This window comes from Epinephelus fuscoguttatus, linkage group LG18 (assembly GCF_011397635.1).
Source record: "Epinephelus fuscoguttatus linkage group LG18, E.fuscoguttatus.final_Chr_v1".
NCBI classification, from domain to species: Eukaryota; Metazoa; Chordata; class Actinopteri; order Perciformes; family Serranidae; genus Epinephelus; species Epinephelus fuscoguttatus.
In genome coordinates, this window is record NC_064769.1 from 6047182 (window position 1) to 6119270 (window position 72089).

The 72089-nt window shown below is 39.8% G+C and overlaps 3 protein-coding genes across 6 annotated transcripts; 2 read left to right on the forward strand and 1 right to left on the reverse strand.

Moving 5' to 3' along the window:
• The first annotated feature begins 5744 nt into the window (after positions 1–5744).
• On the forward strand, positions 5745–35946 carry lrsam1 (leucine rich repeat and sterile alpha motif containing 1). 4 transcript variants are annotated; one of them, XM_049603757.1, is made up of 27 exons: positions 5745–6012; positions 6885–6985; positions 11431–11482; positions 12141–12335; positions 12736–12792; positions 13746–13790; positions 13888–13965; positions 15461–15529; positions 15624–15708; positions 15804–15925; positions 16020–16110; positions 17653–17762; positions 17916–17945; positions 18308–18430; positions 18718–18857; positions 19002–19046; positions 19889–19959; positions 21292–21391; positions 22154–22241; positions 22352–22426; positions 24253–24333; positions 25263–25358; positions 27225–27323; positions 27404–27535; positions 30476–30542; positions 31169–31374; positions 33219–35946. In XM_049603757.1, exons 4-27 carry the CDS (start codon positions 12264–12266, stop codon positions 33339–33341), a joined length of 2205 nt encoding a protein of 734 aa, XP_049459714.1. In that variant the 5' UTR covers positions 5745–6012; positions 6885–6985; positions 11431–11482; positions 12141–12263; the 3' UTR covers positions 33342–35946. The 4 variants fall into 4 exon arrangements, with proteins under 4 accessions (XP_049459714.1, XP_049459713.1, XP_049459712.1 ...); XM_049603756.1 differs by having other exon boundaries at positions 6888–6985; XM_049603755.1 differs by lacking the exon at positions 6885–6985 and having other exon boundaries at positions 11396–11482.
• A 2014-nt stretch (positions 35947–37960) lies between these two features.
• ndor1 (NADPH dependent diflavin oxidoreductase 1) lies at positions 37961–56907 on the forward strand. Its single transcript, XM_049604403.1, has 15 exons — positions 37961–38212; positions 39174–39313; positions 39499–39576; positions 39885–39982; positions 40076–40174; positions 41790–41891; positions 42045–42248; positions 43116–43243; positions 44484–44695; positions 45085–45192; positions 45365–45479; positions 48467–48613; positions 48714–48832; positions 49790–49884; positions 51960–56907. Exons 2-15 carry the CDS (start codon positions 39179–39181, stop codon positions 52102–52104), a joined length of 1785 nt encoding a protein of 594 aa, XP_049460360.1. The 5' UTR covers positions 37961–38212; positions 39174–39178; the 3' UTR covers positions 52105–56907.
• Positions 56908–59209: 2302 nt separating this feature from the next.
• ntmt1 (N-terminal Xaa-Pro-Lys N-methyltransferase 1) lies at positions 59210–66152 on the reverse strand. Its single transcript, XM_049604633.1, has 4 exons — positions 66017–66152; positions 63060–63219; positions 60489–60741; positions 59210–60231 (listed from the first exon to the last, which is right to left on the reverse strand). The coding sequence occupies exons 2-4, from the start codon at positions 63216–63218 to the stop codon at positions 59975–59977; spliced, it is 669 nt and encodes a 222-aa protein (XP_049460590.1). The 5' UTR covers position 63219; positions 66017–66152; the 3' UTR covers positions 59210–59974.
• Between the last annotated feature and the right edge of the window lie 5937 nt (positions 66153–72089).

Genomic DNA, 72089 nt, shown 5'->3' on the forward strand with positions numbered 1-72089 from the left:
ATCTCTGGTGGTATGGTGGTACTGGACAAAATGAACGCAGGGTATGGACAGAGGGCTCCATACATGTCCATATACACATCTGACATTCAGCATCAACAAGCAAGTAGCGCAACACACCTTTTTCAGTGTCTTTCAGTTGTTTTGGTTTTACACCCAACTTTACTGTTTGTTTCACTGTCACTGCTTGACACCATAGGCGTAGACTTTGGGGGGACCCAGGGGACTCAAGCAGCAGAGGACATTTAATTTGACAAACTGCTAGAATGCAACTCACGCAACAATGCCTCTGGTAAACTAAGTGGTAGCATTATGCAACCTCAATGGTTGCAATGAAATGGAAAAACCAGAAGCAGCTATGCACAGTTGATCAACAAGGTTAAAAAGAGGAGAAGTCATGGTGTCATATCACGTCATACCAATGGGTTACAACACACTCACAGTGAAATATGATATGCACTTGCCAAAAGGCTCAATAGCTGGCTCGCTATCATAGATCATGGAGGATGATTGATTTGTTTCACTAAGGTGTTTATAGTCTGCCTTGGATTGGAATGTTTTTGTACGAAAGATAAATATAAGGGTGAGGATTGCAAGAAGTGCACACCCAAGGAGGCTGAAAAAAGCGCACCCAGAGAGCACCTGTGAACACCTTCCCTTTATTTCTGTGCCATCTGCTGTAACCCTCCAACATGACATCTCCAGTTACATTGTCCCTTACTGTGTAGCTCCCAAACAGCATGTCCCAGGCTACCTTTAATGGTCTTGAGTTGAATCAGCATGTGCCATGACATTTCCACCATTATTTGATGCAAAAATTGCACAAATTGGTGCATAACAGTTCCGCAGAAGGCAGGAAATGGCTGTATAAAGACTACTGGATACAGAGCTGGAAAGGGGGCCCCATTCATACCCATGAAAGTTGCATTGTGATATATGAAGCCAAAAGAGTGCCACATATAAAATTATTGTATGATCAGCGCTGCATCTGCACTGTGTGGCCCCTAAAGCAGACGCACTAGAGACTTCCGCCGGCCGAGCTAGCTACTTCCAGTTAAGTGCTTTGTTAACAGATCGGGATAAAATGATCCAATCGTGCAGCTCTTCTAGACTTTACTAATGTTATCAGACCACATGGATGAAATCCCAAAAGTGAAACAAGGGAATAAGTCTTTTTGGGCCCAATGGCATGACATGACCCCCAAGACCCCCCGCTTATTACGGATACCCCCAGGTGTTGAAAAAAACCCCCAAACTACGCCCTTGCTTGAAACATTGTTTGCAGCAGCAGCAGCAGCAGCAGCAGCAGCAGGCAGCTGTTTTCTGTGAGAAAGCTCTGATAAACCCACTGTACAATTCCTGCCCAGCACTAGAAAGCTCACAGACAACGTTAGTGACTAGCTAGTGGACATAGTGGCGCATTTAGCAGCAAAAAGACAGATTTTAGCTCAGGAGTTGGTAGAAACCATCGCAGAGCAAAAAGGAGAGTGAATATTGGACTTATATCGGACAGGAGGTCAGACACATGACTCCAAATGAATAATGATGTTGCTCCATGTCTGCTGGATATATGAACAAGCAAATTTTTGTTAACACATTAGCGATGTTAACTTTATATGGTGAAAAAATAATTAAATGAATCAATGCTGGTTTTATAGAAGAGGCTCAGGTGAATGTGTTAAAGCCCAAGTGGTATAGACTTTTTCTGCTTTGTCGCTTCTGCTCTGTCTATTGATGGCCCGCTAGCAGAGGTGGCACCAAGCCATTGTTTTGCAAGTCACAAGTAAATCCCAAGTCTTTGCACTTAAGTCCCAAGTCAAGACAGCAAGTCCGGAGTCAAGTCCCTGGTCAAGACTGACAAGCCCAAGTCCTAAATTTTGAGTTTCGAGTCCTAAACAAGTCATAATGTGTTCTTCACTGAATGTAATGCTGTTTTAGCAACAGACTAATATATTGAGTTTTAAAATGTTGTATTTATTTGTTAAGGTAAGTGTGTTGGACGTTGTTGCGTCTCCGTCTGTAACTTTTGACCTGCACAGTTTACGTGAAAAGCATTAACATCAGACGATAAATAACATATCTTTTAATCTTTGGGCCCTGGAGGAAGGTATCAAGTATTTTCAAGTTAAAAGGCAAGAAGTCCAAGTCGAGTTGCAAGTCTTTTTTGATTTTGTCAAGTCCAATTTAAAGTTGTCAAATTTGTAACTAGAGTCTTACTCAAGTCCAAGTCATGTGACTTGAGCCCACACCTCTGCCAACAATTATAATAAAATCACTTTACAGTTAGTGTTAAGCTTACAGTGATTCTAAATAACAATCAAGGAATACTCTCATGATGCCAAGATACTAGATTAAAGTTTACCACAGAGTCTCCACTGATAAGCATGTCATCATCTTCTAAAGATACATTAGTATTTTTAAGGCTACAGTTACCCAAAGGGGGGCTCAGGGGGAAACTGTTTTAACCACAATGTCAGTTCCCTGTCAACGCCTTTAATTATGTGGTTATTTATAGTCCACTGTGTGTGTCTCTTGTGGTCTAACTAAGTCTGTGGCCTGAACCACAGTCCTACATCACACCTGCAGAGGTCTGTAATAAGCACAGCAGAGTTTTACTGTCTGTGATAGTGCTGCTCAGGGATCCAGAGTCTCTGAGGTTGTCTGGTTATGTTAATAGTCTTATTAACCAGAATGGGCTTATATGTGAAGACGTTAGGGAACCAGTCTGTTTAGTTAATGGGCAGGAATAAAAAAAAAGCACAAGTTAAAGTCGCTATTTGCTTCAACTGCTAACAGCTAAGGTGACTCTACAACATTAAGATGTGGTGGGGCTTGAAACAGCATCCAAACACATTAGCCTGTATCAGTTCATTTAGCTGTAAAAGGGTGGAGGCTGCTAAAATTTCTATTTCATTTGAGATGTTGGAGCTCAGTCAGTGAAGACAAAAGAAAATTCAGATTGTAATCATTACCACATGCAGACATATGTGTCAGACCCTGCACTCTGTGATTCCAGCAAAAATGTGTAGAGTGTGACCTCTGGTGGACAAACTGCTAACATGCAAGGTTGAATGCAGAACCAGACATGAAATACAAAATGTATGACAACTTTTGGATTCATTTATTTATCGTTATATTTTATGCATGATATTGTAGTGTCCCAAGGGGTTGGCATGTAGGGACATGGTTTACAGGGTGATAGAGTCATAGACCTAAATCTCATGCTGATATGTTCCTGTGATGTTAATGAAGTTGTGTGTGAGTGTGTTCTACAGTGTGTTCTGCTTTGTTCCCATAGTTTCACATGCATTTATTACTTGCAGAGGTGTTGGACCATAAGTTTGTCCAGGTGCACTGTCAAAGTAATGATAATAATAATAATAATAATAATAATAATAATAATAATAATAATAAGCTTTATTTACAGTGGCATGCAAAATTTTGGGCACCCCTGATCAAAATTCCGTTTACTGTAAGTACTTAAGTAAGCAGAAGATCAACTGATTTCCAAAAAGCATGAAATTAAAGATGACACATTTCTTCAGTATTTTGAGCAAGATTGTTTTTTAATTTCAACCTTTTCCATTTTCAAAATAACAAAAAAGGAAAAGGGCCTGAAGCAAAAGATTGGGCACCCTGCATGGTTAGTACTTAGTATTGCCCCCTTTGGCAAGTATCACAGCTTCTAAATGGTTTTTGTATCCAGCTAAGAGTTTCAGTTCTTCCTGAAATGTTCCCGGTGTCACTGGCTGCAACACAAGCCCAAAGCATGATCGATGCACACTGTGTTTAACAGTTGGACAGGTGTTCTTTTCATGAAATTCTGCACCCTTTTTCTCCAAACATACCTTTGCTCATTGCATTCAACAAGTTATATTTTAACTCCATCAGTCCACAGGACTTGTTTCCAAAAAGCATCAAGCTTGTTTAGATGTTCCTTTGCAAACTTCTCACACTGAATTTTGTGGTGAGCATGCAGGAAAGCTTTTCTTCTGATGACTCTTCCATGAAGGTTGTATTTGTACAGGTGTTGCTACACAGCAGAACAGTGCACCACCACTCCAGAATTTGCTGAATCTTCCTGCAGGTCTTTGCAGTCAAACAGGGGTTTTGTTTACCTTTCTAGCAATCCTACAAGCAACTCTCTTGGAAAGTTTACCGGTTGTCAAGTCTTCCACTTGACCTCCACAGTTCCTGTTAACTGCCATTTCTTAATATGAACTACTACTATGAACAGAGGAAAGAGCTACCTGAAAACACTTTGCTATCTTATAGTTTTCTTCTGCTTTTTTGGCCATCAGTTATTTTAGTTTTCAGTGTGCTAGGCAGAGGAGCCCATGGCTGCTGATTGTTGGGACAAGGTTTCAGAATATTTAGAGACTCCGAAATTTGTATCACCTGGCCTTTCATAACAGTTATTGTGAACAAGCCAGAGCCCTAACAAGCTAATTAAGGTCTGAGACCCTGGTAAAAGTTGTCTGAGAGCTCAAATATCTTTGGGTGCCCAAACTTTCGCATGGTGCTCCTTTCCTTTTTTCCTCACTCTAAAATTGTACAAAAAAAAAAAAAAATACTGTAATTTTGCTTAAAATGTTGAAAACCATGTTTCATCTTTAATTCCATGCATTTTGTAGATCAGTTCATCTTCTACTCACTTAACTATTAAAAGTAAACAAAATTTTGACCCAAACTTTTGCATGCCACCGTATATAGCACCTTCAAAACACAGTTACAAAGTGCTTCATAATAAAACCAGAACACATTTAAAAATATAAAGAGAATAGGTACATAGTAAACAGGGTAGGATGCATTTAAGTGTCATAAAACACAAGTAAAATAACCAAAAAGCAGTTATAAGTAGCTTAAATGATGATACTTTGCGGCCCTGATCTTTATTAAGTTTCAAGGTATACCATGATATAAAAGTTGACAGTTATCATACCTTGTACATTTGCTTATCTACGATATTGAAAATAAATGCAATTGGATGTTGAATCACCCCTTTAGTTTAGTTATTTTCTAAGGGGAGACTTTTTACACATGCTTCCATTAACAAAATGGTTTCAAGTTTCAATTATAGTAATAAAACATTTGTTCAACCCACAATAAGCTCTGAGTTTTTATTCCTTTAATGGTCATTCTTACTGATAATATAAATTCTGTAATACTGTGATACTGTGAAACCGCAATATTTTCTAAGACGATTATCATATTGTGAAAATCTCACACAGTTGCAACCATACATGTGAGTATCGTAGGGTGCAGTAACTTGGAGCAAAGTGTCTCAGGGCTTAGTAAGTCAATAATAACACCTTAGAATCTATTCTAAAAGCAACAGGTAGCCAGTGTAAGGAAGCCAGGATCAGTGAAATGCGGTAATGTTTCCTCATCCAAGTCAACATCTTTAATTTATTTCCCTTTGAAATGAAAATGCAACAACTTACAATATTTTACAGAAATTGTCTTACAAATTTAAGAAGAGAAAGTTCTAGAATTTTTTATTAGTATGAGATGAGTAAATTACAACAAGACAGGACAAAAACATACAAAATTCATTCTGTTGTGGTACTGGTTAATAGTACTATGTGCTATGAACGTACAGTATCAGCACTATTTTTTTAACCTGTGACTTGCAAAACAATGACTTGGTCCCACCTCTGCTCTGAGGTCATGACACACTCCGTCCTGCAGAGGGCGATGGGCATCATATAGCTAACGCTAGTTGCAATCTGCTGTTAACTAAAAGAAGAAGATGAGCCGCAGTTGTTGTGATTTCGATAGGCAACCTTCGTATGGGGAGGAGATATCAGCTGGACAGGGCTCATATCGGAAACATTTCTGTAAACATCGTATCTTAAGGAACTAGGGAAATAGCGGAGAACATACTTTCGGTTTCACCAACTAACCTTAAATGTTAATGTTCAACGCTACCAAACACCGAAACTCCTCGTTTAACGTTACTTTCCCCAGCTACTCAGAAGAGTAAGGGGTAGTGAATCAGCCTCCACACAGCCTGTGAGTATGAAATCTTCCGTTAGTTTAACTTCGTCATGTTGTTCCAGTTTGTGGGTTGTTGTTAACGTGCTAGCTTTGTTACCTTGTGTTTGCTAAATTTGCCAGAGTGGCAGGTTGCTATGGGAAGCTAATGTTACCTGCCTTGACATTAAGCTTTTATTGGTGTGAAGCAGGCTAACTAACTACACACAGTGAGCTAATATTTATATGGTTGCTTAGTTGGCATGGGTATCTTTACAGGGGTTGTTAGCCTATAACGTATAGTACAAAATGTAGCTTGGTTGATAACCTTTTGGCTGTATTTGTGCTAGTTACGCTCTTCACGTCAGCTACGTAATTTACGATAATCCTCCCTCTCCTTGCCCACATCCGCACCCACTGGGCCCGTATTACTTTAACAGATACATACAAATAGATAACGTTATCTATACATCTAAACTAATGAAGTGGATACTAAATGGTTTGGTATGGAATAACGTTACTAAATTTGTTGTAAATGTCACTGAATATGATGACACCAGCGAGAAACTCCCCTAGCTCAGTTAACTGAACCCTCTCTTAGCTAAAGTGCCTGATGATGTGACAGGAGGGCCTACTTTGCGTTTATCTGTAAATGGCAGAACACATTTAAATATAATGAGCAAATTACCTAGATTTTTATATCTTTTCTAGTCGATTCCCCTGTCACCACCACCTTTTTCTCCCAAAAATCAGAAAGCTGCTTTCAAATTTTATTTGTAAAAATAGGATACCAAGGCTTATCCTTATGGAGCTACATTAGGGTCAAATGTTTTGTGCTTGAAAAAATAAAGTTTGAAACTGAAAATTCATGTGTTGATCTTGAATTTTGAAACAGAAAATTTCTGCTCCAGCAGATTGACCCGACCTACCGGACGCCATCATCGCAAGCGAAGTGGACACTACGCTGCGTTCATAGTGCTATGTGGAAATCGGACATATCAGCACTTAAAATGTGGCTGTTGAACTGCAAAATCTGACATAATTTATCGCTCTTTTACTGCAATTGGTGCTCAGTACTGTCTATAACAGATTTTTAAATGGAAGTTTGTCACTGGCATCAATTTTTACACTGCCAGTCACATGAATATAGTGTATATAAGTGTTGAGTTGGAATTTTTTTAGTTCCTACGTTCCCTGAAGGCACTGTCACTCATGATTCCCCACTCCTCTCAGTTGATGCCACGCCCCCCACGCCACATCAGGGTCAAAAGTCTGAAACTCAAAAAACAGATTTGAAACTGAAAAAAAAAAGATTTGAAAGTGAAAAAATAAGATTTGAAACTGTAAAAAATAAGATCTGAATCTGAAAAGATAAAACATGCAACTGAAAAAAATAAGACCTCAAATGTTAAAATATATATGGAAGTGAAAAGTGAAAATAAATTATTCATTCAAAAGAATTACTGAAGTGAATCAAAATTATATTTAACCTGAAAAAACGTTCATATACTTATTTTTATTTTGAATACATTGTTGTATTTTTCAAAATTCAAGATCAACACATGAATTTTCAGTGTCAAATTTTATTTTTTTTCAAGTACAAAACATTTGACCCTAATGTAGCTCCATATATCCTTACATTTCTGTATCTACCTAACGACAGGAGTGGGTTACAAATACCAAATTTTCTGTGGTACTAAAGGATGGCCCTGTTACGTTTGGCAATGTCTTGGTTTTCCAGAGAGGTTGATTTTCCTTAGTTACAAACTGAATTGTTATCTGCAGAAGGTTTAGCTCTGGGTAGCCTTTTATACTCAGCTCCCCTTAAGAAATAACAGAAAATTACAGTTAATCCTTTCGTCAAAACAAACAAACAAACAAACAAACAAACATAAAAAACATTATTGTTTGGCTTGAAGTACAGAAATATTTGTGTTACTCCCCCTCACTTCCATGTTTTTCATCAATACGGGGCAATGAACCCTGGCTAAAAAATGACATGGGCTATAAAATGTGGTCAGGTAAGGGCTTATGGAATGACAGGATCTTCATAAGGACAACAATGAATTGTCATTTGATGAGTTGAGGTTGAAATATGACTTGCCACAGGACCATTTTCAAGTGTTCACAACTTAGAAGCTATGTTTTATCATGCTTAAGGAATTCTTTGCAAAAACCAACCATCATTAGAAGCATTTTCTACACAGAATTGCTTTTGAAAAGGTCAGGCTACTAATTTATACAGTCTGTTGGTTGATTTCCATAAGGACAACACTGAAAGTAAGAGAATGAAATGGATTCAAGACTTACAAGAGGACATGTTAGAGAGTTAATGGGATACTATATATATATATATATATATATATATATATATATATATATATATATATATATATATATATATATAATCAAACTCAAACTATCAGTACTTGACTGAGATTACTACAATATAATTGGGTAATGAGAACATACATCACACAGCTGAAACTGAACAAATTTGATCAGAATATTGCTGATCAATGCTATAAGTACAATATACATCAAAGGACCTTGACTCACTGCTTATGGGAGTGTGTTCAGATAAAAAATTCCTGGAGGCCGTGTGGCAGTTTGTGTCTCGGATGACCTCATCCCCAATACCTTTAAGTCCTAGGCTGCTTGTTAGGCATCTTTCCAGACAGTTTTATTCTGCCTAGGAAAGAGAAGACAATGATTGAATTATGTTTGCTATAGGCAAGGCGCTTTAACAGCTAGTTGGGCTCTTGACAAACTCAGCTATATAATGAGAAATAGGGATTCTGAGTTTATTGATATTTGGGAAATGTTTTTAGAATTTGTAAAAAAAAAAAAAAAAAAGTGACATTGAAGATGCTTTGGAAATGTAAGGCTTAGATAAAGGATGCAAACCAATGTGAGGATAGCGTGCTGTACCCAGTCCTAAATGTGTGCTCAAATGATATATTTTGTTTGACTGCATTATTCATAATACTACTAATAATAATAATGATAATAATAATGTTATTTATTTCTTTTTATGTATGTAGTTTTTTATGATTATTAACTGAAAATTATTATTACTTCATATAGGTTATAATACCAAATGTGGGGCAGGGGGGTTCTTATGTATTTGTGTAACTTGTTAAATGTTTAAAATCAATAAATATTAATTTACCAAAAAATAAATAAATGTCACATTCTGATAAATCTAAAGTAAAAATTAAAAGATGAACGAGTAACTGAAATAGGTTGAATAATCATAGTTTATTTAAGATTAAAATATTCAATATAACCTTTCCGTTTGTGTTATTTATTTAATCCCATTTTACAATTGCTCATTTTCACATGTCCTGGTCCTGGGTGTGTTATTATCTATTTCCAATTTCCTCACACATTCTTCTCACTTTTTTCTTATCATTACTAAGATAAGGGGAGTTAAGTGTCTAAAGTACCTGGACGATAACAGCTCCTGCACATAGAATCACCCTTGAAATGTGACATCACTGAAAGGTTTCTAAATCAACAAGGACTGGTTGTCTGCTGCTTGCTGCAAGCTCTTGTAGTTGAATAAGTAGCTCATGTGCGTGGAAAGCTGACTGCAGTCAGTCTTGGCAAACATCACATTTTTAGATCTTGTAGATCTCCTCAAACATATATTAGGAGAGGTGACATTACAAGGGTGGGCTGAAAAGTTTGTAGGTTGACCATGATGCAATGGTTGAATTTGACCAAATGTGGTTTATTTTTCAACATAGTTTCCCATACGGTCTACACACTTCTTCCATCGGTGTTGCGGTGCTTGGTTCCCCTTGGTATAGAAGCTCTCACTCTGATGGTCAAAAAAGTCCTCAACAACAAATTTGACCTCATCATCAGAAACAGAAAATATCATGGGTCAAAAACTGTGGCACCCACCAAGTGGAAAACTTTGACGTGCCAAGTTCGTTGTACAGAATGTTCTCTACTCTTTCATGGGAGATGCTTACAGCATAAGCTATCTGATTAACAGTCAAACATCTGTCATCCATAACCTTGTGGTGAACACAATCAATGTTTTCTTTGGTGGTGGCTGTGGCAGGACGTCTGGACATTGGGTCATCTTAAAGGCTCTCCCTACCCCTCTCGAATTCAGCAGCCCACTTTTGTTCAGTTGATAAAGCTGGAGCATCATCCCCTTATGTAGCAACCATGTCAGCATGAATGTCCTTGGGGGCTAACTCCTTTTTCTGCAGATATTTGACAACACCATAGTTCCAAATTTTGTCTGTGTTCATGAAATGTCTCTAGTACTGATATTCAAAGTCCTCAATTAGCTGTCAAATGTGGGTTTATCTAGAAGGAAACAATGCAGTTAGTATCAGGAAAGGTTGAATTCAATGCATGCCATTTCATTGCTCATTGTTCAGCCCATGAACTTTTCAGCCCACCCTCATAGCTTCTGGGGCTTTAACATGATTTGGAAAACATATATGGACTATGACTTTCCAGAGAAGTAGGGGGTTTCTCCATTGACTTTCATGTAGTAGTAGAGTTGTCTTAGAGCCACCATGTTGTCAGAGAAATTGCATCTCTAATCACATCTTTGTTGGCTTCACCACTCAGCTGTGATGGTTGCTTATTACATGGTAGCTTTAGTGGATGCATATTCTGCTTTTCAGTGTCAAGATAATATGGAGAATCAGAACTTGCTGAAGTATCTTGTCAGTGTCGGCCATCTAACAGTTCAGGGGTATAGTCAGTTCTTTCTTTTCAAGTAGTCTCAGAAAGCCAGACCTCGAGGCAATCCAGCTTGAAGGGTCACTTTTATTTCGTCCATTCTTTCGTTTTGAAACGAGTGGTTAAGTCCAGCAGGGTTGCATAACAGACTCTGCCTGGTAGGGCTGTTTTCTGGTGGTTTGTTGCTGTACAAAGAATGCTAATGCATACTGTCCATGTACACCCAAATCAAATGGAAACATGCTGGTTGGCCTTTATTATGTAGCTGCAGGAAGACTCACCGCATAAGTGAATCACAAAGGGTTAACTCTGTAATCAATAAAAGCAGGCCTATATGTAGGTTTGCACATTTAAGTTAATGACTCTTTCTTTTCAATAGAGCAGGTTGAAACATACTGAAATACTCATTAAATGCGAGCTGATCAGAAATCAGGGAACTTCCTGGTGGGTGAAAGAATAAATGAGAGACAGGTTTGCCCTCAGGAAACTGTAGCAGAGGTGGAGAGGTATTCAGATCCTGGCATCTTGTCTCATAAACAAACTAGTGACTGTTGTATCCTAAACACTTGGCCTATTAACTAGGCCTACAGTATGTGGTATTTTTGTATGTGAAATAGCCCCTCTGCTATTTTTCCTAGGTGTTAATGTTTTATCTTATCAAAAATATACATTCATTTTTATAATGATAGGAGATGTTGTCTTATTTCAGGTGAAATGACCCACCTCTGCCATAAAACCCTTTAGGAAAGCTGAGAGCACAGCCGTGAAATAATAGAACTGAGTAATTGGAAGACGTGTGAGTAAATAAAATTATGTTTAATGTATGCTATCAACATTTTGGGAGCTGATGGGAATAATTGGCTATTAAGAATTTGACTTTTTAGAAACACGACTCCAAATGAATGATAATGTTGCTCTGTGTTTGCTGAATGTGTAAACAAACAATTTAAGATTAACATGTTCACTGTAACAACTTTCTGAGGTGATAATATTTTAGTGCTGTTTTTTCAGCATGTTCTGCTGCTCCCATGTGGCCAAGAATGTATTCAGATAGCTTTAACTTAAAATAGACACATTTAATTAGTTCACAGTCATCATTTGGCATATTGTGGGACAGTGGCTCCCAACTGGTGGGTCGCAGTCCAAAAGTGGGTCTTGAGTCCATTCTGAATGGACTGCAAGTGACTTGCAAACATGTCAGGTCTATAAAGAACTCCTCAGTTTTGAGTACAGTGGATTTCCGGCACGTAGAGTGAGTGACTAATGGACATCTACTTGACAAAGACCGTAAACTAGCTGGATGACATGGCCAAACCCAAGTATGATGCTGATTGTGTCATTACACTGTGTGCTGTGCTGGACCAGTTGGGAACCACTGACCTTCTAAAGGGTTATTGCAATATGAGTTCAAGTCATGTTGCTTTACCTGACTATTGGATTTTTTTAATTTTCAGTGTGCAGGCACTGTCAGTGCTTTCCAACCGTCCATCAGTCCTCTGGAGTGGTTCTTGTTGTAGTGGAGGGACAGGAGGAAAAACCCAGCAGGCTGAGAGACAACAGGACAGGCAGGACTCAGGATGCCTCTGTTCTTCAGGAAGAGGAAGCCCAGCGACGACTCCAAGAAGAGACTGGAATATCAGCTGTGCCTGGTAAGAAGAGTGTGTTTACGTTAAAATGTCCATTCATCCATCCATTCCTACCTACTTACTTACCAACCAACCCTCCCTCCCTCCCTCCCTCCCACCCACCCACCCACCGAGCTAACTGCCAAGGCAAGACAGCTCCCAAAATCACAGGGACACAGAAATCCCTCCTCAAAAATAATTTTCAGAGGGTATGTTACAATGTGTACCAGCTGCTGCTGGTGCTGAGGGTTGCATCAACAGCCTGCATGATAACACTGGGACAATCTGGCCATTTTTGTATTTTTAGGAGTATGAGGCTGTATTCTATATTCATCAAAAATGCATTGCCTTTTGCACTATGTGTCTTTACTGTCTAACCCAAACCCAAACCCAAACCTAATCAATGTTGTTTCTTGTTCTTCAGTCTAAGGAGGCAGGTGCTGATGACATCCTGGACATCTCAGCCTGTGAGCTGTCAGAAGTGAGTACAGCTACTGCATTGATATTACATCAAATGGTTTTTTTGTCTAAATTTTGAAAGCAAGGTTTAGTACAACTGAAGATATTGTTAAGTTACCTTAAAGGAACAGTTCAGCATTTTGGGATTTAATTCAGATCCTTTTTCCACTTTCTCATTTATTCCTGCTCTTTCTGAGAGCAAGATTGGAGGATAGTTAGTAGGGATGCACGGATTGTGAAATTCTGGGCAGATATCGATACCCATGTTTGAAATAGCAATTTGGTCGATGGCTGATACTGATGGGTTGTTTTTGTTGTTGTTTATTTGGTTTATGTTGTTATTTATTCACCCCTTTGTGACAGGGAAACAAAGAAATCTTCAAACAAAAATGACTGAACAGTTTTAAAGTCATTCAGCCGTTCATTCTGTTTTTGAATGAGCACGAATTCAGTCACTCAAATTTATGAAACAACCTTTAATGCAAGGGTCAGCAACCTTGGGCACCACCGTGTCACCACTGACACACCAAAACTTAACAAATAGCGCGCTAGCAATAAGTATGTAAGAGAGTTTTTTGAAATGTGTAAGTGCAGGGTTTCATACATCTGCCACCATGTTTAGTTTTCTATTTTTGGATTTCAACACAGATTTGCTGTTCACAATGTAGCATTATGAGGGAGACAGTAGGGTGTATCCTCTGACGCCTTGATAGTGAGTTTACTGCGTCCTTTCGACTCTAAGGCGTCCAGGGGAAGACCTCTGTTTGTCCCAGACATGTTGTCTATTGTCCGCAGAAGACAGAATAGGTTTAGTCTGGAGCCCTGGTTTTAAGCCTGCATAAAATGAATTTGAAACAACAGAAGAACATCTTCCACTGCCATCAGTGAATGTCACTTTTTTGCTGATCAACAAGGTATTCATCAGTGTGTGGTTAGCACTGCAGATGATGACATCTGTGGTCTGTTCTTCCTCAGGTTCCCTCGAGTGCCTTTTCCATTTGTAAGGTCCTACAGAAAAAGGTAAGAATTACTACTATGTATGCAACACCTGTGTGTCAGTATTTGTGTGGGTCCCTGGCTGAACAGTCAGACATGTCCCTGTGCTGCTCTACTTTAGGTCTTTATCCTCCATAATAATGAACTGAGGTCATTGCTGCCCAAAGGATGTGACATCAGCACTCTTGCCGCTTTAAAGGTAATGCAAACCAGATACAAGCATGATGGGAAATTAAAGTGCCTGTTAAAACTGTATTACAGTGTTATATGATTTTGAAACCAGTTGCCCACTTGAGACATTTGTGAAGATGGATAGTTTGGTCTGGATTGCAGTTCTCTTTCTAACTAAAAGCTGTGTGAGGCCAGGTTTTCTGTGGGAATATAAAGTCACAGAGTTACTGCTTCTGTTTTATAAGCCCTTTTTACACAGAGATGGTACTATAGGGCTGCTACAAAGTCCCTTCTATATGCCACCTTTGCATTTTTACACAGAACCAAATGACAGCAGTATCATTCCGCTCCAGTATGTGATTTTTTAGGCAGCATACCAACACAGCAGAATCGACCTCTTGTGTGACATAAAAGATACGTGTCGGCAGCGCTTTATTAACAACAACAATACCAAAACATGGCAATAACAATCATTTACTGTCCCTGTTATATGGCAGCTGATCTCATCTTCTGCTGGAGGACAAAGGGGCTTCCACATTGCTGCGCATTAACTTGCTGCCTCTAGTCATTTAAACGAGGGGAAGGCAGCAAAGAGGAAGCAGTTTTCAACATGCTGGTAGGGATATGAAGTGGTTGCCGCCCTTGCTCTGCCACGCTAAGTTTGCCGTTTTGAACTTGTGGCGGTTGCTGCCTGCCCGGCCGATCAATTAGCAGGCATCATGGAGGCAGAAGGAAGACAAGATGGAGGAGCCGATAATTTTGGTGTGTAAATACACAGTTATGGTGTCAGTAACGTATAAGGACAACCAAAAGAAAAACTGGGCCTAGTATAATATTTCCACCAAACTTCAGATAACTGGTAAGTTGTCCAAATATGTAGAAATCTATGGTAGTTTCAATGATTTCTGATGCCACATTATGCAGCTAGCTTGTATTCTGCCAGTGTTTAACAAAGCACCTGACCTGCCTTTCATTGCAGCTGTGCATCATAGTGGCAGCAGGCGCTTTTAAAAACGCTTTGCTTTAGGGGGTAACACTCTTGCAGTTAGGCGGTTGACACGATGGTTGATGGGGCGATTGACAGAGTTGTTACTGCATGACGTTGAGAAGGTAGTTTAAGGAGCCCCCGTACCTCACTTTTATCCCAATTTGCAGACGTTTACGGCCTTTGTTCTTCATGAAGTTAGCCATTAATTGCTAACAGCGGTGGATAGCTCACATAACACGTCGTCAAAACGTCACACCTGTCATGCCCATGATCTTGTCATACTGGCTGTCCTGTTTATACAAACACAGTTTTGGCGCTATTTCTACCTCCCGTGGCGGCTTAAAGGCAAAACCACTCTGTCCCGGTGTAACGGCCAGATATACCCGCCTTGAACAGGCAGTGTTAAAGGGGCTATAGTCAACATGTGAGCAAGCATCTAATCTGACACTGAAGAGAAGACCAGATTTTTTTTTTTCTAATCTCTCACCCCTTCGTCTTCACAAAAAAGCCTGACTGAATGTGTCTGCTTTCAAAGGTTTTAGATCTGCATGAGAACAAGCTCACTTCACTCCCAGAAGACATTGGGAAGCTGGCGTCACTGCAGGTAAAGCCATTTTTAACTTTACTCCTGATGAAGGGGAATGAGTGTGAGTGAATGCTATTCACCATCCATGTGTGTCTATTTTGTGTTCCATCAGATTCTGAATGTGGAAAAGAACCGTTTAAAGGCCCTGCCTGAGTCAATCGGGGATCTGCGGTTTCTGCAGACGCTCAATTTGAAGGGTATGATACTTCATTTTTCCTCCCATGAGTGAGAGGACATGTACAAGTCAAACGGTATTGGTTATGTTTTTCTACATCACTGTGTATCTGTATAGGTAACTGCCTCAGTGAGCTGCCATCCTCAGTTGGTTCTTTATGCAGCCTGCGCACCCTGGATGTGAGTGACAACAAAATTGTCGAGCTCCCCAAAGCTCTGGTCTACATCCGAACCTTAGAGGTGTGTATTTGGGACTCAAACTGATAGAAATACAGGAGGGCTAAAACTTAGATATGGTTTTAAACAAACTCTTTGTGTATGTGTACTGTGACAGAGCTTTACATTGGATGCTGCCACGATGTCATACCCACCTGCGTCTGTGTGTACAGAAGGCACAGAGAGCATCCAACGCTTCCTATGCACCGGTGAGGGTTACTTTATGGTACCCACTGTTCACACACACATACACACACTCACATGACTACCATGTAGATTTATCAATATGTATAGATATTTTTCTGCTTGGTAAAAAAACAAACAAACAAAAACAACATTTCTCCAAATTGTCAACAGAGTAGGACCAACATCGTGAAAATGAGGTTATCCAACAAGGTTTTAAATAGTGTTGCTGGCCAGCACCAACAAGGTTTAAATTAATTCAGTTGAATAATGTCAGATAACAAAATTTTAAACTCATTAATAAATCTGAAGGTCCAGCTACACAGGAGGGGGTTGTCTGTCTTCTATGTGTGTGACAGAACAGTTAGAACAGTACTTCTATTTTAAGCAGTTCCACTGTCTACACAGGCCACATAATGGTTCATTCTTCACTCACGTAAATGCACTGAAGCATTTTTAAGCTTTCAGCTGTTTTTTCTTCAATTTTACAAGCGCACCGTAATTGGCTATTTTTGGAGTCTAAGGGCCTGTGTCCACGTAACATTTTTCTTCAGCAGGAAAACAGTAGCGGCACGCTATCAGTTTCTGTGATAACAATATCTTGACATTAAGGAAACCTAAGTAGCTAACATAATGATACATTAACAGAGGATTTATTACACAGTTAACAACAAGTTCACAACGTGTACGGTGATAAAAGTACAATACTCACTAGCAGCATTCAATGTGCGGCCGATATGCTTCTACGCTTTTCTGTCTTTGCTGTAATAGTTTCTGTCTGACATAAGGATATAAGGCTGTCTGAGTCACTGGCTTCGTTTAAGTCTCTCCTAAAACATACTTCTTTCGTAAAGCATATCCTGACTTTATCTGAGCTGTCTGTTTATTTTATTGCTATCTTATTGACTTTAATGACCTTTTATTAGCTTGATTTTAAATTTGGCCTTATTTTATCTTTTACTAGTTGACATTTCATGACATGTTGACATTTTATGACATGTTATTTGTTTTATTCTTCTTGTGTTTTAGTTGTGTTTTTAGATTTATTGTACAGCACTTTGTAGCTGTGTTTTGAAAGGTGCTATATAAATAGAGTTTGTTATTATTATTATTGTGAAAATATACAGTAACTAAAGGAGCGGTAGTGACATCACCGGTGCCTTTCTGAAAAGCAGCAACACACACACACACACACACACACACACACACACACACAAAAACCCCTCAATTTTACGTTCCTGGCACACATTCACTTTAACTCGTAGTTGGTCTCTACTTTAAAGTGTTTTGATAACATAGAGTTCTGTAGCACAGAAAATAAAGCTACACTAAACTGTGGCTTCTTACAGGGTTCAAAACTTTGTGCAACACAAACAAAACTTGAGCCTTGATTCAAAGTGATATATGACAAAGTCCTTGTTGTTGTTGTTGTGGAATTTCATTACTACAGAAGGACATGTCATCCTTCAGTGGAAATAAGAGAATGAAAAAAAGGTTAAAAGGTATTCTTGTGTCAATAGACTCTCTAAGAGAATAATATTGGATGTCTTTGTTGACATGGTTTTCAGAGCTGGGAGAGGAGTACTGCCCCCCATCACAGTATCTCCTGCCGGTGCTGGAGAATGATTGTGGCAAACAGAACTCTGACTGTTTGGATGGCTTGGAGGAGGCCTGGCAGGTACAGTAGGTGACAACACAACCATATACAGAAGCAGAAAGTCAGTTTTATGACCATGTAGTGCTGTTCACTTGGACCTTGTTCATTGCTGCCTATACTGCATTAACTGGTTACTGGAAGTCTCATTCATTCTTTTGTCACTTTCTGTTGCAGAACAGATTCAGTGACTACGAGAAGAGAAAGGTATGGGACTACAGTGACACAATCACTGTTTTGGTTCACTCTGATCTGTGTTGTTTACAGCAACAGCTCTGACAAATACACTGTGCACTACCTCCTCAGCACCAAACAGCACATAGACATAGTTAGAGACTAGCCGGTGAATATAGTGGAACATTTAGCAGCTGAAGAGGCAGACATTGACGTTAATAGTGAATATAATTTGTCAGTAGTCATTGTGTTATTTAACTTATTAGTTGGCTTTTAAATACATTTTTTTAATATTAGTTTATATTTTACTGTCTGCATTTGCAAAGCTTAAGATTTGTCATTGTACACGTAGAGTACAGTAGGAGGACATGCTGACTTGTCCCTCTGTCCTTCAGGAGCAGAAGAACCAGGCGAAGCTGGACTTTGAGCGGCACCTGGAGGAGAAGAAAAATGAGCACACCCAGCTTATACTCATGAACAACTCCCGCAAGGAAAATATCCTCAACTCAGTCCGACAGGTACACAATGTACTCACTCGCACCAGCGCTTGATAGATGTGCATTTTATCGATTGTTTGTATGTCTCTGTGTTGATGTAATCTTGTAATAATCCTCCAAGACCTTCTGTGCTGCCGGGGTAGATGTGTGTATGTGAAGCATCCATGTTTTAACAGACATGGATGTAAATTGTAAGAGAAACTTGACTGGTGCACAGAGGCATACAACCGTGGGGCAGTAATTCTAGTTTTTCAGTGTGTTTCTTTGTTGATTTCTGCTGCATTAATGTCTGTAATCTGTCTGTTTAGGAGCAAGAGCGTCTGGAGCTGGGGGTCAGCCAGCAGCAGAGGGCTCAGGAGGCTGAGAGGCTGCTGGTGCTGGAGAAAGTCAGACAAGCTGAAGACAACATCAGCAGTCGCATCAGCAACATGCTGATGGACAAAAACAGGTAGGACTTGAAGGAAGTGGCTGTGTAGTGTATTCTTTGTTTAGTTGTGTAAAGTTGCTGTATGAATCTGTGTCATATTGTAGATGCTTCGTACACACAGATGAGTCTCTGCTAATTACACAATGTGTATTTTGATCTCTCCAGGCAGAAAAAAAGTGCAGAGTTTCTTCAAGCCCTGGAGGAGGAACGGTGAGTGGACAGACCACTGATCCATAATCTACTCATCTATTACAGCAAAAAGATATAATGCTCTCCAACACATAGCAGCACTCATCCAATTGTTTTCCACTTACCAGCCTGGGCCTATTTATAGAGCACTTTAGTGCACCAAGTAAGATGCACAAAGTGCTTTCCAAGGGGAAGGAAAATAAAAACACATGACAGAACACAGGAGACCTTAAGAACATCACCATAAAGAAGCAAAACATTAACACTGCATAGTCACGAAAAATAAATTAGGCAGTAAGAAAATATATTCTTTAAAATGGACATGTTCAGATTTCTCCCAGTCTGTTTTGATAAATTATTACTTATGTTCATCTGCATATGTTTTTGGTCACTGTGATCATTCCTCCTGGAAGACTAGTGCCATGCCTACAGGTCTAAGTCTAACATTATGTCTGTCTCATAGTCTTCTCGTGGAGATACACCTTCCTCTAGATCATAACTGTCGTTGTTTTAATAGTTGTCAGATGGATTTTACATGTTTACAAAGTTTAAAAAGGGCATTGGGCCCAATCCCATTTCTTAGCTTTACTTCTACCCCTTGTTCCAAAGTACCCTTTGCCCCTTAGAGTTACAAGGGGTAGTGGTTGAAATCTTCCCCTATTAAATTAAATTCAGGGAGTCCAGAAAGTTCATGGAAGACAGCCTATAAATAACTTTGTTATCTATACTTAAGTGTTATTCACACAACTTTTAGATTAATTGCAATAAAGCAATTGTACTTTGTATTAGTTGAATTTGTCTTACAATTCACACATTTTTTTATGTAAAAAGTCAGAGCATCACTGAAAAATGTTCTCCTTCAGGATCCGTATGGAGCATTTGACTGCCATCACTCAGGAGGAAGCCAATTCACTGAGGAAGAAGGAGGTGGCAGGTGAGGAGCTTGGCTGATATGTACTTAACCTAAACAGTGTTCTGTTGGTAGAGTCATGGCTGGAGTGGCTCTGTTAATCACAAACCATGGACCCCAAAAAGGTACTTCATTGTGCCAGAGACTGTTACTTTAATCAAGCAGGCAAAAAAAATAATGTAAATATTTCAAAGTATTTAATTAATTTACATATTTACAATAAATATATGGAGCACACCATCAACCCAAGACCTTAAAGCAAATTATATCAGTGTTAAACATTCTGGTTCTCTTGATGAAATAAGAGAGGTCTGTCTGGCCATCCAACACTTTGGTCCAGAGCAAGATATTGTGCCAAGTATATTTGGATTGCAAAGAAATATACTGTGAAAATTCATGGTCTCCAGATGATGATTCCTGATTATTGTGAATCCCCCACCTTTTGATTTTTCACTATTATCTGGACAAAATGTGCTCAAGAAAAGTTTACCATAGGGTTGGACCAGTGTAAAAAATGTCTAACTGGTTTGATATTAAGCCAAACACCAGACTGGACCAGTATACCTAATTTTACTACTAAGTGTCACCCTTGACTCAGTAGCTGCTCCTGAGTGCAGCCATGACTTTCCTCCTGCGGTGTTTACATGTTGCCTTATCTATGTTTTTTTGGTTTTCCCCTTTCTTTGGCTTCAAATCCAAAATGTAGCAATGTTGGCACAGTTTAAGTTTTCTTTCAACTATTCTGCCATGATTCATCTTGTTGCCCCAAAAAACACATGAACATTCTAGTAAACAAACACAACACCGTTTGCATGTTCCCACTTTCCACCTCCACTGAATTTTTATCTCCTTCATGTTATCGACCTCCCTTTGGTGTAAATTACGCATGGCTCGTTAGTTTGTTATAAAAAACATGATATGTGAACCAAGTTGACATATTGCTTATTACAATAAGGTGGATTTGACGCCGTCAGCACAGGTCACTGATGTAGGCTCCTTTTCAATTTGCCAGAAAGACTCATAATGAGAAATGCCAGTTCAGCTGTTTTGCACTAATTTAAACCTGTTTAAGCTTGTACACCAGACTGGACAAGCAAAACTGGAAATCAACCAACTCTTGTTTACTATGTACCTTCATGCTCCCCAGATGTTGTACCGTTTCAGTTTTGGTTAGCGTTTCTCTGTTGTCACCATCAGGATGTAATGTCAACCCTGCACATGAGATATTGCATAGGCTGATTGTCATGAAAAGTACTGATCACATTCATTCTCTGTAGTGTAGTATCTCACACATTCACAACACACTTTCTTTTCCTCTAAACCCTGCCCCCTCTCTTTCCTCTCTGTGTGTTTTAGTGGCCATGCAGAGGATGCTGTCAGACAGCTGTGCTATGAGTCTCCTCCAGGAGGCCAGTGACTTTCGCAGAAAGAACCTGGTGTCTGAGGCCTACAGAAGGTTAAACACACACACATAAACACACACACACACACACACACACACACACACACACACGGGCATCAATTTTTGATTATCGATGATTGATTGTGAAGGCTTTTGATCGATCACAAATAATTTTGATCGATAGTCGCAGTGTTTCCCCTACAATGCCTGGCATAGGTCCGGCGAGTCGCCGTGCCAGCAAGACCCTTCCGGCCGGCGAGCACGGCGGCTCGACGGGCCTACGAGACCCCCGCCGGACCTATGCCAGGTAAAAAATCAGGAACAGACGGAGGCTCTCATCGCTCTCCAAAGCCTCGGCAGCTTCCCTTGAGGCCTCTGAAAACACTACGCTGTTGAAAGACGGAGGTTTTTCTGAAAACAAGCCTGTAAGTCTCGCTGGCAACGGTAAACACCCAGGGGTGAACTGCGCATGCGCGCCATTCTTCCTCTTTGGCCTGGGGGGTTGAAGCTCAAAACTGGGGCAGCTGCGCTCTCTTGCGGCGACAGTCTGCACTGCACTCTTTTGTTTTCTCTCTTTTGAAATACTCGCTTATCAATTAATCGATAATTGATTGTTAATTTTTTTGATGATCGAATAATGAATTTTGATCGTTTGCCCATCCCTAACACACACACACACACACACACACACACACACACCAGATCTAAGCAGACAGATGTGAACATTGCAAACTAGAGTGGCCCTGACAAACCAAGCCTTAGAGAAACATGTTGTAAACTCAAGCATATGGTTTCTCTTCCATTGTCTCATAACAGTTTAGAGAATTTGGACAGGAAGTTTGATAAGATGCTGTCCCTCCAAGTTTTGGACAAGTCAAAAGCCATCGCCCACATCTTGCAGGAGGTATGTAAATAACGTAGCTGTCACAAGTGTCATGAGAGCCTGGTGGAGAAATCTTAACTGTGTGAATCAAAATCATACCTTTTGAGCAACCATCTGATTGCTTTCTACAGGAGGAGATGCAGAAAGCAGCGTTCCAGGCCCTGCAGCTGCAGAAAGATGCTGTACACGGCTACATCCGCAACCAGGTCTGTGTGGACAGGTGGAGATGGGTGGGGTGGGGGTCAAATGTCACTCCTTTCTGGGTTAAAATGGAGCTCACCATAACACAAAAAGGCTAAGTAAACAGCTTCAACAAGCTCTCATAGTTTGCAAGACATCACAGTTTAGCTTTTGTTCAAAATCATATTTTACATTATATTTTTATATGAAACACCCCAATGCTTGGTATAAAAAATTATTGAAATTAAACGGTAACTGACCTTCTGTGCTATCTATACACTGGTGAGCTGTTCCAGTTTACACACTGAGGTTATTTAGAGAGTAGCGGTGGACATGTTTTCTTTGAAGTGGCTGTGATGATGAATATTATTATGTTACCAACTGATCTAATAACTAAATGTAATGTGGAAGGTGTGGCTCATAGTGATGAACCAACAAAGAGTTATCACCAGTTCCCCTCAGTTGTAACGGTCCAAACTTAAATGTTTTGTTTGCGTCTCACAGCTCTCGTCATCTTTGTTATATGTTATATTTTCAAAAAATGTTGGTGGAGACCAAAAACAGAGCTAAAAGGACAGTGCATATTGGACTTACATTCATCAGGTAGACACAAAAGCAACTTTAAACGAAGTCTAATTTTGCTCTATGTTGTTGTGTGTGTAAATAACTTAACTGTTAAGCTAAGTTCACACTATACAACCTACTGTCTTGTAATCGGGGGTCTAAAAGACGTGGTTTTCACACTACATGACTGACCGGCGACAGGGGCTCACATGCTACAAGATCTCTCACCAGGAGGAATCCCCAACAAGTATGTTGTGATGTGAGGAAGCACCACAGCATCGCTCTCTGTCCCACGGTCACAAACTGAAAGTCCCTGACAGGTCCAGCTATGTAGCATGCTGGTTATCAGGGGAGCCTGAATGAACTTTCAACAGTTAGCACATGGTGCTACCGATTTGTCTCTGATCTGGGGCTTTTGTGAAGGAGCTCCATAAACTGTTGGTGAAAATCAGGGCTAAAATTGGGTAGTGTGAACTAGGCTGTGTGGATTAAGGAGGGGATATATTGGCGAAAATTGAATATATTATTTATAACTATCCATTCGTCTGTGTATAATCACTACAAAACATGAAACTAAGTATCTTTGTGCTTTCATGAACCACTTATATCTACAAACGGAGCAGGCTCTGTTACTCAGTCCACCATGTTGATTCTACAGTAGCTCAGAAAGGACAAACCAAACACTGGGTCTAGATAGGGTCATTTGCATTTTGTGTCAGCATCAACTACTGTGGTTCTCCTACATGCTTGGCACATGGGAGTCACAGTTGGTTGCAGTCTGCAAACTCACCACTAGATGTCACTAAATCCTACACACTAGACCTTTAAAAAGGGATGTATGTCTGTGTTGTGTTCACAGCTAGTTTTGCTGCCCCCAGGTGGCCCAAAAATCTGTTAGGGTAAGGAAAATCAGCAAACCTCATTTGGAGATGTAAGTGTTCACACACTAGTGTTATTCACTGGCTTTTAGGTGAGCAGAAAATTCCCTGGTAAAGATGAATATAAAGACTGTAGACACTGGGCATTATTATCATTTCTTTTTCCTGTTTTATTCTTTTTTCCTTTCTCTTACATTACCCGCTGCCCGCCCATAGCTAACTCATTTTTACTCATACTCGTTAAGTGATTTAAAAAAATGTTTTGGTCACCAATCGGGTACCCACAAAACCCTGTGTAATATTATCTATGAACAGAAAATCATTTCATCCAGGTTTTCATCCTGACTTTTTGTTCAGCAGCATGTCCCTTCTCCCTGCTAGCTTCATGTTTGCTTCTCCACTGTCCCCAGATCAAGCTCATAGAGGGTGAATTATTGCAGCTGACTAGATTGGAGGTTAAAAGACGCAATCTGGATGCTGAGAACCTGCAGGTGGGTGTCACCGCCTTCTTTCACCGCCTTCCTACATTCACTTAATTATTTTTCTTCTTCCTGTTGATTACTGTATCATTCCTTTTGGCTGTTTTCATGTCATTGCTTCATTGCAACAATTTATCATTGTACAAACTAAGGTTCAAGAAAATAATCAGAAGGAAAGGGATATTAAATACATGCTTTCAATTAAGTGATAATGATTGTTATAATAATTATGTCAGAGCAATGCTGGTGTTTTGGGGGCTGTACTCATGCCGTGTCTTTAACTGCCTGGAAAACACAAGGTCGAGCGCTGGGCAATACTTTTGTGCCATTTTTGAGTTAACTTTCAAGAGCACAGCGGTAGTTTGCGTCTTGGGTTGCTAAGTGACCTTAACAAGTACTGTATCGAAGACTACTTACCTGAAATTTGAGTGCAGAGCTGATATTCTTCCAGGCGCTGTTTGTAGCAGGCCTACTGTGTGTGAGACAGATGTAAAGCTCTGGCAGCTCTGCACCAAAATGATCCACTTTTCCAGATTTACCACAGACTGGTATTTACGGAAAAAGGGAATGATATCTGTTGACAGTGATTTGTTTTTTATTGTCACATGACATGCGGTGCATGCTCCTGCGTTCCAAAAGTTGAACTCAGTTTATCTCAGGGCGCAGACGTTGCGCCCTGAAAAAGAGGCGCGCAGGAATGCGTGCACACCACAACGGTGTCGCTCTGCTGTTTGAGCGCACCCTGCCGCGCATTCTCACTGAAAACAAATAATTTTAGCGCACAAAAAAGGCAGCATGTGTACAGCCCCTTAGTGTTCCCACAGTGTTTACTGAGGAGTGTATATTGTCACTTTACGCACTTCCTGTGTGTGTGTGTGTGTGTGTGTGTGTGTGTGTGTGTGTGTGTGCGTGTGTGTGCGTGTGTGTGCGCGCGCGTGCAGGAGGTTCTGGTGGAGCAGCGCACAGCTCTCAGTGATTTGTTGCAGCAGCTGCTGAAGCAGAGGGACCAGAGAGAGCAGGAGCTGCGGCAGGTTTTGGTGAGGAAACCGCTTCTTTGACCAAGCAATGTCTCAAGCGTTCTTCTGTTACATTATCAAAATGATGCAACTGTGGATGTAGAGGTTGCTCACATTTGCCTTCTGTTAAGGCCCCTGTAGACTGTGAGATTTTAGCAATCTTGTAAGTTCAGTGCAAACTACACTGTGCGACTTGGATCTAATAAACTTGGGTACAACATCAAGTTTGATGTATGCAGACTGCATGATGACAGCTTCTTCTGAATTGCAGGTTAAGTTGTACTATGCAATAGCTTTCCATACTGCATGTGCATAACCTAAAGGTTTGTGGACACTTTATATATAGATTGCTCACCTGGCAGCTCAAACTCTGCTGCTATTTCCCTCCATGCCTTGCCTTCTTTACGTGATCATGGTAAGAGCTGGAGGACACATCATACAGGCAAGGCTTCTGCTGCCACAACTCTGCAAGGTTTTCCTCCTTGCTGAAATCCCTCACGTTTCTTTTAGTGTGTTTTGCCTCCATGACAAGCTGCTATCCATCTTGTTGTTGTTTGGGTTAAGCACCAGTGCGTCATTTCATGCTGCATTTCTATTGGTTGGTTAGTAAATGTGGGTCCTCACAGCAGTCACAAAGTGAGATGGTCATCCTAAATTTCTGACAATGTCAGAATTTAAATTTACAGCCATCCTTGAACCTCTTACTGTGCGACGTAGGACCACCGTTTTAGAGCCACGACCAAAGATATCGCTAAGTTTCTTTTACGGTGGTCATCTTTTGTCTAGGACAGCCCAAAATCGCACAGTGTATACTGGGCTTTAGGCTCTGCACATACCTGGTATTAATATGCGCCTTAGGTGATCTGATCACAAGTGGATAGTGTTAAATAAACAACCACCAAGTCACATTGTTATTCAGTCACTCAAACCACTTGCTGAGGTGACCTGGGACGTATTTGACCACAAATCTTTTGTAGTGTGCACCCAGCAAGCACTACGTTATCAATGCAGGACATGGGGGTTGTTTTGGTGACGGCACACTAACAGGAGTAGGTTTGGCTGCGTGACCCACCAACAAGCTACATAACTCACCCACTGTAATATACATGTCAGTCCATGATCAGCCCCCTTCCCTGGAAGCCCTGAAGAAAATGCTAAATATGCATTAAGCTAATTGTGAAGTATTGGGTTTAAAGACAGGTGGTTAAAGTTAGGGTAAAGGTAATGGGAAAGGTTACATCTCATTTCTTACAAGGTGACTCACGTCTTCATATATAATGAATTACAAAGTAGATTATTGCTATGTTTGGCCCTATTTTTTTAATACAACATGGTGTTATAGCAGGGTTCAAATAACTGTTGGGTTGGTGGGTGTGTCTTGTACTTGTGGTGGGCATGGTTTGTAGGGGCGTGTCATGTACGCTACAAATAGAATGTGTCTGCAGCTTTGCATGTCTCCACTAACGCGCCATAACTTGCACATTTTACAAGGTAGATGAAGTGTTGCATGACCGTCCATTGTTTTGCTGTATGGAAAGAGACCTGTTAAATTTTGCTGACAGTGATGGCTCGAGCTCTACCAAGACAACCATTAATGTAACTAGCGAGACTGTGAAAGTAATAACTGTTCGTGGAGCCCTTTGACCTTCTTGCCCAGGTGACGTAAGGAGTAACAAAATCTGAACACAAGTGGTCAGCTGGAGATGTATTATAGATACAGGAGTGTAGAGTGACATGTCTCGGTTGTTCACCTGTGTTAGGATCACCAAAATGCCTGTTAATACTAACTGTTAACAGGCTATCGGTCATTGACACACATCATAATGTCTTTTCTCATCCTGGGGTTGAGTAGTTAAATGAGACCAATAAGCACTTTGTGTTTTCCAGGTGGAGATGGAGCAAAAGTCAGAGTCCAACCAACAGAACTACTGGATGATCCAGTACCAGAGGCTGTTGGATGCTAAGCCGCTGTCACTGCGCATGCAGGTGCAGTACAGAGCAAGGCAAACACACAGAAACATCTGAAGCCCAAACTGTGCTGCTGTTAAACTGTAATCTTCATGCAGGAAGCCGGTGTGGAGAAAGAGCTGGTCAACCTGTTATGCAAACTCTCAGCTCAGCATTACCTGCCCATCCTGGCCCATAATCGAGTGACAGCTGAGGCCCTTCGCCACATGAACTCCTCTGACCTCAAGAAGGTTTGTCTGCAACATCGTTACTAACACATTATCATCGGTTGCCACTTTCATATTGGAGATGATTCAACACATTCTGTAACACTGTTTTGATATCAGCTTTCTTCTTTGTCAACACAAAGCCACCACTGTACAAGACTGTGAGTTACTGCCCCAGCATCTGTACAGTAGTCTCACCACCAGACAATCAGAGATCTCTGCCTTCTGATAGTCTGGGGACACTCCTTTCTAAAGTGTGTTTAACACACCGGAGAAAACGGCCGGCAACAAAGCAACGCCTCTTGCATTTTTGAAAGAACACGCCCTCCCGGAAATGTGTGCTCCCCTTTTTCTCGTCCGCAAGGAAACAAACACACAGAGAGCTTGAAAATGGATGCTGAGAGATTTAACTCCGTTTTATCAAACGTGTGCTCAGTCCACAAGATTGTGGAAAAGAAGGACTTACAGTGACTTTGTTTAAAACTTTTAACGCAGTCAGACTATGTTTACGAGCACAAGAGTTCAGCGAGCCACCGACGGACCGCCCTGCAGATTTACTATTGGTTCTGCAACGTAGGGAGTTTTTTTAAACCCTGAAATTGTATTCGCCCATCTAAACACAACATCAGGGAGAAAGACATCAGTCTGTAGTTAAGCAAAGTGTCTAAAGACTGACTTGTGAATCTATCTGTACAGAGTCACACTGACATCCTCAACTATGATAAGAAAGCACAAAAAAAGATCAGTACTCATTAACGATTATGATTCAGAATCCCCAGTTAGGGCTTGTCCTGTCCTTCATGAAACTGTTGTAAATGTGCAAAACTATCCTGATAATTGGACTGATTTTTTTTTATTTTCACTTTATCATTCAATTGGACATTGTGGTCATTCTAGCCACTCTCTTGGTAAGAGGGGAGTATTTTGCCGCTAACATTCAGCAGCGAGTGAGCTGTCCTGTTAACATAATTCTCAGTCAGCATAGAAGCTGGGGTGGTGGTGCCAGGAGCAGTTAACTTAAGGCTAACCTAAATCAATTAGCCATCCCTTTAGCAGTCAAAAATGATTTTTAAAGCAGCTATTTTCAATATTTTATCATAAAAATGGATCAAATGACAAATCACTGTGTATATAGAAAGAGGTTCCTGGTAGTCACATAATAGTCACATGACTCAGCAGTTCCCTTCAGCTCTACAGAGCTTTGAAGTGACTTTCAGCTCATTGTTTTGGTTTCCTGGCTGCAACTTTACTGTTCTGGTTCAATGCCACCATTTTAAGCATCGCTGAAGCAGCTCAGCTTTTTCAGTGAAAAGCTCTAAAAACTCACTGTGCATAACCTGCCCAGATCACACAGAAAGTGTTATTGTTGCCAGGTAACTACCCCATCATCTCCTAACCTTGATGTGTAATCAGTCTATTGTTTATTTTGGCTAGCTAAAACTACCCACCTATTTTTACAGTAATCAGTATCTAGTTCCTAAAATGGACAGGCAGAGGGTACTTGCTCTATCTGTGGTTGAGGGTGAGAGGCTTTCAGCAAATAGTTTGTTGGACACAGAGAAACAGAGATCTGTGTAGATACATGAGACCCTAAAAAAGAGGGTGGATCACAAAGACTACCTCGAGTTTCTCCTTCATTGTTTACTAAGTGTAAACGTGTTGTCATGGCTACCACAGAAGGCCTGCCTTTCAAATCACCTGATTTGACAATGTGGAAAAAAACAGAGATGGCGTGGGGCACTTTTCCCGCTCTGAGTTTAAGTTTTTTAAACCCGAAAAGTTCAGAGTGCACCATCAAAATAGCCCAGAGCGCAGAAACAGTGAGCAAAATGCTTCATTCTCATTTAAAAATGCTTTCTGTTTGATCAGGGCCTCATAAGTGAGCTAGTGAATGTAGTTGAACATTAAGCAGCTGAAGAGGCAGATGTTTTTCTAAAGAGTTGGTGGAGACCGAAGTCAGAGTTAATAGAGAGCAAATATTGGACTTGAATTAATCAGCTAGACACAAACATGACTCTAAATGAATGATCATGTCTGCTGAATGTGTTAATAACTGTAACTGCTGGCTTATTAAGTTATCCATATCAGTTAAAGGGACAGTTCATAATCATATATATATATATTTTTCCATTTACTTGTAGTGCTGTTCATCAGTCTTGATGGTTTTGGTGTGAGTAGCCGAGTCTTGGGGATGTCGGTCTTCTCTTCAGTAATGGAACTAGATGGCACTCGGCTTGTTGTGCTCATAGTGCCAAAAACAAAAAAACAAAAACAAAAAAATTAATCGAGAAACTCAGCAGCATGTCTCTTTCCAGAAGTCATGACCAGTTACTCAAGATAATCCACATAGCTTGTTGTGAACAGTTTCATGAAGGAACTATTTTCTTTCAACTGAACTACACCCGCTAACTGTATCACTGTGCAGAAGGAAATGCGCATCTACCCATGGACGAGAGGCTCATCTTCATGACAGCGTGAGATGTAAACATTAATGGCATCCTCCTCGGCTGAGCTGTAATGTATGCAAGCTCAGTAGTGCTAGGAGAGATAGTGGTAGATGCACACCTTCTTGTGCATGGTGATACGGTTGGTTAAGTGTAGTTTAGTAGAGACGAAATGGTTTCTTCATGAAACTGCTCACAACAAGGTCTTTGGATTATCTTGAGTAACCGGGTCATAATTTCTGGAGACATTGCTGTGAAGTTTCTCTAATGTATTTGTTTAAGCCCTTTGAGCACCACAAGCAGAGTGCCATCTAGTTCCATTATACACTCAACTCACATTAAAACAATCTAGAATAAACCGCACTACAGGAGAAAAAGGAAAGATGTGTTTCTGATTTTTTAAAGTGATGGTATGTTAGTGCTGTGTTTACAGCTTGTTGTGCTGACCCAAGTTACTAAAAAAAATGAATGTGGGTTTAACATGTAGAGTAATCAGCATTATTCATTTCTCTGTTTTCAGCTTGGCATCAATGAAATAGGAATCCAGAAAGCTCTTCTTAACTGGGCTCGGAATCAACAACCTGAAGGTACATTACACACATCCTGTATGTCATACAATTCACCTGCACATGGTGTGTGAGTTTTCAAAGCCAAAAAAAATCTTCTCTGCCCACTCTGGTCACAAAAAAAACACAAAAATGTGATATATGAAGTCTCAACAATCATAATAACATTCAGCATACCAAACACATACTGCATCAACAGAGAGGAAAACTTAAGGGCAGAAGAGTTGCACTGCATTGCATTAGACTGTACAGGTGTACCTAATAAAGTGGACACTGTGTAGATCAGAGGGTGTGGTGATTAATTAATATGCTGTCAGCCAATTGCATCACTGGTCTCACTGTGCTGAAACAACAACAACTACTCATAGTGACAGCAGCAACTCAAAAAATGAACTGGCTTGGTGTCATTTTATTTATTTTAACACATGAACACTGTGGACAGCTGTGTGTAATGACACTGCGCTCCAGCACAGCTCTTCCCAAACCAGAGACTGTGTCCTGCTGCCTACAGGTGGCTGCAGGGATTTCATGTACTGAAGGAGAAATGTATATTTTAGCCTATTTTAAAGGATGGAAAATGATGTGTTTGACAAACTCAATAAAAAGCCAACCTGTTTCTGTTCACTCGCAATCTCTTTCTCCAACAGGAGCCTGTAAGAGTGTCCAGCAGGACGAGGAGGAAGAAGTTGTCCCCTCAGCTCCAACTCCTCCTTCCCCTCCATCGTTTCCCAGCACCTCAGCCATCCAGATGCCCAGCCCACCACTCACCCCAGGAACCCCTGTCACCCCCTCAGCCCCCAGCCCTGTGGAGGGATCAGGGAGCTCAGAGTGTGTGGTCTGCATGGAGAAAGGGGTAAGAAAAGCTCACAGCAAAACCAGGAAGTAATACCTGTGATCTCAGTAACACTGAATACTACACTTCTTATTTTTGCGCTGCACGTTTGATAGCCATGACTGGAGGCACTATGTTTTCAGGTTGTCCATCCCATCCTTGTGAACATGCTATCTCAAAAAACACTTCAAGGGAATTTCTTCAAATATGGCACAAATGTCCACTTGGACTCAACAATGAACTGGTTAGTTTGTGGTGGTCAAAGGTCAAAGTCACTGTGACCTTGTCTGTCTCATTCTCGTGAATTGCAATATCTCTAGAACACCTTGAGAGAATTTCCTCAAAGTTGGCACAAAAGTTGACTTAAACTTGAGGATGAACTGATTTAGATTTTGCTGGTCAAGGGTCAAGGGTCAAAGGTTAAGGTCACAGTGACCTTTTCTGTCTCATTCTCATGAACGTGATATCTGAAGAACAGCTTGAGGGAATTACTTAAAATTTGGCACAAACATTCACTTGGACTCAACAATAAACTGTTTAGATTTTAGTGGTCAAAGGTCAAGATTAGTGTGACCTCACAAAATATGTTTTTCGCCCTAACTCACAAATTCATATGGGAGCTCCCACCGTAATGTAAGAAGCACCAACAGTGTAATCGTTTTTTTTATTGCAACACAAATTCGACATTATACTGTATACATGACATTGTATGTGTATAGGTACACTTATCATTAACAACTTTTTCAGTTGAAGACATTTTTAGATAAAACGCCACTGAACACCACTATGAATGAAAGCGAAACCTTAGATGATGATAGGTCACAATTGTGATTGGCCCGTTAAGCTTTAACCGATGCCAGAATGTGCCTTTATGATTGCATGGCCAGACTGATCTGCAGAGCGAAATAGAATATGAGCTCACGAGATCAGGATGGTTTCATCAGGCTAGTTCAGTAGTGGTTCAGTGGTAGTTTTTTCTAAAAAAGTCTTTCAGCATTCTCTTCATTTTCTCTTCTCTCCGGCATGAATTAGCTTCAGTTTCTAGTTAGTTCTGAGTGACAGAAATGGGGGATACTTGCACCAGAAGAATTATTTACACTCGCACCAGTGCTCCCAATTATATTTTGAGGTCGCATACGCAACCAAAACGGTCGCAATTTTGAGCCTTTAATTATGACAAAACTTCACACAAATGTCTAGTGATGACATTTTATATCCAAAAGGTCAAAGGTCAACTTTTACTGTAACATCATGATATTCTGCAAAAACACTTTTCTGGCCATTACTTAACATCATATCTCAGGAACAGAAGGGGAGACATTTGGTCAAATACTGAATTTGTGACTCCTTATCTTGGGTGTCCACCTTGAAACTGTGCTGATTGTATAGATCGCCTGTGCTGTTGGGGGGAGATGTGTGTGAAGCATCCATGTTTTCACAGACATGGAAGTAAACTGTAAAAGAAGCTTGACTGGTGCGCGGAGGCACACAGCCATGAGGCGGTAATAGAGGATTGTAGAGGACGTAAAATGAGGATCATTAATGTGTCCAAAATTTCGATTTACTGTGCAGTGAACTATTGAGTGTCTGTTATAAAGGAAGTAGTGAATGATTGAACGAGGGTGGGATTCCAGACACAGCTACTGATTCCATGGCAACATTGTACTCTCTGGTTACATTCCTCAAAGTGCATTTATCCTCTTGTGCTATTGTGTTTTTGGTCTTGGAAGGCCAAAAAAAAAAAAAAAAAAGATACCACCCTCCAGTCTCTCTAAATGCAGAGGATCACTGTTAACCATTAATCCGTAATATACATACGCACGCTTTTCCAGTCAACTGACAGTGTCTCATCTCTCTCTTTCCAGTCCCAGGTCATCTTCCTGCCCTGTGGTCATGTGTGCTGTTGTCAGTTGTGCAGCGAGGCTCTGCAAAACTGCCCTCTGTGTCGTGGCAGCATATCCCAGCGCGTCCGCCTCTATCACAGCTAGGACCAGCTGCACTGTGCTACTCCTTCATCGACTGCATCTCTCTGTATTTATGCATGATCATAAAGTTGCTGTGAGCTGACCATGTCATTAAAGAAAAGCTTTGAGCAGGTTGTCAAAGAGCTGAGCCACTTTCCTCTATTAACCAAACTTTGTGATGTACATGCAGAAACAAGCCTGGATAGGATTATTTTAATGGTGTTTAGTTTTTTTGTTGTCACTGGCATCCGAGCCTGTTCTATTTTCTTGTTCTTATGATATTTTATTTTTTTCTATTGTATATTAGAGCCAAGTGGACTATACAGTACCACTCACTGGTTAAAGACGACTGTTCTTTGCCTTTTTATAGTTTCTCAATTGATGTGTGCCTTTATCTGGAAATCTCTGTTTTTAAACGATACCACTTGTCTGTGTTGGTAACCAAAGTAACCTGTCCAGCATTTCTGTAAGTTATCTAAAACATAATCTATTGATTGTTATTGCTTTTTTTTGCTATCACTGCCGGTGCGTCACTAATGCAACCCTCATCTTGTCGCTCTTCAATCTATGACACAATCTGTCCTGCCCTCACTGCCACGGGCTTCTGTCCCCTCTCACCCAGCTCCCCCTGTGCCTGCTGCAATCATGTATCTGCTGTTAATATGGAGGAATTATATCAGTGCACATCAGATGATTTGTGGGGAAACTCATTTCTGCCCAGGTTAAAAAATGAGCTGCAGAGCCCTGTTAACACTTCCAGTCCCTGTCACTCTCTATATTATATCACTGTAATTCTAATACTATTTTTTCTAACTACACGGCCCCATATTTGCTGTGTGGTAATGTAGAACACATAGAACTGTATAAATGTACACCATTTAAGCAAAATGAGAATAATGAAGATCCCAAAGGGGAACGTTTTATGTTTAGTTTTGTTTTAGTTGTGAGTGCTATTTATCCTGTACAGTTAATATTTTCTGTGGCTCTAGAGGAGCTCTAGAGGAGTCAATAACCTTCTCTCAGCTTGAGCTTGGAGACTACAGATGTTTAATAGGAAGCATGCATTGCAAAGAGGGGGGATGGAAATTGAAAGACGTGTTTGCCCAACTAATTAAAGACACTTTTGAGTTGCATCATGGGAAATGTAGCAATGTTGGAGCTTGCCCCACACTTGAGGACTAAAAGTCAGGATTTCTCAGCCTCAGCTTCTTTGATGTTGAACCTTTTCTTAAATATCTGTAGCACTATTACCCCAGCTTATAGAAAGTGCAATACTAGAAGGAGGCCATTAAACTAGATATTAACATTCTTTAAAGGGTATTTTCCAACCTGGGCGCTGTTTTTATTTTTTTTGAAATTGGTCCAGTATTGAGTGAGAAAGCAGAGAAATTGGCTGCAGTGTAATCCCTGCGGGCATTCGAGCTCTGTCTTTTTATGTCTACTGAAAGTAGTGAAAGTGTCTTACAACTTTAAGAAAGGGTTTCCACAACAGTTGACCTCTTTGTTAAAGAGTAAGACCCATTTTGTTTAACCAGAAACAGCCCTGAGATCACCAACCAAACAAACCAGACTCTACTTAAATAAATAGCAATTTAAGACTGCATTGAGCCAGCATATTTTCACATCTAACTGGGCGAATTAAGAGTCAACAGCTTAACAAGCAGTTGAGTGGAGGCAAATTGATGTGATCAGTTGCCCGCGGAGATTACAATCCAGCCAGTTTCACTGCAGCTAACTGCAGCGGTCTCGCTTAATACTGGACCACTTTTTTAAAAAAAAAATCTGATTTGTCTTGCACCTCACTTCAGACTCAGTCCCGCTTGTCTGACATATCTTGTCTGATCCCACTCTTATTTGAATTGCTATGTATTAGGGCTGCACAATAAGAGGAAAATATGCCATGTGCAATCATGCTGAATATTGTGATATTACTTGCGAAACATATTCAAGTCTACTCAGCTCTGCCTTTTTGCTGCTTTCAGTATAGTGCTGAAATAAAAAAACTTGCTTTGTGAATTGGAAAATGAAAGGAAATTACTTGCAGCAGTCTTTCATTGAACAAATTGAACATTAAAAACAAAAGGCACCAACAAGCTTACTACTGATCCTCTCTGTAAACTAACTTTAAAAAAAAATCCCTGAGTGTAATAACGCAGTCTTTCACGACATGTTTATTGTTGAAGTTGACCTCACAAAATACACAATATATTGTGCAGCCCTACTATACTGTGTATGGTGCATATGTATGCACTGACAACACCTTACCTGTCTGTTACTAACAACACATCACCTGTGTGTAACTAATAACACATCACCTGTTTGTAACTACCAACACATTACCTGTGTGTAGCCATCACTAATGCTATTATACTCAAGTGCTCTTAACTTCAACATCCCAGCATGTTTCAGGAAATATCTTATTGTGTATGACTGTTAAATGTAGTGTGTAAGAGACTTCACCTCTTTATAAATCAAACATTTTATGTCAACAGTGTGCTGTAAAGTCTATATGTGTTTTCCTGTACTCACATTGTGATCAATGTAAAAGCTTTGTGTTGCTGAAGAGATGCACTGCTCCTACACAGGCAGCAACTCATGGAAATGTACTGAAATACAATATACAAACTGAGTCATGTTCTTGAGTGTCGACACAAATGTATATTTTATGTAGTTGGACACCTGCTGTCATTTGACATCTTATACTTGCTTACATAGTAAGTAATCTTGGAACCTGCCTATGTTTTCTTGGAGGTGGTTTAAGTGACTGTTAAAGCTCTGAACCACAATTCACATTAGAAGTGAAACATCTGCAAGAACCTTTCTGAGCGTATAATGTGGTAAAGCCATTCTTTTTAAATTAGTCTGCAGGAAGATGTAGTATAAACACAAGTGGAAGTGGTCAGGTCCTTTGCTTAAGTAAAACACCAATACTGCTATAGAAGAATGTATAATTTTAACCATAATGCATTTTTACTGCTGTAACTGGTCATGGTGGAGATAGTTTTAACTATTGATAAACAATGTAGTCCAGTGGTTCCAAGCCTAGGGGTGAGGCCCCCAAAGGGTTACAGGATAAATGTGAGGAGTCGTGAGATCATATATGAGGGCCAGAAAGAAGAGGAAACAGGAAGGAGAAAGTTCTGCGACACAAAGTTGCATTCATTTTTTGGACTTTAATGTTAGTTTCTCTGAATTGTTGGATATTTTAGTATTTTAGACATTCAAAGGCCAATTGTGGTCCACTATGCAATAGCAGTAACCTCCAGGGCACACACACTGAGAATGGCCTGTGTCCAGAAGTTACATTTGAAATAAACAATAGTTGCATATTCATAGACAACAGATTTTTCAAGGAGGGAGAAGAACTGGGTGTCATTTTAAGAATTCTAATGAGTTTGTGGAGAAACCATATCATACACAATTAATTATTCTAAAGGACTCATAGGCCAGAAAGGTTAGAAACCACTGGTTATTTTATTTTATAATGTTGCAAAATAATCTGCAAAGTAACTTATAACTATAGCTATCAGATAAACGTAGTGGGGTAAAAACCAGTCTTTCCCTCTGAGGTTTAAAATTGTAAACATGAAAATACTCAAGTACTTCAGAAGTGTACCTACTTCGAGGGTAACTGTGGTATTTGTCAACCTGGACCCTATTTTCTCATGTTTTTGTGTCCAAGTGACTAATAGCAACAACAGTTTTTGATTTGAGTCCAGCATTGAGTGAGACTGCTGCAGCTAGCAGTAGCCACTTAGGGCAGTTGTGCATAGTCATTTATACCGAAGTGACCCTTTCAATAGTTTTCTTCAGTAGTTGTACCAGTTACTTGTAGCCTACTGAACTGCTTAGTATGTCATATTATTGACTCAGTCAAATTCGTAATTTGGACCAAAATAAAAAGTTGATATGTCATAATTTGAATTGAGTAAGTATGTTTTACATTTAGTAGTAACATTCCTAACATTTCATCTTGTTTTTGTTTTTTTTTCTGGTGGAAAACGTAACCCTCTGACACCTGGAGTGACATCACTTTCCTTGTGCTTCAAACCTTTAAGCCCTGAGCAAATTGGTGCAATTTCTTTCAAAAACATGAGAAAAAGGGCAGTGTGCAACTTGTTAAGAAATGTCCCACAAATTGAAAACAAAAAACAAAAATAGATTTAGAGAATTATTATTAGAATACTAGGGGGGGAATGGATTTGTGATTATTATTATTATTATTACATTTTAAGATTATGCTACAGCATTATTTTATTTTTGAAACACTTTTCAAGTCACTTCCTTGTTTAATTAATTTATTTATTGATTGAATTGAATTTCTTACTAATTTTCTCCTTTTACTAATTTATTGCTAATTTTTTGGGTCATATCTTTTGTTGCTCATTGTTTTCTTCCCATGTTTTTTTTTTTTTTTTTTTTAAAAAAACAAGACAAGGGTTTTCAAGGGTTAATGGCTAGTTTGACAATAACTGTAAAATACATGCAGCATTTGGTTAAAGCTTACAGCATTGAAGACTGCATGTGATGCGTTCACTAATAAAACAAACAAATTAGACATGAGTTTAGTGACCAGTTCTGTCAGTGAGCATTTTGATACTAGACAGTACCCACGTATCTAGTTTGGACCAATGGAGTCCAAAGAAAAGCTATAAAACACGACAGAAACCCGTGACCTATTTTCAACGCTATTTTCAAGTATGAAAAGGAATAATTTCTGATTTTCCTTGGGCGGACGTGAATGCAGCATCAGAACACGAGCCAATCACAACGTGAACCTAGCTTGCCGTAAAGTGTAGCGTTGATGTTCAGAATGAGAAGCCGTAACCTCACCTAGTGGAATTATTTGTTAGTTTTATTAAAGTTTAAGGCTATTGTTGACGAAGACAGTTGCGGTAAGTATCTCGTTTTCTTAGTATTTGGTGAAATATGTGATTTAAAGAGGAGAAAAATGAATATGAACAAAAATAATTTACCACATTTTCCAGGCAACTAACTGACTTGCTAGCAGCTAGCAGCACAGTGATGTAATGCCAAGTACCTTCATGTATTATAGAGAGATGGGATGTAACGTAACTAATGTCTTCAATTAAGGTACGAAACTGCGTTTTAAGAGAGTATTACATTACCAAGACTTCAATTGAGATGTTTTATATTTAATTAATTAAGACACATAGCTACTGCACAAGGTTACCTTCGTTGTCTGCCGCAAGAAAAATAATTCTTTGATCAAATGAATTGCTGCGTGAAAGACAAACATGTCACAATAAATAACAAAGTAATCTGCTTATATTGAGCACAGTACAAACAGATTGATTGTACCTGGCTCACTATATGGACACACTGGCTGAAAGTGAACGTCATTCCATTACATGATGAAGTGATTACATGCAAAGAAACACACTACCACAATCATATGACAGAAGTATAATTACAAAAATACCAAAAAAGAAGTAGCGGCCATACAAATCACATCACACAGCACAATGCGTTCCCATTATTTTGCCATATCCTGTTACTGTTTGTTGAGCCTTATTACTATAAAACATCATTAGAGACATGCCAGGTTGTTTAGTAATAGTGTTCTTGGTAATTGCTGGAAATAACTGAGTATGCACTGTGGACTTCTTCATAGGCTGCTCCATGTATGTAAGATTGATGTAATTATTAATTTGTCTGCACTGACACTTGCATTCTCTGCTTGTATGTGGGACTTAATGCTCTTTATGTGTTTTTGTTCATTTGATCATTTGTGTGTTTGTTTACACCTTTCTAGTATTCTTTTTATTTTCTTTTTATTTTATTTTTCATGCTCTTCTACAATAACAGATCATTTTGTGACTTTGTTTGTCTCAGTCATCATGTCAAAGCCCACTCTGCTTGTCCTGTATGGGAGTCAGACTGGTACGGCCCAGGACACGGCCCAGAGGATTGGGCGGCAGGCGCAGAGAAGACAGCTGCAGGTTCAAGTGTTGCCTCTGGATAACTACAACGTGGTGAGTGTGGTGTTAGCAAGGAGAGGGGATTGTTATGGTTCTGATCATTTTTAGTTCCAACACAAGATCTGGGGATTGAACTAGGTTCCCTGTAGTGGTGGGTGATATTTGTTTGGGGATGTCAAAGCCTACATAAATCACATGAGAACATTGTGTCATCATGTGTGTTTCCTCTCAACAAACAGGCCAACTTGATCTCAGAGTCTCTGGTTGTTTTCGTATGCGCCACAACTGGTCAAGGAGACCCTCCTGACAATATGAAGGTAATACTACAGATAGAAAATGTAAAGAACACAACAAAAAGGCATGCACTAGGAGGAACAATAGTTTCAGTACATTTTTGGGTGATCTGTCCCTATTTAACAGTTTTCAAAATCTGTTTGAAAAACCATAGGATGCATGTGAATAAGGATGTGATCAATGTGTATGTTTTCATGTTAAAATCTTATATCAATAATTTTATTTAGATTTTCTTATTTTATACCAGACCCATTAGATTTGTCAAAATACAGACAAATACACTGAAATAAGAAAACCCCTGTCTTTCTGCCTATGTCTTCTTTCTCCAAAGAACTTCTGGAGGTTTGTCTTTAAGAAGTCTTTGCCTGTTGGCTCACTGAGTCGATTGGATTGTGCCATACTGGGCCTGGGGGACTCCTCCTATCCTAAGTCAGTCCTTTTCAGAGTTACACCTCTCACAGACAGTTCACATTCTAAATGACTCATGGTCTTAATAAAAGCATCAACTGCTTTCACCCGTAGGTTCAATTTTGTGGCTAAGAAGCTTTATAAGCGCCTTCTGCAGCTGGGGGCCAGTATGCTGCTGCCTGTTGGGCTGGCAGATGACCAACATGACTTGGGGTAAGAAAAAATGTGTCTGAGGAGCTGATGAATCATTAACTGGGAAGAAAAATAAAGCTTAGAATAAATTTTTATTCCAGGTATTTTTTATCATGTTTGTCTACAGCATTTTAACATGATTTTACTCATCAGATAGACATTTTTACTTTTTTTCCCCCCACATTTGCACCTGTGCACTGTAGTGTACACCAGTCAGCCAAAACATAAAAACCACTGGTGGGTTAAGTGATTAGCATTGAGCATTTTGTTACAATGCAGTGTTCTGCTGGGAAAACTTTAGTCCTGGCATTTATGTGGATGCCCCTTGACAAGCACCACCCATCCAAACAACGTTGCAGGTTGTGTACTGTGGATTGGGATCTGGGGACTTTGGATTCCAAGTCGACACCTTGAGCTCTTTGTAATGTTCCTCGGGTCATTCCTTGACAGTTTATATGGTGTGACATAGTGCACTGTCCAGCTAGGGAGGCCACTGCCATCAGGGAGTGCCGTTGCCGTGAGGGGGGTACTTGGTCTGCAATGCTGTTTGGGTGGGTGGAGCACGTCAGGTGGCATCCACATGAATGCCAGGACCAAAGTTTTTCCAGAAGAACTTTGAATTGTTATGAGATGATCAGTGTTTTTCACTTCACCTGTCAGTGGTTTTAATGTTTTGTCTGATTGGTGTATGTTTTTCACTTTGTTAAAAAGTGCTGTATTATTTTCTCTTAGCTAAGCATTTAGGCAGTAATACTTTAAAGAGTGCTACACTGAGCAATAGTGGGCTCAAGTTATGATAATACTAACACAATATTAATACAAGCAAAACTATTTTCATAACTGCAAGTTATAATAAGCCATTGTTAAGACTTTGCCCCAAAAAGCTCACTTAAAATAGGAATTAGATATGGAAAGAAAATTAGTTCATACAACAGATTAATTCCAGGAGGTAACTTGTAAAATAGTCATTCTTCATTCTTCATTTTTTGTTTTGTATCTCAAAACTACAGCAGTGATAACATTTTGTGCTAAGTCGAGAGAGAACTGAGAATGCGATTTTGTTTTTGGTGCAGATCCAGAGCCAGCAGTGTCACCATGTAGACATTTATTAAGCTTTGTATATTTGAACTCATCACAATATTTATTTGCAGTTTGATTCCTTGGTCCAAGACAAATCTGTTTCTATCTGTGATGTCACACTCACCACTCTGCTGCTCTCAATTTCTATTTCTAACACAACTAATGTTTTTCATTTTGTAATTAATCAAATTGCTTTGTCTTTGACAGTAGCTCAACAGTGATCGCAAAAAAAACGGCAAAAAGATTTAAGACTTCCTGCAGGTTTCACATTAAAAGAGAACGTTGATGCTCCTTAGAGAGTGTTGAGTTCTGCTTGAGAGAAAAAGACTTTGTGTTAAATTCTGGAAAAAAAATAAGTGAACTAAAACAGTACCTAAAACTCAGTTGTGTTACTGATGAAAATGTAAGTTATTCAGAATTGATCAATTTATCAACAAAGTAGAGCAAGTCTGAAAAGGTGTGGAGAAAAAAGGGAATGACATGCAACAAATGCTCTTAGCTGGAATTGAACCAGAGACATGTTTGCGTTTACTTCACCCAAAATATGTTTGAACAGGTCAGATGCTGCGATTGACCCATGGCTCACATCATTTTGGGAGAAAGTGTTTGCCCTGTACCCATCTTTGGCCAATGTGATTCCACTGAGAGAGGATCAACCGTGAGTATTCTCCTGATTTGACACAGCATTTATTCTGTGGTCGCATATTGTGATTATGAGTTTGCGTCCTAAGAGCCTATTATTTACTCCTCTTTGGGTTCAGTGCTGAATTCTAGTCACATTGATTTTTTTTTTGCTGTCTTCATGTGGCAGGCTTCCTCCAACGTACACCTTCCACTTTCTGGATGATGTAAAGGAGAAGACAGAGGACAGGCTGAGGATTCCCACAGAGCAAACTGTCCCCTGCCAGTCTCATCCCTTTCCTGCCAGACTAGTGTTCAACAGGAGAGTAACAGACATGTCACACTTTCAGGATGTGAGGCACATAGAGTTTGATATCACTGGATCCAACATTAAGTAAGTAATCTTGAGCTCCTTTCAGACAATCTGATGGCAGTTGAACATTTCAGTCTCGTATCTGAATAAGTGCCCTGATCACTTTCATGTAAACGTCAGACCTGAAACTTTTTCTGTATCACTTTAAACATGACATGAGTCTGAACTCAGTGTTTTCACATTAATGTAAAGGCTTGCAGCGGCACAAGGTTAAAAATGCAGAGAGAGAAATGCCTTCCAAGATCACTGTAATGAATGTATCATCTCAAAATTAATCTCTTACGCACAAAGAAAATAAAAGTTTAATAAATTATGATGTACTGTGACTTAATTTTAAGTTGATGAGGTAATTCTTCCTTTAGCTCAGTCTATATAAATGATTGTCCCCTCACACTGCAAACAGGGTCAAAGAGCTTAAAAAACACACAGAAATGATCTGACCAGCACTCTTTCTACGTATATTTTAATTTGTATTTTTGGCAAAATAAATGAATACATGAATAGCCAGCATGCCAGGATTTCAACTTAAAGCCCTGTCGTATAATGTTTGTGCTCTGTTGGATGATATAAAACAGTTAACACTACAACTGGACCGCAGTTGTGCAGTTCTGTGATGAACTGTGGGATACACCAGGGTTGGAAATCAACTTTTTTGTCCACTTGTCACTGTGGATGGTGGATTCCAAAATCTTCCACCTACGCAATAGATTACCCTTGTTTTTTGACTGGTGAGTGAAGCAAATGTAGTAGCCACTTGCACGTTTTACCAGCAACTGGCTGATGGCTGCTGCTAATTTCCAACCCAGGAATACACACTTTTTCTCTGCATTTGAATGCAAAATGAAAGTGGTGAGCCTTCTGGACATTAGTTATCTTATTGCTTTGCAGGTTTGCTGCTGGTGATGTGGTGATGATGCATCCATGTAACTTACCAGAGGATGTACAGCAATTCTGTCAACTGTTGAGATTAGATCCAGAGGCCAGGTTCACTGTCAGGGCCACAGACAACACTGCAGGTAGGTGTGTGTGTGTGTGTGTGTGTGTGTGTGTGTGTGTTTACACTGTGTACATTATACATGATTTTTAGTTCACAACAAAGACATCTATTAAGCTAATGTCACATTTTATTTCATAACTCTTCTTAAAGTCACATTTTATTTCATAATTCCATTTTTATTGACAATGAATCAATCTCTGCCTCCTCATCTTTTAGTCAATCACATGTTGCCCAATAAGCTCACTAATTGCCAGATAGCTAGCAGCCTCACTGTAGCAAGCAAGCTCATCCCCAGTTATCAGTTTTAGCTAACATTAAAGGGGCTCAATGTGAAATTCAGACCATATGAGTTGTCGCGACATGGTTCTCAACATGGAGGTAGCAGAGCTGGCGTCGAGTAGCTAACGGTGCTAACCTAATAAACAGCACTAAACAACGGCAACAGTGGTGACAGAGGTAATGGTGTTCCCCGGGGGTAACAGGAGGATAGGTGCTATGGTTCCATCACTTCCATGTCAATACTGTCACAATATCAGTGGTAACAGTGGGATAGTGGGATACATACATGCATTAACGCGTGTGTGGCTGGACTGGCTTGCCACACCAAACCACGGAGAAGCTCAATTTACAACACACACACAGGGAATGTGACTTCATTCTCTGCTCAGAACCATTACTCCACTGTATCTTCAGTCTTTACATGGCGATATAGGTTTGCGGCCATATTAATGCTCTGAATGTTGCATACAAAACCTTTAACTTCCATTCAGAGTTGTGTTTGTGTCCATCTGAAGGTTTTAAGTCCAGTATTTACTCTGTTTTTGTCTCCTGAGGGATGTATCTGGCCCTTTAGCTGCTAAATGTTTCACTGTGTTCACCAGATTGTGAACATGTTCTGTTTAGTGCTTGACTACTCTAGTGTACAGTGGGTTTATTATAGCTTTTTTCCCCCTGAAAACTGCTTCCTGCTGAAGTAGCAGAGTGTGGTGAGACTCAACCAAACAGTAAAGTTGCTCCCAAAACCAAAACAATGAACTGAAAGATGCTGAAAGGAACTGCAGAGTTGGTCGGTAATTCTCTGTGGGTTTTTGTCATTATGAGTGACACCTTTCATTTTAAACAGCATCATTTGAGTCACTGTTAATATCAAAAACTGATAAGTGCAGCTATAAAGCAGAATTGCTCCTTTAAAAGCATTAATGGCCTAGCCTTTATAGTCTCTTGATGCTGAAATGACCAAAAATGTCTTGTCATCTCAGTTCCAGCCAGGCTTCCTCAGCCCTGCACCGTGCGCCACCTGGTGGAGAACTACCTAGACATTGCTGCTGTGCCTCGCCGCTCCTTCTTTGAGCTGCTGTCCACCTTTGCCACCAATGAGTTGGAGCAGGAAAAGCTGCTTGAGTTCAGCTCAGCGGCAGGCCAGGACGAGCTGCACAGCTACTGCAACCGGCCCCGACGCACTGCACTGGAGGTGAAGGCTCAGGGTTAGAGTCAGAGCCGGGCTGTGAGCCAGGAATTCAGTCTTGTCAAGGAAAAATAATATTATACTCTGCCAATTAAAACTTTGCTCTTGATATAGCTTTTTATTTATTGTAAAGCCACTCTGGGTTTTATGGGGGATTGTCTTATTTCAGCATCCTTTAAATTATTTTGATAGCGTGTGATTTTGTTTGTAGAGAAATTAGGCAATGCTGCTGAAAAGAGGTATGGTCAGTGTTGCCTTTAGCACATTTGTCTCAGTCAGATCAGTGCAGTGTGCCTCAGAGTCAAACCTGTTCATATACTACACATGGAGGCTTTAAACTTGATAACATGTCCTCTGACCCGCTTTGTGAGTGTGCTGTGCTCTTGTTGCTGCAGGTCTTGGCAGATTTCCCCCACACAACAGCAGAACTCAAAGTAGACTATCTCCTAGATCTATTCCCTGAGATCCAGCCTCGCTCATTCTCCATTGCCTCCTCTCTCAAGGTAACTCATCCTTGACATGAAAACTGTTGAACTGCAGTGAAAATATATGCTGTGTTTCAGCTGCATGCCTTACGCAAAGCTGTAAATGAATTTCATGGAGTAGCAAAGACAGATAGAAGAGGAGTCACTGTGATATCTTGACTTATTCTAGAAAAGCCTTCTCTCCACACAGACTCATCCAGACAGGCTTCAGATCCTGGTAGCTGTGGTTCGTTACAAAACCAAACTGTATAAACCACGAAGAGGCCTTTGCTCCACCTGGTTAGCCTCCCTGGACCCCGCACAAGGTCTCTCACCACACTTTACATGTGCTTACATCACAGCTGTAGAAAATGTAATTCTGATTGGCTGGAGGTTGTGTGTAAATATCAGACATACAGACACTGGGTTCCTTTTTGTCTGTTAGCATAAAGTTTTTCTCACTTGTTGAAACGGCGCAGCACTTTGGACCTCATGCAAGAATCGCTGCTAGAAACAGATTCGTTCATCAGTGGCACATACCAGTGATTTAAGAGAATTTGTGGCATTCACAGATTTTCACGTACTTAGGAGTTTTCTCTTGGAACAAAATTCTACATATATGCATTTATACATATATACAGTACAGTCCAAAAGTTTGGACACACCTTCTCATTCAATGTGTTTTCTTTATTTTCATGACTATTTACATTGTAGATTCTCACTGAAGGCATCAAAACTATGAATGAACACATGTGGAGTTATGAACTTAACAAAAAAAGGTGAAATAACTGAAAACATGTTTTATATTCTAGTTTCTTCAAAAATAGCCACCCTTTGCTCTGATTACTGCTTTGCACACTCTTGGCATTCTCTCCATGAGCTTCAAGAGGTAGTCACCTGAAATGGTTTTCCAACAGTCTTGAAGGAGTTCCCAGAGGTGTTTAGCACTTGTTGGCCCCTTTGCCTTCACTCTGCGGTCCAGCTCACCCCAAACCATCTCGATTGGGTTCAGGTCCGGTGACTGTGGAGGCCAGGTCATCTGCCGCAGCACTCCATCACTCTCCTTCTTGGTCAAATAGCCCTTAAACAGCCTGGAGGTGTGTTTGGGGTCATTGTCCTGTTGAAAAATAAATGATCGTCCAACTAAACGCAAACCGGATGGGATGGCATGTCGCTGCAGGATGCTGTGGTAGCCATGCTGGTTCAGTGTGCCTTCAATTTTGAATAAATCCCCAACAGTGTCACCAGCAAAACACCCCCACACCATCACACCTCCTCCTCCATGCTTCACAGTGGGAACCAGGCATGTGGAATCCATCCGTTCACCTTTTCTGCGTCTCACAAAGACACGGTGGTTGGAAGCAAAGATCTCAAATTTGGACTCATCAGAACAAAGCACAGATTTCCACTGGTCTAATGTCCATTCCTTGTGTTTCTTGGCCCAAACAAATCTCTTCTGCTTGTTGCCTCTCCTTAGCAGTGGTTTCCTAGCAGCTATTTGACCATGAAGGCCTGATTTGCACAGTCTCCTCTTAACAGTTGTTCTAGAGATGGGTCTGCTGCTAGAACTCTGTGTGGCATTCATCTGGTCTCTGATCTGAGCTGCTGTTAACTTGCCATTTCTGAGGCTGGTGACTCGGATGAACTTATCCTCAGAAGCAGAGGTGACTCTTGGTCTTCCTTTCCTGGGTCGGTCCTCATGTGTGCCAGTTTCGTTGTAGCGCTTGATGGTTTTTGCGACTCCACTTGGGGACACATTTAAAGTTTTTGCAATTTTCCGGACTGACTGACCTTCATTTCTTAAAGTAATGATGGCCACTGCTTTCTCTTTAGTTAGCTGATTGGTTCTTGCCATAATATGAATTTTAACAGTTGTCCAATAGGGCTGTCGGCTGTGTATTAACCTGACTTCTGCACAACACAACTGATGGTCCCAACCCCATTGATAAAGCAAGAAATTCCACTAATTAACCCTGATAAGGCACACCTGTGAAGTGGAAACCATTTCAGGTGACTACCTCTTGAAGCTCATGGAGAGAATGCCAAGAGTGTGCAAAGCAGTAATCAGAGCAAAGGGTGGCTATTTTGAAGAAAGTAGAATATAAAACATGTTTTCAGTTATTTCACCTTTTTTTAAGTACATAACTCCACATGTGTTCATTCATAGTTTTGATGCCTTCAGTGAGAATCTACAATGTAAATAGTCATGAAAATAAAGAAAACGCATTGAATGAGAAGGTGTGTCCAAACTTTTGGCCTGTACTGTACATGATTACCACTACAACACTACAAAACAACCGTTGCTGAGTCTTAATTGATAAGAACAAATGAAAGGCAATTGCTACTAAAGGTTAGGTTAAAAACTGTACAACAACAGTCATGTCCCCTCTCTGCAACTCTCTGCTTTTAACACAAAACGTACTTATTGCACACACACTCATTTACTGCACTCACTCACTCACTCACTCACTCACTCACTCACTCACTCACTTAGTTTCTGTACATACTAACTATTTACTGCAGTTGCTTAATTATTTTTTGAACATACTGGCTTACTTACTGCTTGCACACTCATTTAATGCACACACTATTATTTACTACCCGCACACTCATTTACTGCACACGCTCACTTATTTACTACACTCAGTCCCTCACGTAATCATTCATTTACTTCACACACAATCATGTACTGCATACACTTCTTTATTGAATTAGCTTCTAACTAATCAAAACTAATCATCTCTTCTTAGCAGTTTTTTTTTTATTCAAAGTTCAGCTACTGTCAACACTTCCTGCAGACGTTTCATATTAAAAGCTCACCAGGGAAGTCAAGGATCTTACTCTTTAAGCCACTGGGATGTATTTCACTGTTGATGGCTTAGCCCAAAAAAACAAACCGCAAAGTAGAACAGACTGCACAGAATTTCTTTTTAACAGAGAGGCCGTGAACAGCAGAGTGGTGATATGACTGTAGAATAGATGGAAATGTACGTTATACAGAATTTATCAGGATGACAGGTAGACATGGAGATTAACTGCATCAGCATCAACAAGATTAGAAAACAAGGAGACAAATGTCAAATTAGATATGAAGACCCACGGTGTGCTCTGCAACTGAGGAAAATAAATGCTGCTATTTAAGAACTTATTGAATTAAAATTTTTGGAAAGCAGTGTCTGAACTAAATGCTGTCATCCTCAGTGAGTCCTACTGTTTATAAAACATACTTAATAACTTGAAGAGTAAGTTCCTCCTGATACAAAACAGTGATTGTAATCATTTTGTTTGTGTGTCATACTAAACGGTGTTACAGAGGAGGTGTATGTGCCTCTGTGGGTGAAGAAGGGAACGATGAAGTTCCCTAAAGAGAAGGACACCCCTGTGATCATGGTCGGGCCTGGAACAGGAGTGGCACCCTTCAGGTCGGCTTTACAGGAGAGGATCCCTGAGGGAAAAAACAGTGAGATCTTTACCTCTCTGACTTTGTTTCTCTTACTCTCTAGATGAATGATCCCACTTACTGACATGACGCACCTCCTGCTTGTCTTCCTACTGTTTAGCCAATGTCCTGTTCTTCGGCTGTCGCTCTGAGACCAAAGACTTCTACTTCAGGTCAGAGTGGGAGGAGATGATTAAGGATGGACATCTGACCCTTTTCACTGCCTTCTCACGAGACCAGGTCAGACACAGTCAATACCCACGTTAATCATCACAGGACAGGACAGAAAAGCTAACAGTAACTCAAAAACAACACAAGAATTACCAATGACCTACAAATGACTTGATTATAGCATCAAATTATAATGACATAAGTTTAAATAGCAGAAAAATGAAATAATCCTGGTGAATAGATGTGGTCTGTGTGTTGTTGTCAGCCTATTCACCCATTCACCCCCCCACCAGTGAACATTGATGTCTGTCTGTAGACCATGTACAGTGTCTTTTTTATGTTACCACTGGGGGGCACCAAACTCAGACATTATCTGATTCTACTGTGTAATGTCTTCATGTATTGAAAGAAAGTTTATAATCCATTTTGCCCTCTCTCTTTGTCAGATAAATGACATACTGTATTTTCCTCTGTGTGCATGTGTACATATCATGTATATACTTCGTTTAATATACTATAATATATATAAGATACAGTATATGTCTTGATGACACTTCAGATTCTCAACTCTCTATACTTTGAGTAAATGCAGTTGCTGTATAAACTGCAAAATTCCTGCTGAAAAGATGAAGTATCAGAAGAAGAAAATTCAAATATCGTCATCAATCTTCAGATGCTTTACAATTAAAATAATAATGATAATGATAAGAATTATTATTATATTTATCATAGAATTGTTTGGTGATGTTTGTTTTTCCCTTTGTAAAATAAATTCAAATAAATTGTCACAAATAAAAACTGTGTAATGTTAAATTTCAACCATGTTTAAAAAAAGAAAAAATCAGCTCAGGGTAAAGCCAGAACCATTTTCAACCTTTCCTTCAATACCCAGCATTCACTGTGAACACTGCACTCAACCCCCCATGCACTGACTCCACGTAGCTTAATTCCCCAGCAGCCCTGGAACTTTGGCTGTGTGTCTATCCTTTGTGGCTAATAATGAAACTGAGTATTTCTGTATTTCAGGAGGAGAAGGTGTATGTGCAGCACCGTGTGAGAGAGAACGCTGAGCTCCTGTGGGATCTGATAGCCAACAGAAATGGCTGCTTTTACATTGCCGGGTGAGTCACAGGCAACAAAACTAAACCTCTTCTTTGTTCACAGCTGGGTATTTAGGATAGCTTTGCTGTTTTTTCAAATCTGTCTTAAAGCAATAGTTATTTTCACTTGGCAATTAGGATTGTTGTACAATCACACCTTACCCAAATGAGAGAGAGAGTGCTGCTCCCCATGTTTCTCCCCTCTATATTAATGTTGTCCAGGCAACAGATTTCATGAGGCTGGCTTACTTCTCACCACGGCATGTGATGAATAAAAAGTGCACCCTCTGTGCCCAAATGACAATTTCCTAATGATTTTAGTCAGTCACACAAGCCCTCATATCATTCTTTTCTTAAGTGTTACATGTTTCTTCCTGTAATGCTACCTGCCTCAGCAGCAGCAACAGTGCTGCTGTGAAAGGGACAGTCTGATGTTATTCTGTATTTTTCTTTATTGTTAAGTTTTTATAAAACAACTAAAACCAGGGAAATCCCTTTACTGTGACAGCTTTATAAGTCGATCTCTCAGTGCTCTCTGTCTTCTCTCCCCTGTATATGGCTCTCAGCTCCAAGCTCATTGGTTAATACTGAAAAAATGTCTCACAAAAATATTTTCATTTTTAAAAAAGGTTCAGTAATTTTTTAAAGAATAGTTTGTCACTTGTTACAAATACTTTGGTATTTGGCTTGATGAGTCCCTCTTTTAAACCTCAGGTTGATAATCTTCTTGAAAAGCTGAGGCTGAAGTTAGGGTTTTATGTCAGAAACAAGACCTGTTTCTCATTTGAGAGTAGGAAAAGACTGGGTGCTGCTATGTTTTTACAAGTTCTGGATCATCTGTACATGAATGCATCTGCACATTGTTAGATACACGCATTATAGTGCACTGAGATTTGTTACAAATTGTAAAGCCCTCACTCATAACTATACGCTTTATTCCAGGGCTGGTTGGCCATCTTGGACGTTTCATAGGTTCAGTCACTGATATTTGTTCATTTATAAAGCCATACTGGGTAAACTCCCTCCATACATTTTTATTTTGATTGAACAGAGATCTGACTGTAGCTTTAGTCTGAGACTTAGTTTTGTCGTCTGTTCCTAGTGCACGGACTGAGCTGGGAAAGAAAGCTTTTATGTGCTCTGCTCCCCTCACTTAAATATTATTATTAATTGAATAACCTTCAAAAAGAGTTGAAACTATGTGAATTGGTCTCTCTGCCTGATTTTAAAGCTCTCATAAGTAGAAGGATGAATGAATTGGTTGGTTCTTGTCATTGTGCGTAGATGATCTAATATCTCTCCATGTTACTGTATCTTTTAAGTTTTTTATTGTATTGTTGTTTGACTGTAACTGTTTTGTGTGCTGCTGTCTTGGCCATGTCTCCCCTGTAAGAGATGGTTGATCTCAAAGGGACTTACCAGGTTAAATATGGGTTAAATAAATAAAATAAATAAATCCTAAAAACAGCGGCTCACTGTAGTTTATAGCAGACAGTACTCAAACAGGAGGCAATAGTATATTAGTTTGGGACTATTTTCAGTGGTGGATTAATCTACATTTGGTGTTCTAGTGCGTATTTGAGGCAGCAGGACAGTGTATGTGGGACTGAGTCAAAATAAACTCTAGTGTGCGTGTTCATGGAAATGAAGGAACATGTCACCCAGCTTGACAGCGTGGCTCACTGATGTGTTTTGAACAACGATGGAGCACTGTGGCACAGAGGAAGAAGATAAATCAGGCTCTCACAATACCTGTTAATAGATACATTCACTGTTGGTTTGGCCCTGCACATGAGATTTATTTACAAAAGGAAAATTATAGAATATCACCAGAGTAATTTTGCTTTACTGACATTTTAGAGACCTCTCATATGTTTCTTGTTAACGGGCTTCTTGAGACCACACGTCCAGACTCAAATATGTTAAAGACTCACTTTGTCGCACAGGCCTCAGAATCCTCAGGAGGGATGTGGAACAAAAATTAATCTACCACTTTTTATATTTGATGCTGGCATGTAGCTGGACTTCCCTGTTTGTTGTGTTAAAAAGTAGCTGTGAATATACAGTTCTGACCTTGTTTCTTTTCTTCTATGCAGTAATGCTAAAGAGATGCCAACCAGTGTGTGTGACGCTCTGAAAGAGGTGTTCCAGCAGGAGGGAGGTGTGTCCGCTGAGGACGCCGAGCAGATGCTGGCAACCATGGAGAAGACGGGCCAATTCCAGAGTGAGACCTGGTCCTGATTGCGACCTCTACCCACTGCTCCTCAGGGTTCACATTGAAACTGCTGCTGCTAACATGTTGACTGCATGATACAATCCCTGCTGACGTATCAAAGTGGAGTCATCCATTAGTCAACATCAGCATACTCAAGCATGGAAGTTCATTATTGCTTTGTGACAAAACAACCTCAGCTCAAAGGCCCACTTACTCGCTTTTTTTGGAGCTTTCAACCACATGTAGCAGGCTTTATTTAGCTATGAAGCTGGCTCAGGTGTCATCACATAACTCAAATTTAATTCTTAGGTCAACAAGTGGTTGTATTGAGGTGCTGCAGTTATAACAGCCTGTGCTCGCTGCGTTCAGATCATAGCCTGTATGAAATAAGCCACCGTGACGTCACCCATTGGATTGTGGACTCCTGCTTGTAAGCCAGGAGTTTGGCATTTTGGCCTTCACTGTCTTGGAATTATGGAGCCATGAGTGACCATATTTGGACGAGAGGGTGGAGATAACCTTAATGCTAGCTGTAGCTTGCTTAACATGCTGCATTTACAGATAATGTTAATTGCGGTAATGCAAATTTTCACTGGTGAAGAACAAACTCAAAATCATAAAAAAATAAAATAAAAATAATGGACCAACAAAACTGAACATTTGACTCCTTAGAGGGTCTTTTATAGGCAACCAAAAGGTTACAATCAACTTGCAAGAACTAAAACCACACTGAAACAGGGACAGCCATGGCTGCAATTCCAGAGTGAGACCTGAAAAAACTGAATTCACTTCTGTGCAGTGTGAAAACCCATCATTGTATTGTTACAGTGTAAATACAATATGTAAATGAAGTGTGATAAACTTCCCTCCATCTTACCAGCGGCCACATCTGCTCATCTCTTAGCTCAAATATGCCAGATGACACAGTTTTCACTGGCTATAGGGCTGTTGCTCAACCTAAAGATTATACTTCCTCATTTTTGTGTGCCGGCCGCCACAGACACAAAGGGTATAGAGGTGGATCCAGTGAGATAGAGATGCCCCCCTCTCTCTTTGCTTCTCTCAAACTCAGTCCAAATTAAGATCAAATGGTAAAACTAGGCTGATTCTGTTACTGTATTGTCTATTTTTCGCCTAAAATGTTTTCAAAGTGCACTGTTAGGCTGTAATACGATAGTTTTTGAAGAGGAAGTGGGCGCCATACTGTTTCCTGTATTGTAAAAATGTAGACTGAAAAAACTGAGTTCAAACAGGAAAATTTAGGCAGTGCTGATCAAATATAAACCAAGATTCTGTTACTGTGCTGCCTATTTCTCACCTCAAATGTTTTCCTAAACATATTTTACTGCCCTGTTTATCTGTCAGTTGAGATTGTTTGTTGCCAGTTGGCCACCATCACCCTCCAGTGGGAGCATTTATTGGTCCTGTGCAGGTCAGCAAAAGCAAATTCCCTTTACTCTGTTTTCTCTGGTCATGTAGCACCAATCTCAGAAGTATTTGCATCTTTCTACAGCATTGACAAGTTTTATGAAAAAAAAAAAAAAAAAAAATCTCTCCAGCAGGAAGATACTTCTTTAAGGTCATTTATATCCTTAAAGGTACACTATGCAGGAAACAACGATTATTGTATATAAACAGTATTGCCAGTGAAAGTGAAAGCCAATCCCAGATTTTTTTCCTGCACATTGTGATTATACTGAATAGCATGTTTGGCTGGGGTAGTGTTACCTAAGCCAGATGACACCTGCAGCAGAAAGTGATGTCTGCAGTGTAGGCATCTCATCCGTGTGTTTCCCTGACCATTCCACTGTATGAGACAGGTGGTCAGAGGGTGGAAAACAAACCCATATAATAAATGATTTGCAAAACAGCTGTCATGAACCATGGTTTTTATGGTCTGGTGCAGTGCCCCCACTCTTCAGTACAGCCCTTGGTGCGAGATGACTCTGCCACTGTAGATTGTACAGTGTCTTTCAAAGTCAGTGGACAGCCAGAGGACATTATTGTTGAACACCAGAGACCATCTTTGAACAGAGACAGGGATAACCGTCTCTTCTCTTTATACCACCTCCAGCTAATAAGTGAACCTCTAAGATGAGATTATTTTGTCATGTACAGCATCAACATAGTTTTGTCCATGGTAGAGTTCAGGTGATACAGGAGCATGTTTCACTCCTGTGAAGTGTACTGTTTCAATACTCTGTCAGAGTTTGTGTCAAATGAAGAATACCACATGACTGATGACATCTGAAGCTTCAAACATCTGGTGCTACAGAAAGTGCTTCATTCAGTTTTGCAGCTAAACTTTGTGATCAGAAGGATAAGAAAAGAGGAGAATAATTAATTAATATGGCAGTGTACACCAGAAAGACACATTTGCAAGTATGATTCCAACTGATACAGAGTGAAAAATACAGTTAAAACATGAGCCCACACTGGACTGAACTACACCAATAAGGTGCATTAATTATTTGTATGTAGCAGGCTTTTTGGATAATGCATTAGTTATCTACTGTAACATTGCACAGAGTCATCTACATTTAAAGCAGCACTTCAGAACATAAATATTACACATGCAGGCTTGTTGAATATTTATTGCACACCTATAAGACTAAAACCATTAAAAACATAAAGGTGTCTTAGTGCTTCAGCTTCAGTCTTTATGGGTGGCTGAGAGCCTGTTTAAACCTGGTATTAACTTGTGTTCAGATTTTGTACTGCCTACGTCACTTACTCTAGAAGGTCATAGGGCCCATGCACAATTATTAGGTCTGCACTCTTGCTAGCTGCTTGCTATTCTCATAAGAAATTGTGTCAGTACAGCCGGAGATATCACTGTCTACTGATTAGCATGCCTCCTTCCGTAGGGCAAAATGGTGGACGCCAGTCACACAACACTTCATCCAACTCGTCACAAAATGACCAAGTTATAGACTGTTTCAGACTTGACATTATAAAACTTCCAAATTCCCTTTGTATTTCCTGTTAGCATGTTTTTGCTGTGTATGTGAATGACATCAGGTCACAGGAAGTAAACATGGCCTGAAGCTGTTGCCTAGCAATGCAACTCCAGGGAAACGGTCTATATAGTGTTGGAGTGTTGTCACCAAGACAACCACCACATTCTGCATTGATAGCACCGTCCTTGCTGGGGATGCATCAGGATGCATTAGTGTTTACACAACAAAAGATACCTGCTCAAATGCATCCAAGACCACCTCGACAAGTAGTTTGAGTGATCTGACCACAGTGCGCCTTGGTGGTTGTTTACACTTAGCGCTGTCCACATGAGATCACCCAAACACATGTTAATACTAGCTGTAAACAGGGAAAAAAACTAATTTTTCAAAGAAAAACAAAATCCCACAGCTACAGTAGGCTTCATCAGCCCTTCACATGGACAAAGAACAGCTTAAAATATTGCCTTATTTAACTGACTGATAATCAATAAGCGGTATCAGACATGCTGTAGTTATACAGATTTTAAAGTCTGTTTGCTGGCTCAATAATATCAGTTACACAGCAGTGTCGATGTAACGCTAGCTAACATTAGCATACAGGAACAAGTACGTCTCCATTGTAGCAGCCAAACCCTTTCGTGTGTTGAAAGGATAAGTTGTACTGCTTATAAATTCAACTTCTAATTTGTACGAGGCAGATTGGGTTCTGCTTTTAGAAGTTACACAGTCTCACTTTAAAGGTTCAAAATAAAGCCAATAATAATCTGTTTCCAGCAGCTGTAATTGACATTACAGTGGGTGCAGTTCCAGCAGGCTTTACCACTCCATTTGTTTTAATGATGCCATTCTAGAAACTCTGAAAAAAATCACTTAGAACTGCACTCTTGACACTGTTCTGATTGACTCTAAAACCCATTTGATTCTTCTAAGATCCATTAATGTGTCCAAAGGCGCATTTCTGAAAGCCAGCACAGGCAGGAAGTGAGACTGTTTCCATTTCATGTGTGCATTATGAATGAAGCAGCAGAGTAGCACTAATAACTGCAGAAATGCAAGTGGATGAGAAAACTTTCTAAGCAGCAAGGAGGTCCTGGGACTGTTGGGGTAAGGACAAGTAGTCTAGTAACAATCGCAATGCATCGTTTTAGCCTGTTTTGATGGAGGACGTCCCACAACACCTTGCAACATCAGCTGAAAAAAAACCTACTTTTACACAGATAATACATCATAAATCACACCTTGCCTAGAAGTTTAGTTTTGATGAGGAAATGTGAAATTCTAAGTCGTAGCCTCTCGATAGACTCAAGAGCCCAGAGAAAAGGATTAGTCCATCCTGTCCAGATCATGAGCTTGCCAGCTTAAGATAGCTCTACTATCTGCCTAAAGAATTGAACTCTCAAAGTTTTTTTCACTTCATTAATAACAGTGCCTTTAATTGGGTGCTAATCTTAAAAGCAGCAAATGTGGAAAATGTTATTTTGACCCTTACAAAGCCATATAAATAGCTCATTTTAGTGGATGCTATATTGTGTAATTAAAGATTTTTGCATAAAATTAAATTATAACCTGACCTGACAAGAAGGGCATTTCATCATTACTTGATAATTGTTATTATTTATTACACTATGTGAGCACAGTTTGTCTGTGTCAGTGGCTTACTATGACTGACAAGTAGAAAATGCAACTGTAAAATGTTCGTAACAATTTGAACACTGAGTACTGGAGTGGGTGAAACTTGAGGAAGCTGTAAACTTGACACGTTGACATGCAGTAAGATGGACCAATGGTGCAGCAGTACACAGTGTGAGATTTAACTGTGATTGTTTAACATATGCCACAATAAAACACCTGAAACCTACATGAGGTTGCTGTGACGGTTCACTGTTTGTTTTTTGGCCTTTTAATTTTAGTTGCAGCTGAAAATGATCAATAATCTGATCAGGATCAATTTGTAAGTCATATTAAAGTTCAAATGTCTCCAAATAGAAATAAAAAGTATAAAAAGTATAACAGCCATAAACCAGGGACAAATCCTTGGAGGTTTGACTGTTTATTTGGACAAATTAGCCAACTGTCTGTTCAAGGACTAAAACCAGTGCATGCATTAATAACATCAGTACAAACCAACAAGGTAATGTCATCAAAAGGCACAGGCATGTCATAAAGTAGACATGTCTGCGCCAGTTTCTGAGTGGCATCTTCTGGCCAACCTCCTCTCTAAATAGATATTCATAATGCATTCACAGACACACTAAATGATAGAATCTTATTGCTTTTCTGAGTAGTGTGCTACTTACTGTAAGCACAATAAACTTACCTACATTTTCATCACTGCTTTCTGTATAACAAACAGAAATTAGAGCTTTGGTTCTCTGCTCAAAACGATTGGGCCTGACCCGACCTGCAAGGTTGCGGCTGGGCTGTAATTTTTCAAATTTCCCAATTCCCCTGGGCTGGAATCGAGTCAGGTTCACACAATTTCCAATTTCATTTTATTTTATTTATTTTATCTTTTTATTATCCAGACTGTATAGTCTGTGTACTGTCATGAATAATGTATGAACTGTGTTGCCATCAACCCATCCCGACTCTTGCCTCTCATTAATGAGGAGAAATGTAAACAGTCTTGGTTTTATATTTAAAATGACAGTCCTGCACATTTAGTAGGAGGCGGTGCATGTTGGAGATTGTGTCACGAATGTCTGTTACTGCACTGAAAAGACTTAAGTCTTCTATAGTAGGGGTGGGGGAAAAAATCGATATAGCACAGTATCGCGATATTTTGCGTGGTGATACTGTATCAATACACAGACGTCAAGTATCAATCTTTTATTATATTAATAAGTTTTTGCAAATACACATTTAAATCCCACTTTTGGTACTAGAATAATAAAAATCAATTGCTTTTCAGCTCCACTAGATGGTGCTGTTGTTTTTTTCCTGGTGAGGTCAGCAGAGGTCTCAGTCAGCATTAAGTTAATCAAAACAAAGATGGAAGCACTAGATAAAGAAATTAGAGACGCGCAGTCTGCGTTTAAATCAAATGTCTTGACTTATCTTGGATTTTTCAACATAGAAGGAAAGGAGGACTTGGATATGACACATGCGATTTACAAGCAGTATCATTTGAGAATAAAATACTCTGGGAATACTACGAATGAGGGCTCACCTCACACACCACCATCCATAGTGTTAGCTGCTGATGGCCAAGCTAATGCTAAACCCACTCCGCCGAAAAATCAATCAACACTGGACACGCTTAGCTTGACAACCTACCATCCAACTCTGAGATAGCTACAAAAATAACACAGTCCACCAACTTCATGTGCAAAATCTGTGTCCGTACAGCAATGTGGAAAACAAAAGATTTTGTTAGATGCTAAGAACACTACATCCCAGGTATGTGACTCCGTCCCAACGTGTTTTCACTGACACAGTCATACCAAAGCTCTCCAGAAATGTGAAGCATAAAGTTAAGGAATCTTTGAGTACAGCAGGAAGGGTGGTATTAACTTGTGATGCCTGAACATCAAGGTCAGTGGATTCATGTGGCTATAACGGCACATTATCTCACAGAGGACTGGGGACTGCTGTCTCACATTCACCAAACTAGAGCAGTACACGAAAGTCACACCAGAGCAAACATTGCAGACCTCGTGCAAAATGCAGGACAAAGAATGGGGGATTGTTGTAACAGACAATGGTTCTAACATGGTATTGATCATTCAAGTAGTGCAATACCTGCATGTGAATTGTTTAGTTCATGTGTTTAATCTGGCCTCGCAGAGGGCTATAAATCTGCCAACAGTCCAGTTTGTCAGGTGTAGGCAGCATTTCTGACAGGTTTTTTGACAGTGTTGGTCAGTCTGTCTGCTTTGCATCACATTTTTCTGCTATTAAAAAATAAAGTCAGATGAACAGACTTAACTTAATCTTATGAGGTAAAACTGATGTTGACAGAGTTTTCCTGTGGGGAAATAATTTGAGGTTGGAAAAAAGGTAATAAAACACAATATATCTCAATATATTTGATCCCAATACTCAGCATATTGCAGTATTATCATACGTGACTTAAATATTATGATAATATCCTATTGTGGGTCCTCTGGCGATTCCCACTCCTACTTCTTATATTAACAAAGAGCAAAGTACAAAACAATCAGGGAGCAGCTTGTCATTATTCCAATGTCAGATACATTTAATCAACATTTATGTAATTACAAATATCAGATCTGATTCAGTATCAGCAGTACCCATTAAGGGACTCAGATTTGGATGACAGTCAAGAAAAGAGTTGATTGAGCCATCTGTGATTAAAACCAGTAATATACAGCCACAAAGTCTCTGTTACTACATTGATCTGCATGTTTTTAATAAGCTGTAAAAAATGTCCATGAAACATCTTGGTAACATTGGAAAGGCGTGTGCAAAACTATAGATTGAAGAAGTTCTGCTTCTGAAGTGCTTCCACTGGACACTGGAGCTGAGTTCCAACATGGGTAATAAATAAAGCGATAACAAAGTCTGGAAGAGTGATGCTGTAGTTTGTAGTCTTGTGATGACACAGCAGTACGATAATGACATCTCCACTTCCAAACATAGTGCATTAGTTTATTCTGGCAGACTGTGCATATCCACACAGCTAAAGATCAAGTTGGACCTTCAGTGCTGCTGGACATCACACTGAGACAGGAAGCGCATGCTAGAATCTTGAATAGGAGATGGACCAAATATTCATAAGATATTAGTGTACTGTGACCTGGTGGCCCAGAAAAGATGATTCACCAACATGCACAGAGCAGAAGACCAATGCATCTCACTGTACATCATTTCCAAACAGATCATACATGAATTTCTGACTAGAAAAGCATCATTAGAAATACTGTGTACACACGGCCACCCCTCTTCCTGTCCCCCTGGAGAAGAAAACATTCCACTATCTGAGAGCCAGTGTGTGGACCTGGTAGATCTCCTTTGGGAAGTTCACTTGTTGCTCCTCGTGGATGATACGGAGGCCTGCTCTGGCCACCAGACTGTGAACTATTTCCAGGTCGCGGCAGACACTACTGTCCACCTCATCGGGGACCACGCCCTCATATGACACATTGTCCTTGATGACGATGAGGCCGTTGGGCCGCAGCGCTTTCTGGCAACGTTGCAGGAAGTCCACCAGGTGGTCGTCTGTCAGGTGGCCTGAAGGAAAAAAATCAAAGGAAAAATATATGTATTTTATTTTTGGACCACAGAGCACTGATTGAGGGGTTTTGCAATACTAACTACATATCTGCTTTAACTCTAATGATGCAGCAGAAGGGCTCTAAATACGTTCAAGCAAGGACACTGTGCACTTATAGAGTCACGTCTGTGAAAACAATTATCTATTTCAAGCCCATTTATTATTATTATTCTTTAATTAAACAACAACCACTGCTTAATGAAGGCAGACTCACCAATGACCCACTGGATCCAGATGACATCATAGCGTCCACTCTCTGGTACAAAGTCCTGCAGGCCGCAGCAGAGATAGTTCCCCACTCTCTTGCCCTCGTCTCCCAGGTATGTCTTGGCTTTGTCCAGAAACTCCTGCGTCACGTCCACGAGGTCCACGGTCTTGAACAGAGGCAGCAGTAACCGTTTGGTGATCCTACCAATACCTGCTCCACAGTCCAGAGCACAGCCTGTGCCCGTCTTCCCTTCACCTTCCTTCAATGGCGAAAACACACAAGAGTTCACTGGTGGATAAAAGCTGTGACACAAGCTGCTTCTGTGAAAAAGCTTTAAACAGCAAGAAAACCTCAACGTTACAACTCTAACAAAATGAATGCTAATTGTAAGTATATTTTTCCAATATTGATATACAGTATATCATATGCCAAATGTATACCCAGCCATCTGCATCACCTACATCCTCTTATCCATGATTGCAGGGCGTGGAGCCCATCCATAGCTCAACATGTAGCAGAAGGCTCAGCATATGGCTTAATGGACACACTGGTTTTTGGAGTGGTGGCGTTTTTCCTGCGCTGTCCAGATTTTATATGAGAATCCAACAAGACCTCCACAGCTCATTGTTTTCTTTTCACAAGTGGGACAAAGTTGTTGTTCTGCAAGTCTTGATAATTAAGTCTCGAGTCAAGTTCAAAGTCAAGACCAACAAGTCTCAAGGTAAGACTAACAAGTCACTAAGCTGAGTTCTGGTGTTTTTTCGGACCTAATTGCATTGCAGAGTTTTGCACAGCGACGACCAGATCTTTGCTCTCAAACCACAAAAAAATGTGATGGCACAACAGTCTCCTTCAGTACATTATTCTATGCTTTCTTTTGATTTTCACATTGGCTAGTCATCCTGTTTAATTTGTCTTCTGATTAAATCGGAACCATTGAAACAAGTTGTAGGAATCCTCTGCAAGTAATTGGTTGCTGGCAGACACTCCGTGCTGCAATAAAATGGTTAATCAGCAGTGCCGTGCACTGTAGAGCCAATGCACTGCTGGTTCTGCCGGCCTGAATAGAATATAATGTCTATAGCCTTACTGTTGTGTACAGCCTTTATAGACTGAGCTGAGTAGTTATGCGCGGGTCAACCCGTAACCCGCAGGACCCGCAAATGGACCTGCAGGTCAGGCAGCAGTGATTGTCTGTTAAATCGGTCTGTAAATGATATTTTGAACATTATTGGCTATTACTGTCATGGCATCCGAAGGTACTGATGAGTTGAGCAGGTGACAGTCCGCGGCTGTTTTCAAAACGCACTTGTGTCACGCACTCCAAAAGAAACTTGTTAAAACTTTAAACAATAATTTATTGTACAAAATGGGGGAAACAAACGTTGACAAAAACGGTTCCATAATTCATATTAAATTCAAAAGATAACGAAAAAACAGCTACAAGTTAGAGGGAATAGTGATAAAGTGGTAAAACTTGGCACTGATCCACAGCCTCAGACGGATGCGCTCATGCGTGCCGTGCGCACAAGCTCAGTTGGTAGGCTATACTATATTTTCACATTTTTAACAATGCAATTTAAAAGTTTTGATTTTTGTTGATAACCTACATTTACCAACAACAAAAAGACTAGCACCAAAAAAATATGTAAAAAAAAATACATAAAATAAATAAATAAAAAAATGAATATTGAATACCAAATTTTCCTAACAAATACCTACCCATAGAAACGAATATCCGAATATTTGGGTACAGCCCTAGTTTAAATGTATTATAATAAAGTTCAGTAAAGTAAATACATAGATTACTTCAAATACACCTTAACATGTCTAATCAAAATGGTCTGGTCCGTCTGCGACACAGTTACAATCATTTGTAGTTTCTGAGTTAAATGCTGTGTATATTGTTATTGTCATTTTTTGTGCACCACAGTCTTTACATTTAAAATTAATAATATGTTGTTTCATGCGTTGTCTCTCTGCTGGTCTGCACTGCTGAACCACTTGTGGAAGTATAACTTGCCAGGAGGAAAATGTAGACTTAATTTGCTGCACACTTCTTTTAAACTCTTAAGTTTCATGTCATTCCAAGCCAAAAGGCTTAAAGGGATACTTTGCTGATTTTCAACCAGGTCTGTGTGGGGATTGTGTACAGATGAACAGTGTTTAGCTTCCCCTTGTATCTGTACTATGGGGAGCTCCTCACCTGTGCAGTGAACTAAAGTCCAGCAGATTTTGGTTGGCAGACAGGCAGGGAGATCTGCCAGGCTGCAACACGGAGGGGAATGCGCCTTAACACCATTCATCTGCACACACACACAGACCTGGTTGAAAATGAGTATCCTGTAGAGTCCAAATAAAGTCATGAGTCACTGGTGTCAAAGTCACAGTTGAGTTGCAAGTCTTTAAATTTTGTCACATCAGTTTTTGAGTAATCAGATTTGTCACTCCAGAGACACTGAACTGACACACATACTGTACCCTGTATGTCTAACTGTAGCCATTACTACCATTCAGATTGGTAAAGATAATGTTATTGGTGCCTGAGCTGGCTGACATCTTAGAAAAGTTTCTTACACCAAGGAACTTCTGCAGGAAAGCCTTGGATCCATTGATATCGATACTGGAGATGCTGCCATAGCCTCCCAGCATGCCATCCACTGTGGGAGGGACCTCCCTCCAGTAGTCCTCTGCATTAGAGTAGAAGCTTGCCTCATCTTCTACTATGTCACCCATCCTGTCAGAGTACACAGATAAAATGGTTCACTCACAGGAAAATGTACACAAACTACTACTCACTACTTGTAAAAAATGAGTCAGAGCCTTCTTGAACTAAAATATGATTCCATCATGGTTTTTGGATGTAGACCCAACGACCAGAAGAACAGAGACCTTGTTCAGTTTGAATCACCTGTGTCCCTGATAACAACTGTCACATATCATGGCAGCCTGACAAAAACAGACCTGTAGTGTTCCAATGTTAATTAAACTGATCGTGCAGGAAGGTCAGTCTTTTAATAACAGGGTTGCTGGCTTGTTTTTTCTTCTTCTTTGAGAAACAATTTCCATATGCCCATATGTATAGAAATGATGATAGAATGGCCTTATCAACCGATGATTCATGAAAAAACTGTCTCTGCATGATTTGATGTTTGATGTAACCTTATCCGCTGTGAAGGTCCAAGGACAGAGGGATATCGTATGCTGTAAAGCCCTCTGAGGCAAACTGTGATTTGTGATATTGGGCTTTATAAATAAAACTGAATTTAACTGAAATTAAATATGAATGTATTCAGCATTTTATTCAGGTTCTTAACAGCATCTGTCAACTAGATCATAAGTGATGTTTTTGGAAACTCAAAAAGACTCTTTACTTTTGAAATTGATTGTTAAAATGAACCCTGTTTTTTGACAATGTCAAGATACCCACTCTGGTATATCAAGTCCAATGTTTCCCCTACCATTATATTAGGGGAACAGACAGTCCGAGACAATTATAACCGAGCCCGGCCCGAACCCGCAGCAGAGCACTGTACACACACTCTCAATGGAGTGGAGCCTGTGTTGTGTTCAGGCGTTGTCATGTAAATAACAAATTCCAGTACTTTAACAGGCCATAGCACAACACAGCAGCATGTCAAGTGGGCCGAACCCGAACAAAATTTCTGATTTGTTAACCAACATGTTGGTCTGTCCATGTGTAAAAAAAAAAAAAGATTTTTAATAGGGATGCATGATAATAACGCCACATCATCGGTATCTGTCGATATCAGCTTTAAAATGACAGAATCAGCCAACATGGTTTTTCTTATTTTGCACAATAGATGAATATTACATACATTGAAAAGCATTCCACTTCATGTCTCCATCTGCTGGTGGGCCATCACGATAAGAGCATGCATGCATAATATGATGTTAATTCCACTACAGAAAATACTTGATGATCACTGAAATTAGGAAGGGAAAAAAGTGAATATATTGATATCGGTATCTATTATCGGCCAAATGAGTTGTCATATATCGACATATTGTATACTGGCAAAAAATCCAGTATCATGCATCCCTCATTTTTAACTATAATCAGAGTGCCTCAAACACCTTTTTTTAACTACCAGCCCATGCCACGGACCTCTACACTGAGTAAAGGGGGAAAGTCATTGCTTTTTATTCTTATGTGACTATTTGCCCTATCCTTGACAAGCACCTGATTCTTCACAATCACCTACACAGTGTTTTGAGCAAGTGAAGCACTCCCTACTTTGTCCTACAATAGGTTCTTTTTTGTTGCATTTCTATATATGGGCTGTACTTAAAATACCTCTCTGCACTTCATATGCACAGACTGTCAGATTGCAAATGTGCTTTTCGGTATTCAGTATTGTCCATTTCAGTAGTTTCTAGGCTAGTTATTGTGCCATTTAAGCCGTCATTCACCTAACTGCAAGCTTCATTCAACTCTGTAATTAAGAGGCATTTATCCATATTCATTCAGCTCTGTAGAGGTTGCACCACAGTGTTTGATAAAACTTTCCATTTCAGCAGTGTTTTAAGTGGACAGTCAGGGGAGGTCTATGACCTGCTTGTAAGATGAACACACACACACACACACACACACACACACACACACACACACACACACACACACTCAAAGCAGCCAAATCTGGCAACACTTGGCTGTAGTTCAGCTGTCAGAGCTCATCTTGTGACCAGGGCAGGGGGCATACATTCCCTCTGGGGATCTGACCAACAACACAGGGCACAAGCAGACTTTGGAAAGTCTGCCATACTAGCTGTATGTATAATTACTATTTCAAAGATTTCCTGTAATTAATTGTTGTGGCACACAGGTGTTGATATCAACATCTTGTCCATATAAACCATCCCACAATTTAAAGACCTTTGAACACAACATCCCAGCCCAGTTTGACACAAGTAAATTTGTATTATTCATTATGGAATAATAGTTATACTTAAATAATAATAATAATGGAATACTGGATGTGTCCTGAAGTTTCACCATAGAAAGTAAACATGAGTCTTCCATGACCACTTAATCTATCAGACGTGTTTTGCACATTCAAAACTGACAGTAACAACTTAGCTACAGCTGCTATTGAGGCTCACAAAATTGGAGGCCGACGTCATGACCACTTGCACGTGGAAAGTCTACAGTGAACAGATGTTAATAAGGCGGACCTTTAAAGTATGAGCCATTTAATTAACTTCTATAAGTTATGAGCTAATATAAGCCAACTAATTAATGGTTTTGTTTTCAACATGAAACTTAACTTACACATGCTTGTTGTTTCTTACCACACCATGAGTTTTAAATAATAATACGTTTCTAATTCATTTTCATACTGCTCATTACAGTGTAAGTAACGCTAATGGGCCCTGCACGTGCTAAGTTAGATACTGTAGTTTTAGCCAAGCAGCTAACGTTAGTTAGCCGGTAACAGCTCTGTTTCCAGGGTAAAGGACTAACAGTGGTGTGTCTAAACTTCTTTAAAGCGATTCTTTATAATAACACTAACCTCTTCTTGTATCAGCGCCCGGTCCCTCACACTCCTCTCCCTCTCACAGACCCGGTCTCCGGTCCCTCCCGGTGTCGGTGTTTCAGATTTCTATTTGAGACGCAGCACATGAAGCACGTCATTTCCTTATTTGGCTCGCGGGAGAAGAAGGGACAACAGCGCCCCCACTGGCTTTTGATACCACATGCACAACTTGCGTTTGAAAACATCAAAGAACGAAGAAGTCTTATGAAGTAACATTTTAATGCATATAAAGTTAAATGTAAACGCTATGAAACAAAGTGGAAAATAGAAACAACCAAAGAATTAAAATATAAAATGAAATAAAACGTTTTACTTCAAATGAATATACTTCGTAAAGACTCATAGTTCAATTACCAGTTATAAAAACAGTATTTCAAAGCTCATGACAATACAAAACTTACTATTTGTGAATTGCTTCTTTAATTATGATTTTTAGTTTCCTGAGGTATTACTTATGAAATTAAGGACTATTTTTTGCATCTTTGCATCCTATTTAATTGGGTCACACTGTAAAAGTGTCCTTGTTGTTGTGTCCACCCCTCTGTGATTGATCCTGGCACATTCCCTTCACTCTGAATATAGGTTTTGTGATCTTTTGGGCAGAGGCTTCAAACCACATAACACTGTGGTAATGAATGAAAACTAGACTAGACACTTTAACAAATGTAATGTAGGCTATTGGTATGCCTTGGGATATAGTAAAGAGTTGTGTGAATTATAAGTTATTTGTAGAAAATGAGCTAATCATGCAAAATGATGTCATGGTCCCTAAAACCTTGGTCTAAATATAGTACATTTGTTTCTGATAATCACCAATTTTGAATATCTACTTCTTCTTTTTTTTTTTTTTTACATGTCTCACATGCAGTAGCCTGTCAACTTCAACTTCAATCACGACCAATCTTATTTAATAATCTGCATGGTTTAACTTTCACAAATAATGCCTGTAGACAAACACTAGCCTAATATCTGATTAAAGAATGATTTAAATATTTACACCAAAGAGATTTAGCTATTGATTACAGATCAATAGCTAAAGATTACAAGATTACAACTAGAACACATACAGTGGGGATTTACATAGACAGACAGTTCACCCCAAATTTGAAATTACATATTTTTCCTCTTACATGTAGTGCTATTGATCAGTCTTGATAATCTTTGGTGTGAGTTGTTGAGTGCTGGAGATATTGGCTGTAGAGATGTCTGCCTTCTCTCTAATATAATTCAACTAGATGGTACTAGGCTTGTGGTGTTCAAAGCACCAAAAAGAAAAGAAAAAAACCCCTCAACATCAGTGTCTCTTTCCATTACTTAAGATAATCCACAGACCTTGTTGTGAGCAATTTGATGTAGGAACTATTTTGTTTCTACCAAACTACACCCACCAACCAAATCACAGCGCAGAAGAAAGTGTGCATCTATTCATGATTGAGAGGTAACTCGTTCATGAGTAACTCAGGTAACGAGCAGTAGATGCACACCTCCTTCTGCATCCTCCTCCTGATACAGTTGGTGGGTGTAGTCATATTGGAGAGAAGACAGACATCTCTATGGTCAATATCTCCTGCACTCTGCAACACACACAAAACCAATCTAGACTGATACAAAGCACAGCAGGCAAGATATATAGTATATATTTTTGATTTGGGGGTGAACATTCCCTTCAGGAAATACTGAGACTGTGAGCTCAGTTATTTGGATTTTTTTTTTTTTTTTTTTAGTTTAATCAACTATTTGATAGTAATTTCTCCAGCCTCTCTCTCAACATTAAGGTCTAAAATCTGGTTTAAAGCCTTCTCTGCAAAGCCAAAGAAAAGTGAATTTCTTGTGTATTGATTTTGCCTGCTAAAATATACTGAATCTTTACTGGAATTATAGCTAAATACATACTGTACTGTATTATTTCTTATTTCTTCCCTGTAGAGTTTGGGAGTTTCTGTCACCTGAGCAAAGGTTAACGAATCCAGCAACACCTTTAGTAAAAAGAATAATTTAATTATCAGACTGACATATTTTACCTGTAAATAATCAAATTACTGATGGCTGAATTCCATTTAACTGCTTCAGTTTCACAGTCCTGGCATAGGTGTAGATTTCGAGTAGAACACAGGATGCGTACCCCCCTCAATACTCAGAACATGTGCATTTGGTCCCACCCCCAATAAAAACTGGGTAGTAGCAGAGGACTTTTATTTTGATGAAATTAGACATCTCTACCATAAACTGATGCAGTGTTTGACCCTCAAAGTTTCCTGGGGAGTGTCCCTCCTAATGTTGAAATGACATCTGTGCCCCTGGGTATTGGTATTATTCGTGCTGGCTCACTGTCACACTGTCATCGTTTACTGGGACACTTAAATAGAACAGAGTCACTGTTAATGTTAGTGACACCTGTGCTCCTCCTGTGCCTCCTATGACAAGTTAAATGTCTGCTGTGAAAGAGGCCTCAGTAGCAGTATGAGCCTGTGGTTGTTCTGACCAGCTGCCTGGTGTGACAGCGTGGAACTGTGAGTATGACAAATGTTAAAATGTTCTACATTTGTTTAAACTCCTGGTGCTTTCTGCATATTACTGCAGGCATCTTCATCATTAGGTAGAGGTTGCAGTCACAGGATGGAGATTCTTACAGGAGAGCTGCAGTGCAGGGAGTAAACCACAGGAGGGCAGTGCAGTATAGAGCTATGATGGATCAACCACTGTCCTGTTCTGGTTTGTTAAATCTTTGTCAGAGCAGTTTACTGTCAGTTTAAGTCATGCTCTGCCTTGTACCCATAGTGTTTTCACTGTGAAGCTGTTGTCTGCTGATATCTGACATGTCACTGCTTTGTCTCTATCACACACACATTTTCTGTACATGTGCATTAACCAAATAATGCATTATTCTTGTTGATTATTCATATTTTATTAGAATTAGGTATGTGTACAATTGTTGTGGAGTTTATGCGATGAACATGCTTCGGTAGGTGTGGGTATAGTTACTCTATAATAGAGGTGGAAATGATGAGTCACTTTACTGAATACAGTTCACTTCACTCAATTCAAAGATCTGCAGTCACTGACTATTTGTTTCCGTGATGACTGAGCAAATTCTGTCTACTAAGACCATGAGATATGGCTGAAAACTCCAGAAGAAGCTATTCTGTCTAGATGTAATTTGTGCATGTTTTAAAGCTACTATGTGGAGAATTGTTGTCTGCCACCTTGTCTTTTCTGTTACCGCCACTAGGGAGCGTAACAACTCAGAAATTTCGAGAAATCTTGCAGAGACTAGTCACATAAATGTCATATTTTCTGTTTGATAAAGTTGCAAAAATTGTCAGCTGCAGTCCGTCCTCATTCTGCCATTGGAAAATGGTTTCAGACACTGTCAGATGATCCAACAAGCACTTTGATGAAATATGCTGGAACAATAAGAGGCTACTTCTGACAGTCTTCAGTCAGATTTTAATTATGTTCAGTTGGTTTCATTTAGTTCAGTAAACCTATGTAAACCATCTTACTAAGGTTGAGAACTTAGCAACTCATTATTGTGTCTGTAGCTTTCGCTATCTTCCATTAAGCTCTTGACCAGAGAGGAACACACAGAACACCACAGCTGAGCCGTCATCTGGATGTCAGGTCCTTCAGTCACCAGTGAGGGGAGCTCTAGTGCAAAAAGCTATTTTTTGTTGGTGACAGCAGTGCTATATTCAGTATATTCACTTCAGCTTGAGGATCTGGTGTTGAAGATTTGTTCATTCTTGTGCAGAACACACAGCTTGTAAGAAAGGATGATATGAAGCATATACGTGAAAACTATATGAGAATATCATGCATGTTTGTATGTACAGTATTAAAAGTAAGATGCATTGTAAAGTCATTGTGGGCTCATGAAAGAAAGACACACGGTACATGGAAAAGAGACAGATAAAGATAAAAGATATACTGTCAACAACAGTAAGAAGAGGAGGGGATTCTCATTTGTAATATAATACATACATGGGTTAATATAGCTGTGAAGCAATTCTATATAACATACTAATAATATCAATCATCAATCAATCAAACTTTATTTATATAGCGCCTTTCATACATCAGAAATGCAACCCCAAAGCGCTTTACAAACTAAAAACATACAAAAAAAAAAATACTACAAGTATTGAAAATATGTATTATACTCATCATTTTATTTAGTATACTGTTTTTGCAGTAAGCAAATCAACATACTGTACTTTCCTGTATGTCACTGAAATGTCACAAACTGTGACTTTCGACTGTCACTGCCGATTTTACTATACAAAGAGAAAGCAACATTGTTTTCCAAAGACGTAATACTTTTTGGTTTTCTGAGATCTTCTTGGAGCTGCTTCACCACCATCCACAACTGATTTTGATTTTCTCTTGATTGGCTCCTCTATGTGCTTTGTGTTGTGGAACATATCAACAGCACACACAAAAATGGAGTGGAGCTAGTATGCATACTGCTTTGTTACTTTGCCAGTATCAACACATGTGCTTTGGTATCCATAGCAACATTACTGATGTTTCATAATATGTTACCAGTTAATTCACTGTTATTAACTCACCATGGGTCAAACTATGCACATCAAAAAATGGGTGGTGATTTGAAAACAGCCTGTCATGTTGGAATGAAAATATAAAGGACCCACCTTTAAAGCGACACTTACCTTTATGGAAATTTTACACTTTTCTTTGTTTAGGTTAAAATACTATTAATAAGCTGATGGCACACTAAAATGTAAGTGAATTCCACCAGAAATAAAATCCCATAATTATACCATTCTCATATGGTTCTAAGAAAACTCTGACCAATCATTGCATTTGGACCTGTGTGTCTTCCCCATGTGGAAGCCTCCAACTGACGTAGCCACTCACGTAGCATCTCCCCACCACAAGCTAACCCCATCAAACCAGCTGTTCCCAGTGTCCTTCTGGCGAACATCCGATCACTGGACACGAAAATGGATTACATCCAACTGTGGAGATCGACTCACCGAGGAGTGAGGGACTGCTGCGTCAATGGCCTCTAGTTTCACAGACTGGGCGAGACTGGGTGTGGCCAGGTGGATTTTGCAAGTTTGGCACACTGTGCGGGCTGGCGCAGCTACTCCTATTTCCCACCTCCGTCCCTCCTACCTGCGCAAGTCGGAAAGAATTAGGTATGTAGAGGGAGGAGAGAAGGCCTGGAGTGGGTTTTACACAGCTGATTCACATCACACCAATCAAATGAGCCCCTCTCCTCGCCCTTAAATGCGCCGTGCGAAGGCGTCAGACAGCCAAACTTCTCCCAGGAGGAAACTGATGTGCGCACTCTCTGTTTCTCTCTCGCAGTCTCACTCTGTTTCTTTTCTTTTGACTTTTCTAAGATGACAGATGCTGAATATATACTCCCTATCTGATGCTGTGGCTGTTTGTGGTTGGCTGAGAGGGATGTGAACTCATTAGTTTGCAGCTGTGTTAATCAAATCAGGTTGGGTTTCCATTACGCGTGCCAAACGTGCCAAACGTGCCAAGCGTTGCCAGTCCCCTTTGATCTGACATCAGATGTGACGGGACAGTCGATACAGAGATACATTTATGTGCTGACTGCAGATAGTTGCATTAAATAGTGGTTTCTGTGGGTATTTATTGCATTATTAATGTGCCTGATATTCTGGAAACCTGCCTGTGAGGTTTTGGTGTAGGGCTGGGTTAAACGATTATTTTTGTAATCGATTAATCTAGAAAATAGTTTTTCGATGTATCGATTAACGATTCATTTTTAAATCCGATTCGATTCGATTATCGATTATCTCCCCATAATTTGACCTATATAGCAATTAATGCTAATGTATCTCCATGAATAAAACACAAATTTCTTCTTTCCAATATATTTTTATTATCAAGTTCAAAAATGAATTGTATTGAACAATACAACAATAAAGTGCATGCAGTTGTAGTGCAATGGAATCCTATAATAAAAAAATAATAAAATAAAACTTTCTTTCAATAAATAAAACTGCAAAAAACACAATCTGAACCAAAATCTTATCAACATAAAATAAAT

What these genes read in the sequence shown, in the direction of transcription:
- ndor1 (XM_049604403.1), top strand. Translation starts at nt 39,179, where the DNA reads ATGTCAAAGCCCACTCTGCTTGTCCTGTATGGGAGTCAGACTGGTACG. An exon ending in ACCCTCCTGACAATATGAAG is followed by an intron (nt 39,577 to 39,884) that starts GTAATACTACAG and finishes CTTTCTCCAAAG; the next exon opens with AACTTCTGGAGGTTTGTCTT. An exon ending in CCCGACGCACTGCACTGGAG is followed by an intron (nt 44,696 to 45,084) that starts GTGAAGGCTCAG and finishes TTGTTGCTGCAG; the next exon opens with GTCTTGGCAGATTTCCCCCA.
- lrsam1 (XM_049603757.1), top strand. Translation starts at nt 12,264, where the DNA reads ATGCCTCTGTTCTTCAGGAAGAGGAAGCCCAGCGACGACTCCAAGAAG. An exon ending in TCTACATCCGAACCTTAGAG is followed by an intron (nt 15,926 to 16,019) that starts GTGTGTATTTGG and finishes GTACTGTGACAG; the next exon opens with AGCTTTACATTGGATGCTGC. An exon ending in GTGACTACGAGAAGAGAAAG is followed by an intron (nt 17,946 to 18,307) that starts GTATGGGACTAC and finishes TCTGTCCTTCAG; the next exon opens with GAGCAGAAGAACCAGGCGAA.
- ntmt1 (XM_049604633.1), bottom strand. Translation starts at nt 63,218, where the DNA reads ATGGGTGACATAGTAGAAGATGAGGCAAGCTTCTACTCTAATGCAGAG. An exon ending in TCCTGCAGAAGTTCCTTGGT is followed by an intron (nt 60,742 to 63,059) that starts GTAAGAAACTTT and finishes TCGCCATTGAAG; the next exon opens with GAAGGTGAAGGGAAGACGGG. An exon ending in CTGGATCCAGTGGGTCATTG is followed by an intron (nt 60,232 to 60,488) that starts GTGAGTCTGCCT and finishes TTTTTCCTTCAG; the next exon opens with GCCACCTGACAGACGACCAC.